The sequence below is a fragment of the Vulpes lagopus genome, chromosome 12 (genome assembly GCF_018345385.1).
Source record: "Vulpes lagopus strain Blue_001 chromosome 12, ASM1834538v1, whole genome shotgun sequence".
Lineage (NCBI taxonomy): Eukaryota > Metazoa > Chordata > Mammalia > Carnivora > Canidae > Vulpes > Vulpes lagopus.
Window position 1 is genome coordinate 32,634,342 of NC_054835.1, and position 72,089 is coordinate 32,706,430.

Consider the following 72,089-nt stretch of genomic DNA (forward strand, 5'->3'; position numbering starts at 1 on the left):
AAAAAAAAAGGATGAGTTCAGGAGAAGGAATAAATTATGATAAAATGAAATAAATATTTTTCTTATTATTGATTTAAACTATAACTATTTTTAAAAGTAGTAATAGTAATAATAAATTAGATAATCATAAAATATGAATAAATGAAATGAAGGTAAGCAATTTCACAGAGATCAGTGGGGGAAGAATTATGAATGCTGTATTGCAAGTACCTGCCTTAACAGATGGAGTGGTATGGTGTTATTTGAAGGTGGACTTAGATTAGCTAGAAGTGTATATTGATAACTCTAGGGCAAACAATAAAAAAAATTAAGAAATGCAAATAATATGCAAAAAAGAAGAGATAAAATAAAATCATGTAAAATGTTAAATTAAAACCAAAAATGCAGAAAAGGGAGAAAAAAGGAAATGAAACACAAATGCAATTAATAGAAAATAGATACAAACAGAGTGAATTAACCCAACTATGTCAATAATCACTTTAAATGTGAATGGCTTAAATACACCAATTGAAATACAAAGATTATTTCAGTGGAAAAAACCTTTCAATATAAAACTTCAAGTATATTGAAAACAAAAGGTAGAGAAAGATATTTTATGCTAATATTAAGAGAATTGAAAAAAAATGGGAATTATATAAAAACAAAAGTGGCAATTCTCCATATAGACATGACAATTATAAACATGTCTGTGCCTAACAGGGGGGTATCAAAACACATGAGGTAAAAATTGTTAGAACTCCAAGTAGAAATACACAAATCCACTATTACAGTCTAAGACCTCACTTTTCTTTAGTAATTGATAGATCAAGCAGGCAGAAAATCAGTGATGACATAGCTGACTTCAATGGCACTATCAATCAACTTGATCTAATTGGCCTTTATAGAATGCTGCATCTGACAACAGCAGAATACACATACTTTCTATGCTCACATGAAACATTTATCGACATAGACCACATTTTGGGCAATAAAACTACCTTAAAAATTATAAAAGAACAGAAATCATGCACATATATTCTAGAACACAGTAGAATTAAACTACAAACTATTGAAAGAGTTTGATAATAGACAGATATATAGAATTTGAACTCTAAAAACATATGGGGCAAACAATAATTCTTAACTGAAATTGACAAAAAAATTGGGGATGTAAATGAAAAGAAAAAGACAAATTATCAAATAATGTGAGATGAAGTATAAACAGTGCTCCGAGAGAAATTTATAATATTAAAATCATACATCACAAAAGAAGGGAGATATAAAATAAGTAATCTATGTTTGTTTCCACATTAGGAAACAAAAGAAGAACAACTTATGTCTAAAGAAAAACAGAATAATAGAAATAAGGGTAATAGAAATAATAATAATAATAATAATAATAATAGAAATAATAATAGTTGGGTTAACTCAAAATGGATCATGGACCTAAATGTAAACCACAAAACTATTAAACTTCTAGAAAATAACATACAAGGTATCCAAATCACGTAATGACTTTTTAGATATAATACTGAAGGAGCAATCTAAAAAAGAATCTGAATTCTAATCTAAAGAATTCAGCTTAATTGATAAGCTGAATTTGATTAAAATTTAAAACTTCTGCTCTATAAAAAACAATATCAGAGAATGAGAAGTCATAGAACAGGAGAAAATATTTGCAAAGAAATGTCTGTTAAAAAGACATCAAAAATATACAAAGTAAACTTCTTGAGAAAGAGCATTTTTGATAGAATGTATCAAAAATTAAAAATAATTCAGTCCAATGTGTTCACTCCTTATAAGTACTCCTAATAGCTCCAGATAAGCATAGAGATAATTCTCAAAATGAAAAATTAGTAAAACTAATTGCAATCTAGTATTTACCAGCAGTGACTAACAAACACTGAACAATAGTGATAGAAAAATGAAGTTCTTAAAAATATAAATTATGATGAAAATAAATTTGGAGAAAAGTGAGTCAGAAAAATCTTATGACCAATAATAATGACATCAGGTAACAGTGTATTACTATCATATACAAAATTATGACACAAAAATGGTGTTTGTTATTTTGATTGCATTTCAAAACTAATAAATTAGTATTTAAAAACACTAAAAAGGGGCACCTGGGTGGCTCAGTGGTTGAGTGTCTGCCTTTGCCTCAGGTCGTGATGGGGGTGTCTTGGGATCGAGTCCTAAAACAGGCTTCTCACAAGGAGCCTGCTTCTCCCTCTGCCTATGTCTCTGCCTCTCTCTTCCTTTGTTTCTCATGAATAAATAAAATCTTAAAAAAATAAAAATAAATTAAAAAATAAAAACACTAAAAAATATAAAGAAAGAACACTTTAAACCCAACAATAGGAAAATAAATAAAATGATTTAAAATTGGGCAAAAAAGCTAAACACACACCTTACCAAATAAGATATACAGATGGAAGGTAAATATAAGAAAAGATATGCAATATCATAAGTCATTAGGGAATTGATTATTAAAACACCAAAGAGATACTACCGCATACCGCATAAAATAGACAAAATCCTTAACACTGAACTAACACCAAAAATTGGTGAGGATGTGGACCAATTCCTATTGGTCCTATTTCATTCATTGCTGGTAGGAATGCAAAAATGTGGACCAATTCCTATTCCTATTTCATTCATTGCTGGTAGGAATGCAAAAATGGTACAACCACTTTGAAACAGTTTGACAGTTTCTTACAAAAGTAAACATACTCTTTCTTACTATATGATCCAGCAATTATGTTCCTTGGTGTTTTCTTAAAATGAATTAAAAACTCACATTCACACAAAAACCTGCCCATGGAAGTTTATAGCATCTTTATTCATAACTGCCAAAGTTTGGAAACACCCAGTACGTCCTTCAGTAGGACAATGGTATAGGCAGACAATGGAATATTATTTAGCAGTAACAAAAATAAGCTACCAAAACAGACAAAACACTTATGTATAAATCTAACGAATATGTATAGAATCTATATTCAGAGAACTATAAAGCTTTGATCAAAGAAATCAAAGATCTAAATAGATGGAGAGCTAATCTGTGTCCAAACACTGGAGAACTAAACATTGTTACGATGTCAGTTATTTCTAACTTGATCTATAGATTTGACACAATCCCAACTGAAATCCCAGCAAACTATTTGTTAGATATTGTAAACTCATTGTAAAGTTTCTATGGAGAACAAAAGGTCTGGAGAAGCCAACATAATACTGAAGAACAAAGTTGTATGATTCATAATAGTCAATTTTAACACTTCTATAAACCTACATTAATCAAGATAGTGTAATATCAGCAAAAGAACAGACATTTAAATCAATCACTGGGACAGAATAGACAGACCAGAAAGATCCATTTGAATACAGACAATTGATCTTTGACAAAAGAATAAAAAGAATTCAATGAGGCAAGAATAGTCATTCCATGAAGTGGCACTGAAAAAGTCAGATATCCATAAGTCAAAAAGAAAAAAAAACCCAAAATAATTAAAATTTTTAAAAATTAAATAATAGAACCTAGAAAGAACTTACACTTTTCATAAGAATTAAGCCAAAATAGATTATAAATTTACAATACCTTACCTAGCATTTTGTGATGAGGTTTTAGACACAACATCAAAGGCATGATCCATGAAAGAAAGAAAGATAAATAAATTTTACCTTATTAAATTAAAAACTTTTGTACTGAAAAAGATACAATTAATAGGAAAGTAGGGAACCAAATGAAAAATCTCATCAGGTTTTCATCAAATTAGAAAATGATAAATCCCCCCAAAATTAGAGTTCCATAGGCATCTTAATGAACATGCTTTCTTGTGACTGTACTACAAATATATCTTATATCTTGGTCAAATATGCCTATGTCTTTTCTAAATGTGTTCTATATGCTCCTCTGCTTCTTTCTTTCTTTCTTTCTTTCTTTCTTTCTTTCTTTCTTTCTTTTTTCTTTCTTTCTTTCTTTCTTTCTTTCTTTCTTTCTTTCTTTCTTTCTTTCTTTTCTTTCCTTCTTTCCTTCTTTCTCTCCCTACCCCTCTCCCTCCATCTCTCTCTCTTTCTCTCTTTTGTAAGTACTCATAAATTCCATTTTTTGTCCCCAGCATTGTAGACAACCCCCCAATCTAAGCACCCAAAGGACCAGTGGAGATCTGTACCACACCAAGTCCCTGAAGTTTGGAATTTTATTTTATTTTATTTCAATGTTTTATTTAAATTCCAGTTAGTTAACATATAGTATAATATTGGTTTCAGGTGTAGAATTTAGTGAGCCAACACTTACATGCAGCACCCAGTGATCATCACAACAACTGCCCTCCTTAATACCCATCACCTATTTAATCCATCCCCCACCCATAATACTCATAAATTCCTCATATATTTTGTGGAAATCATCTATAAGCTTGTAGGTAGTATGAAGTTTAATCCCCACCTCAAAACACACGTGCACACACATACACACACACTTTTTTCCTAAATCATCTCAATTGAACTTACTTTCTCCCTATGCTATATTTTCATAATGGCATATTTGCCACTCTTTTTCAGCTATCATTACTATGTCTCTTTTTCAGACATGATTTAGGTATATTTTCTTCCCTTATAACCTGAGGTTATAAGATATATAAGAGCTATGAATTCAACCTTTGTCTTTTATCTCTTCAAATCGTCTTGCCCCCATATCTTATTGTAGTCATAGATATACAGCCAATAGTTTCCTGTCTTTTAGGCAAATGAGATCTGAAAGTACCACATTTTGATGCTGCACTGTTTGCTTCTTAGTTTCTTGCCTCAGGTTGCCGTATCAGTGGTCTACCAATGGGAACCTACCTAGCACGAAAGCACATGCAGTCCAGTATGGAAGAATTAATACCTGATGCACCCTGCCCCTTGACCATTGGGAGTCGGAACTAACACATAATTGTCTTCTTTTTTTCTCCCTTAGATAGACAGTTCTAAAATACATTTCATAAGGATCCTCTGAAGGTCTTGAAAGATCAATACCAGTTCCCCCTATAGTGTGCAACTCAATATTACTTATTTTATTGAATTTTCCTCCTGCTCTGATTCACTGCCCCATCACTCACTCCTCAAACAAACATACACCATCCATTCCTTTGTCTTTGATTCTGCTCTCTGGGAAATCCAAGCTAAATACATCATGAATATATCTTATTCATCCTTCTCTTCTTCATAATAAAACTTGAACTCAATGCTTCTTCAACTTCACTGTTTTATTTTACTGTATTATAGTTTTTGAAACCCGAACTTTCATTTCTGATTATGTTTAGTTGACAATAACTGTTGGTAATTCAACTTTGTGGTTTCTTGGACCTTTTACAATGTATTACAAATTTGAAGAGGTTGATATATAAGGAATACTATGGTGAATTTTTTTGTAAAGTCAAAAATTCCTTTCCAGTGTGAATAATCACTTTCTAATTTAACTATTTTCTACTTCTGAGCCTATGTTTAGTACACACTTGGGAATGTCAAAATTATAATATACACATACTAGTGATTATGTAACACTAATTTTTAGAGTTTATTTTGTACCTTCCATTTTAGTTCTACAAACTTTCCTTCCTATTTAAGAGTTTCCTCACCAATTTCTTTCTTTTCTGATATTGAATATAAGTTATTGACTATTTTAATTCTTGACAATCACTCTTCTGCCTCTGGTGGCTTTCAAACATACAAATAAGGCATCAAGCTCTGATGTTTGAGGATCGTGTATTTATGCATGATCTGGCAGCCAATGTCCATTAATTTTGCATAAACTCTCCCTTCCTTCTTCATTATTTAGAAAAACTTTCTATTTTTAATGGAAATAATGGCTAATATGGATAGAGCACTTTCCAAGTGCCAGGAAATATTCTCTATATTTTTCACCAGCTGTTTCACTATTTTTTCACAGACATCCCATAAGTTAGGTTCTATGATTTATACCACATTAAGGATGAGGAAATGGGACTCTCAGAGATTAAGGAGTTTGCCAAATATATACCATCAGTATATGATAGGGCAGGTCTATGAATGCATTTGGTATCACTCCAGAGTTAACTATTGTGCTCTGCTCTGACTTGGTAGCTGTATTATATTATAGTATGCCAAGCGGCTGAAAGTGTAAATTTCAAATTGAAACAAAAATTTAGTTGGGTGTGGGTTGATTGTAGAATTGAGGAACTAAAATGCATAGAGAGAAGGCTATAAGAGAGATTTTTGATAGATGGGTTTTCTAACCCTACGTGGAGGTGCTAACCTTGGAAAATGCAAATTCATGAACAGTTTCATGGTGGTCTTTATTTTATAAGTCAAAGTAAATCCACAATTGCAAAGAGTAGCCATATATTAGAATCACTGGTTTAGGTGATTCTTCATGACTCCCTTGGTTAATTTTTTCTCTATTTTGGAAGGCATCTCATTTAAACTTCAATACAAGAATAACTGCAAATGAGCATCAAGATCCTTTTATAAAACAAATTCCTGTAATTACTCCTGTGACATAAATCATACTAAGGCATACATCTGTTCCTATGTATTTCTAACTGTAAAAGTACTGTCTGTGGGACATAAGAGCAGGGCACAGCACAAGAGAGGAATTGTCCAACCCTCAGTCCTGGTTGCAGAAGACTGTTACATTAAAAAAAAAATAAGTAGAGGTTTATGAATTGTAACAATAGGAAAAATTACTCCTCCAAAGAGAAGTAAGAAAAAACACTCCTCCAAAGAGTGTTCCAAAAATGGGCAGGATAAAGAGAGGCTAAGCTCAGATAGCAAAAGTATTTGACAGAGAGTTTTCTTGTAATGTCAAAGTGGGGTTTTAAGAAAGTATTCAAGAGAACTTCAGTGGATAGAAATGGAGTCTTTGCAAGAACAAGTTGAGTTTGGTCAGAGAAACAATTTTCTTCAAATAATAACCCAGTATTAGTGATGATTATACCTGTCATCAGTATAGTCTGTCATCTGTTTTAGCTCTTAGAAGAAGGTTCATCTATATATTTTTGGTTATCACTTGGAGTTAAAGGTACAGCACTCATGGTTATTCTATCACTGCTATTGACTGACCTTGTGGTCTCCAAGCAACTTGTTTAACCTTTCAAGCTTTAGCTTCTCTCCTGCAAAGTGAGTGAAATATTCAAAATATGTTGGAAATGGAATAAGGTAGTAGAGATATGACAACAGGTTTTGATGACCCATTGGAACTCCTGGGATCCCTCCTACTAGTTCTCCTTGAGTGTTCCACTCAGCTGCTGCCAGTGCTTTGGAAAATCTCTTCACCTATAAGACCTGCCCTCGGACAATTGAAGCCATCTCTGTGGAAAGTGCCTGGGATTAGGCCATGGATCCTGCCCCAAGATGTCTGTGGGGAGTGACTCCTTTGGCAAGGAAAAAGATAAAATAAACCTGCTCTTCCGACTTAAAGTGAGATGGACTCTGAAGGCTCAATTTGCATTCCAGATTTGTGTGGTCTCTTCCACTTTCCCTCTTCTGAGTTCTTTACCTGATTATCAGCTCCCCTGAGAGCATCCCCTTAAAGAATCATGCAAAGAAATTCTCAACTGACACACTGATTCCAGGGAACTCAACCTAGGAAAACATGTCAAGTGGCTAGCAGAACACTTGCCAGGAAAGAGAAGAGAAGGTTAAATAACATGGCCACACGCAGAATTGGGTCAGGAAGCCAAGTCAAGCCAAATCTTTTGTTTCCTGACTTCATGCCAACAATCTGAACCTGTTTCTGAAGATAAAGGGTTGAGGCAGAGGTGCAGTTTCTTCCCTTTTTTGCTTAAAAATGCCTATAAGCTTCAAACAAGATGGGTACTAAAGTTTTTCTTTAAACTGTGGCATGTATAATTAATTTGTAGAAGTCACATTCAATACTGTTTATTACCAGGGCCTTACAATGCTCAACAATAACAAAAACAGCGAAAGACTTTTGGAAGTCCATCAGATCAAAATAACCTACCTGGAAAATAGGCCTGCTTATTCCGGCTTAATATTATAGGCCTCGGGATCCCTGGGTGGCGCAGCGGTTTGGCGCCTGCCTTTGGCCCAGGGCGCGATCTTGGAGACCCGGGATCGAGTCCCACATCGGGCTCCCTGCATGGAGCCTGCTTCTCCCTCTGCCTGTGTCTCTGCCTCTCTCTCTCTCTCTCTCTCTCCTCTGTGTGTGTGACTTCCATGAATAAATAAAAATTTATAAAAAAAAAAAAATATTATAGGCCTCAATTGTACAAACATCTCAGCATGGGCTTGAAAGTAGCTAAAATAGTGTTAAATGCTATTCAATTTTACTTTGAAATGGAAAAAAATCTATCATAGCATACATTTTGATATATCTACATTTCCAAATATAGTCAGGAAAAAATGGATAAAATAAGAAGCAGCATAATTTACTGGAAAGGTAAAGATATGGAATCAGAAAACATAGAATTAAGTATTCTTTGACTCACTTGGTTGCTGTGGGTTTCAATTATTTTCTTCATATCTTTATTGCAATAAAAAAATTGATCCTCACCTAAAATTAAAAAGAAAAACAATACCAAGTGTTGGAAAGGGTATAGAGTAACTTGAAATGTCATACATTTCATCTGTAATTATGGGACTGCACAATGGTTCAATCACTTGTAAAACACTGTTAGTTCTTTATGAATTGTTCTACACATACTTACTATGCAACACAGGAATCCCATTCCTAGGCATTTATAAAACCAAACAAAACAAAACCAAAGGGACATATCCACAAAAAGGCTTATGCATGAATGTTTGCATCATTTTTATTCCTAATAGCCCAAAATGGGAACAATCTTAATGTCAATTAATTGGTGAATGGATAAATTATTTGTGATACATCCATACAGTGGAATACTATTTAGGAATAAAATGAGCCAACCACTGGTGGTACAGGTATGATAGTAGTTTTTGACACATGCAACAATGTAAAGGAATTAAGAAATACCCTGAACCAAAGAAGCCAGATATAAAAACTTACAATTACATTATTCAACTTACATAAATTCTAGAAAAGACAAAGTAATATACAGTGCCAGAAAGCAAATCAGTAGTTTCTTGGATAAGGGATGAGGAAAGGTGAGAGGGAAAGGGTTGCGAGGGAATTTTGAAGGGTTGGAAATTTATAGATCTTAATTTTAGTGGTGGTTACATGGATCTATGAATTTGTCAAAACTCACTGAATTGTATACTTAAAATTGATGTAATATTGTGTTTCAATAGGTTGATTTTTTTTAAACCACCCTTACCTTCCAGTTTTTGTGAGAATTAAATGAAATTAGGTGGGTTAGCACTCTGTAAATTCTATAGGTCTAAAAGTTGTTAATTAGCACACTAGAAACTGGTATCTACCAGTCCTCCTGGTATATTTGTGGAATGGATGAATTCATAAAAATCAAATAATACATATAAAACCAGTTCATTTTCCCTGTTAACTATCATTTTGTTCTGGCATAAGTTTCAAACAAAATCTATGTCTTTAAGCAATGAAGCACCAATCAGAATTTGAGGAGATAACTTATTGTTTCATTTCAGGTACAAGAGGAATTAATGAAAACCAACCTTAGTTGGCTGTTATTTACATGCATTGAACTGCAAATTCATGTTCTTATGCTAAAAATTCACTTGTTAAATTTAAGAGCTATTAAAAGTGTGTTATTTATTTCATTACAGTTTATTATCAAAGAAGCTATAAGTAAAGGTTTTCAGTGGAGTCTAATATAAAAACACACTTGTTTTTGTCCCTACTTATTACCTCCTTCCTTCACCCCTATATGGTATCTCACTGAAAATGAAGTAAATCTCTTAGGAGGCAAGTTTCATTTATTTAATATGTCTCATTAAAAGTTTCCTTAATTGTGACCCCATAAAGAAAATAATAAGTGTAATTTGACAGGCTGTAATAAAATGAATTTAGCCAATGTAAAACAGGAAGGAGTTAAGGCTAACATGATTTTTGTGATATGTGTATTGTATTTAGATTCAAGCTAATGAAATAAAGGCTGTTGTGAAATTTGAAGTCTTAGAGTTCAGACCCAGATGGTATGGTCACTGTTGAATATTACTTGCAAAATATGGTAATATAAAATGGTAATATTCTTTAAATAATTATTCAAATTAAACAATCCCTGATAAATCATAGAAGCCTTAAATAATGCGTGGTTATTTGGAATTATTTGGTGTGTGGGGGCAATTTTCTGATAAACCCCAACTTAAAATGTTAATTGCCTTTTTTCATAGCTTTGCTTCCCCAAGATGGCACTTGCTCATTTCTCATCCACTGAATTGTATCCTAAACGAGAAGGAAGACAGATATTTGAAGAGCTTAATCATAGAATTATGAGCCTTGACACCCAAGCCAAATGTGCCCAGTAGAACATTTCTAGTATGGGAGAAAGGAATCTAAGATTTATCAAAGTACAACACTACAAGATGGAATGCCTCCCCAGGGCAGAAAGTTCAAATGAGCCCAGAGATTTTCTGGAATGATAAATGAGTCATATGGTGTCAGATAATGACTATTTATGGTATCCAATTACTAGATATATATAATTAGATATTAGAAAATGACTACCACAACTTCTCTGTTTAGGGCACCAAAATAAACATAAATGGTTCCAGTGTAATGATACACTTATTTTCCATATGAAAGTTAATCACGTCTAGCAGTTATGGAGTGCTTACCATGCACCAGACGAGTTGTATACATTCACTTAGTTAATGTTCACAACAGCTTTGCAAGGTAGTTGCTATGATTATTCTCATTCTGCAGGCAAGGACTCTGTGGTTTTACAAGGTTAAGTAATTTGCTTCAGAGCACACAAATGCTGTATTGCAGGCATTGTGCTTTTCATTCATGTTGTACACTCTAGAACCTGCCTAATAACAATTACACTGTAGCTGCTGTCCATCTGTGATGGAAAATAAGGCATCATTCACACTACCTGGGGAGGTAAAAGAGGTGATACAATAGCAAATGAGGGGTTGCTCCCTAGGATTATATTCCTGATGGCTGAAGTATCAGAGAAATATTCACAAAAGGAAGAGCTTTTCATGAAGGATACAGCTGAAAGGAAAACCAGACTTCCAATACCACTGGCAATTTGGCAGTGTTTTACAATTATTTTTTATCCTGTGGTCTTTAGTGATTTTATAGTGAAATCAGAGAAAGGTGGCATGAAATCAAGAATGTATACAAATACACAGACATTATATTAAAACCATGAATAATAGTATACTATTAAATTATGCCCTTTAATTCATAAATAGCTCAATGAGATGAATAATGTATTAAAATGGTCAAAGATACTGTCTCATTTACAGTAGATGGATTTATAGCTTTGTTGTCAGTCTCTTAGAGAAGAATCATCAATATTGAGGGAAAATGTTAGTATAAGTTAAAATATGTGTCAAAGGTAGATAGTTACAGTAGAAGTAATGATGGGAATGAACAAGTATAATAATCTTTAAAAAGAAAATCAGACACCAAATGTAATAACTTGTTTTTTTAAAAAAGACACTTATAATAAATTTTATTTGTTTACTAATTTTTAAAATTTGGGACGCATGAGAGCACCTAACTGGCTTAGTCAGTAGAACATGCAACTCTAGATCTCAGGATCATGAAGCCCCCACATTGGGCAATGGAGCCTACTTAAAAATACATACATACATAACATTAAAATTTGGGGGAGTATGGTGTTTTGTTTCTCTTGTTAACTATTTACCTATAAAGGTAGATATATATTTCTGCCTCATTACATAAATAGTGTAAGGTAGAAGCAGAGAATTGCAAAACAGCGAATTGTTATTTTTACATAAGAACTATACCAAACACAGGAAGAAATCATTAGGGTGGTGTGTTGTCACACACAATAAGTAGATAGAAACAGGGCCCCACAGAATCTATCAGATGATTGAATGAAATGTATTAAGAGGAGATCTGACTGCACAGGTTAATCCTCTATCTCTGGAGAAATAAAACCCCTTAGTGATATTACTGCAGTAGCCCCTACTTTATCCCCAGAGAATATATTTCAAGATCCTACTCAATGCCTGGAACTATGGATAGTACTGAATCCTACATATACTGTTTTTGTTTTTCTATACATACATACCTAATAAAGCTTAATTTATAAATTAGGCACAGTAGGAAATTAAAACAATAACTAATAATAAAATAGAACAATTATAACAACATAGTGTAATAAAAATATGTTAATGTGGGTCTCTATCAAAATATCTTTCTGTACTGCATTTGCTCCTCTTCTTGTGATGGTGTGATATCATAAAATGACTATATGATGAGATGAAGTGAGGTGAATGACATAGGCATGTGATATAGTGTTAGGATAGTATGGATCTCCTGACTGTAAGACAGAAGGAGGACCATCTACTTCTGGACTATGGCTGACCACAGGTAACTGAAATCATGGAAGGCAAAACCGTAGATGAGGGACTATTGTTATTATAATAAGATGTTAATGAGGCATAATGATAAAGATGATAAACTAAAGTTCAGTCTAATGAAAAATCATGACAGATACTGAATAAAGGAGGCACTGAACATGCTGTAAAGGGCAGGAAAGGAGCTGAGAGAAGACTTCTGTTGGATTCTGTTCAGTTGTTCTCAAATGTTAGTGTGCATGAGAATCACCCGGAGGGCTTATTAAATCAGATTCCTGGGCCCTACCCCCAGAGTAGTAAGTATGAGTTAAGGGTTGGAAATCTGCATTTGTAACAAGTACCTACCTAAGTGATGCTGATGTTGCTGGCCCAGAGAAAACATGTGGGAACCACTTTTCCACTTAAACACGTGGGAACCACTTTTCCACCTAAACTAGCAACTACACTGTCTCACTCAGTTTTTCCCTTGGGTTTAACTGATATATTCTTTAATAGACAACCCTAAATTGTCTTTTCTGATCACTACCGCTCCATGTGCCACTATGGGAAAAGCCAGGTCAACAAAGCATGATCTAGAAGCAAGGGCGATATAACAAATGTTTTAGGAGTGATAAACACAAGGCGATATGATAGTTCAGCGTAAGATGGCATCCTGAAGTGAAATGTATTTGTTCTCTGATGAAAATTACAATAGCAAACAAAAGTAACTGTTTATTTTAAATTCAGATTCTTCAAGTCTGAACATCTGCATACTGGCAAAAGCAAATCAAGAAATCTGTCCAGAAAAGATGAAAGTCACATTCTATAGGGAAAATACAAAGAAGTTTATCTTTTGTCACCATCTTTACAGCCATTGCCCCATGTTTGGCATATTTGAAGCCATACTGCTTGTTAAGATATGTTTCCTCTAACCTATATGAATTTCTTTATAGTTTTGTTTGTTTTTCAAAGTACAAAGATTATCTGGTTGAAAATACCCTTAGAAAAAATGAGTTGTATTTGAAATGGGCCTCATTTTTCTTGGGAGGGAGGGAAAGAGTTAGCAGTGCCTTAAAACCCATATAATGAATATTTGGACTGGATAGTTTGACCAGGTTGCTGGAAGATGAATGAGTTTATTGGCATGTTGACAGGCACTTTGGAGAAACCCAAGCCTAGATCTCAACTTATTCACCTGAAGATTCAAATACATCTGGCATGTCTAGATGGCAAAATCACCTATTTTGAGAGAGAGAGAGAGAGAGAGTAAGGTATTCCCTGTAAGTAAAGTAAACCTAGGGAAAACAAGTGCATTGACTTGGACTCTGAGATTCGATCCATTCATTGAAGACAGAAGGTAATTTTGGAGTCTGTCTCTGAGACTGCTTGCTGTTCATAAGTGCTCTCTTAGTCCTTGGAGATTTGGACTCAAGAAAGCTTGAGAGTGCATTTCACTAAAAAAGAAAAAAATAATAATAAGGGCATGCCAGACGACATAAGCTTGCTGCATGCAATGGACAGTGACTCTAAGGTGTAAAAGAGGGCTGTTTCCACACCAGCAAGGAATACTGCATGGTAAGGCCATGTGGAGAGCAACAACAGACAACAACGAAATCAACATGACCTGCAGCAGCCTGAGACAGAAGAGAATTTGGCTCCACATAAGAAAAATATCCTGCTATTGATATTCCTGTCACAGACAGGAGGTCAAATGCCTTTGTTTGTGTAGTATTCACCAAAGAATAGTCTGTGTTATGTTTTCTACTCAAGCACGGTAGAACACTTATGGGTTTTAAAAACAAGACATACATTTGTGTTATGTACGGGCCTCTACCATGACATTGATAACACTGTGCTCTAATTGTTGGTTTTTACCACTACACAGTGAATTCCTTAAGGATAGGGGTCAGATTTTGCATATCTTCATCACTCAGCACCTGACACAGAGGCAGTGCTGAAATATATATTTGCATTAATGAAGAGAAATTAAATCTTGGCTTATAACTCTGCATTCTATAATGAATCAGACTGATAATGTTCCCTTGTTACTTGATCACAGAAAAAATGGAAGTCCTATGAGGTACTCATAGATGCTTATAATGATTGGTTTCAGGTTTGTACCTCTAGACTGGAAGCTCCAGGAAATCAGGAAGTTATGTTTTGTTCATTACTACAGAGCTGATGACTATAACACTGGGTTATCAATATATTTTTATTGGGAAGTATACACAATTGAAAAGTATAGCTCTCTCACTATTTCTTCAAAATAGGGAAAGTCATGCAAAAAATGCCACTCACTGTAGGTAAAAGATGCAATGAGTAATAAAGCCATGTATCCTTTAATTCTTCCTTTGTTTCAATTTCCAAGAGGAGAATATTAATTTACTTTTAGAATTAAAATATATAATCTGGAGCACCAAATAAAAATAACATGATTATTCCCCAAAGCTGATTCATTTTCAAACATGCCATATTCTCAGAATATTCAACTGATAGACCACAGAATCATCCATTATCAAATCAAATATTCCTTGATAACTCTGCTACTCAATGGAGAATATGGCTGTGAAATGAAAACATTATTAGGTTTATTATGGCATATGTGTGTATGTGAGGAATCTATTAGACTTGTCTTTGCCCAGGTTTTTCTACAGGGGAACAGTATACAATCATATTGTGTGAAACTTGCAGACAGTTAGCTGTTGTTTTATACTTCATGTAGTGACATAGTGACTAACTTGGAAATTACTCCTTAACTGTGTTTCTAAAATATCATATGCAGATGAGCAATAACAAAAATCGCAGGGAGGTACTTGTTTAAACTTTATAATCCTGAACCCTACTCCAAAGCACCCCATTTGGACCTAGGACCTCAGTCTGCATTTTAGCAATGATTACTGGTTATATTTATACATTCCAAAGTTTGATAATCACTCCTGTAATACATAAAAGAGTCATCAACTTTTGATTTTCAAATTAAGCCAGTGTACATTTTTTATCACTTGACTGTTATTATTTTGAAAGACCTAATAGAGAAACATAGATGATTGATAAGGAGGATCTAAAATTTTAAACATTTGCAATGATCCAAACAGTATGCTAGATTCTTTCATACAAGATATTTTTATTAAAACCTGAGAAAAATCAATATGGTCTATTAATATTCTATTATCTACAGACAAGAAAACAGAGACTAGAGAGATTAATTCACTGTGCTCATATAGCTCATAGGATTCAATCATAGGATTCAACTCAGATTCTCTATTCCATGTAAACTCATAACATCCTTTTAGTTTCATGTTTCTGGGCACATCCTAAAAGCCAAGATTAATGCATTAGAAACAACACTACCTTTCATGGGAATTCTAAAGAAACAGAGATGATACCTAAAGTAGTTCTTGAAATTGGATAGGAATTTCAGATAAGTATTAATAGTAAAGCCTATTAATAGTAAAAGAAGTGATTGATAGAGTGAATGTATGCATGCATATGACTAAATAAACAGAATCTAGAACTTCCTAAATTCTTCTTTATATTAATTATATAATTGTAAACATGGACCTCAGTAGCAGACTAAAATAGCTACCTGGTATTTCATTGCAAATTTAAATATATTCCTTCATGTTACAAAGGCAATAAGAGATCTATATAAATCTATGGGAATTGGAACCTTGTCTTTCTTACTTAACGGCATATCATCAGTGCCAGGAATGTTGTTTGGATTATACAGTGGAACACAAGGTGGCATTCTAAGTTAAGAGAGATGGAATGGGTGATTATAGAGCAATAGGAATGAGAACTACCTTTTTTAAATAGAACTAGAAAAGTAGCTAGTTTATAAACCAGGGTGTTTAGGAGAGTAGTAGTTATAAATATTTATAACATATCTTATGATTATAAAGCACTTTCACTGTCTTAATCATTTGACACTCCCCAAAGACCTATGAGTTATGAATTATTACTCCATTTTTTTCTTTTAGTTGAAAAATATTTTTTATTTAAGTTCATATGTCCTAGCAAAATTGGAGTTTGGACTCCGTGATACTTTGTTTGTCTCCTATTAGTCATGTCTTTTCACTTATACTGTGGCTACCTCATATTTGAATAGAGAATAAACCCAGGTTATAGAGAAAATTATGAGTCCATTTATAAATCAGATATTTATTAAGTGACCAATCTTTATAAATATATTTCAGACTGGTTTCCTGGATGTCAGCCAAATTTGATGTCCAGTAAAAATCTATTATCAATTGTTTGACCTCAAACGTATTTTCTACTAAGTTCTGTCTTTGAGACAGCAGCACTGAGGACTCTTAAAATAAGCTTTATTGAAAGACAGTAGGCTCTGTGCAGTTAGTAGAAAGGAACCAGCCTTCTTTCCTTTCTTCACTGTTTAAACCTGACCCCAAAACCTCATCCTTTACCTGTGCTCCAGTCAATGGTCAAAACTCAACTTTAACTGGGAATCCTGATTCTAACCCTTCATTAACTTTATTTACATGGGCTGTGTACACTCTTGTTGAGGTTTGTGCAGGTGGTGCAGCTGCTTAAGACAAATTACTACTGAGACTTTCTTTACTGGAAATTACATTTTCAGAAAATGTAATAGAGTTGTTTACTACCATAGCAGTGTTGCTTCTAATTCAGTTGGTTATTCAGCCATTCTGGGGTGAACAGTGAGTACTGAGTCTATTGAAATGACCCACTGGGGTCCTAACCAGATACGTCATCAAAAATAGATGGTGATTGTTGTAGAAATTCTCTGAAAGAAGGGGACAGACAAAACTTGGATATCAAAGAGGGAGACTGAAGATACTTCATGTGGGAGGAAGTCTCTGAGTAAAGATACGGAGCTAGCAAAGGTATTGTATGAGCAGGGGGAGAAGCATTTAAAAGAAATATCCAATTGAAAGCAAATCTAATGCATGGCCATTTTGGAAATACAAGACTCTGCATGTGATTTCTTATTTTAGACTGTGAGAAGGAGGCAGATACTCATGTAAGTCCGCATATCTGTAACTTGCATTATTGTGGTCACTATTTGAGTTTACCCATATTCACTTGGCCTGATATTTTACAAGTATTATTTCACTTAGAACATTTATATTATTAAGGCAGAAAAAAATTTTCAAGAGATTGTGTTGTATTAGTCCCTTTCTTAATTATGTGCCTGCAAATAAGAAATTCATTTATGTTGTTAATAACAGCCCAATCACAGTGGTGCCTTGGTGGTGCAGTCTGCTTGAGATTCTCTCTCCCTCTGCCCCTCCCACTTGCTTAATCTCTCTCAAACAAATAAATTTTTATAAAAGTAATTGCCCAACCACAGCTCTCCTCTCCTTCCTATCTCCAGATCCAAGTAAAAAATACAATACCCTTCTTCCCCTTCCCCTTCCAGCATTGTCACGTCCTTCTGTCCTCATAGCTGCTTCTAATTCTGCCTCCTAAGATGCTCTTTATTTTATTTATTTTATTTTATTTTATTTTATTTTATTTTATTTTATTTATTCATGAGAGACACACAGAGAGAGGCAAAAACATAGGCAGAGGGAGAAGCAGGCTTATGTAGGGGGAGGTGTGGGGAGCCTAATGCTAGACTCGATTTTAGGATTATAACCTGAATCAACCACTGAGCCACCCAGGTGCTCTTCTAAGATGCTCTTTAACTTAGATCTAATTTCCATCTTATATCTTATTCTAACAGAAGAAACTCTTATTCACTTTGCAGACCTCAAGCATTGCACTTTAAGTTAATTGTGCATATCTTCAAATTCTTCTTTACTCTTCTTAGAATTTTAACTCCTGAGAATTGTTTGTGCCTTTTTAAATTCTTTTTCAATCTAGCATGATGTCTAGCAAATGTCATCTAATGAAAAGACTTGATAGTCACAGCCTTACTGTGAAAATTCCTTGTTTACATCATTCTTTTAAAATTCTTTATATTGTTCCAAATGCTGTCTACTTCTCACTTCCTTTTTTTTTAAAAGATTTATTTATTTATTTAATAGAGAGAGCACAAGCAGGGATAGGGGCTGAGGAGGAGAGAGAGAATCTCAAGCAGACTCCTGCTGAGCATGGAGCCCAACAAAGGACTTGATCCCATGAAACCTAGATCATGACCTGAGATGAAATCCAGTCAGTTGCTTAACTGACTAAGCCAATCAAGGCCCCTACTTCTCCCTTCTACTGAAGTTCTATAAGGTTTTCTTTTCTAACTTCTAAAACTTAATCAGTGGTGCCAGTGGAGTGACAATTGCCTCATGGCTTTTCAACTTTATGTTGCTGACACCTCTGTGTTCATTCCACAATAGCCATATTCCATTGACATCACAGTGGGACTTGAGAAACATTATACCCCTCTTGCTTTTTATTTTCTAATTCTCCCTTCTAGGCACAGTTTACCTACATAATACTTTACTGAAATCTCTCTCCTGCAATCGTTCAACTTACTGCAATGAAAACCTGCATATAGAATCTTGGGTTATAGAAGTCAAAAGGTGTTTAACTCTTAATAAGTACGATAAACCTTTCCCTCATAAAAGACTTTAGGGTCATTACATTAAATAATGTTCTTTTACTTAAGACTTCCTTTGTTCTTTTTAACTTCTTGTAAATTTTTTGTGGCAGTCTGTATACTTCTCAGAAGTGGAGTGGTCTTTTTTCATTCCCTAGTGATCTTGATGGCAGTGCCTACTCTGGTTCTGCATCAGTCTATTTTCAGCTACTTGACTTTTTTTCATTTGGGTGTAGTGGAAAAGGGCTGTAGAAACTAATTCCTGCCCCAAAAAGATCTGATTGATTGATTATTATTTTTTAACAGAGCCCCATCCAGTTCACTGGGTTATTCATCCTTATTTACCTGAATAGAAACATTAAACATTTTAAGCTAAGATTAGAAAATCAGATGTGATAGGAAAACCTTAGCTCTGCATCATTTCCTACATGAAGTGCATTCTGTACTGCTTGTTTCTGAGTGTTGTCCTGAGTGTGATATAGATGTCGCAGTTTTCTAATAGGTCCGTAGCACAAATCTGTGTTGTTGGAAGTCTACTGAGTTTTGGAAATGGATCTAATATGGCCTCTGCAGAATACAGACACTCATCTGTGAAACACTGTGAAATGGAAGTCTTCAATAAATGTAAAATTGCTCTCAACTCTCTTCCAGTCTGGAAACTCTAATACAAAAAGAAATGACTGACTCAGTTAAACAAGAGCTTTTTAAAGTAACGCATTGTTTTAAAATTTCCAACTTTGAGAAATCCTTTTCTTTTTCCCTGCTTGATATTTAAACATCAGATATTACAAAAATGATTCTCTCTGAAGAATTCTGCCTTTAATAATTAGTTGATGCTACTCCCCTTTCCTAAGTATTATAAATGCAAGTTACAATACTGCAAGTTACAGATATGGGGACTTACATGAGTATCTGCCTCCTTCTCACAGTCTAAAATAAGAAATCACATGCAGAGTCTTGTATTTCCAAAATGGCCATGCATTAGATTTGCTTTCAATTGGATATTTCTTTTAAATGCTTCTCCCCCTGCTCATACAATACCTTTGCTAGCTCCGTATCTTTACTCAGAGACTTCCTCCCACATGAAGTATCTTCAGTCTCCCTCTTTGATATCCAAGTTTTGTCTGTCCCCTTCTTTCAGAGAATTTCTACAACAATCACCATCTATTTTTGATGACATATCTGGTTAGACCCCAGTGGGTCATTTCAATAGACTCAGTACTCACTATTCACCCCAGGATGGCTGAATAGCCAACTGAATTGGAAGCAACACTGCTATGGTAGTAAGCAACTCTATTACAATTTTCTGAAATGTTCAGCAAGGAAAGTCTCAGTAGTAATTTGTCTTAAGCAGCTGCACCACCTGCACAAACCCTTATAAGATTGTATTGAATTTTCTTAAATTCCTACACCAAGGACCTTTGAAAACATTATCAACATATATGAAGTTTCTAAAGAGATTTGCTTTTCCTCTCTAGACATTCTGAAAAGTCACTAAAGGAAATAAGCAGTTTTTAAAAATCTAATTATTAAATGCTCATATGATTCATACATTTTATTTTTTATTGTTTTTATTTAAATTATAGTCAGTTATATATAGTTTATATTAGTTTCAGGTGTACAATATAGTGATTCAACACTTCATACAACACCTGGTTCTCATCATAGTAAGTTCACTCCTTAATTCCCATCACTTGTTTTACTCACCCTTCCCCACCTCCCCTCTGGTAACTACCAGTTTGTCTCTATAGTTAAGAGTCTGTTTCTTGGTTTACCTCCCTATTTATTTTCCTTTGCTGTTTTGTTTTGTTTCTTAAATTCCACATATGAGTGAAATCATATGGCATTTGTCTTTCTCTGACTTATTTTGCTTAACATTATACTCTCTAGCTCCATTCATGTCATTGCAAGTGGCAAGATATCATTATTATTTATGGCTGAGTAATATTCCATTATATGCATGTGTTTTCACACACACACACCACATATATATACACATATGTATATGTGTGTATATATATACACATATGTATATGTATATGTGTGTGTATATATATATATATACATATATAGGTAGTAAACTCTTTGATCAGCCATAGCAACTTCTTTCTAGATATGTCTCCTGAAGGAGGGGAAACAAAAGTAAAAATAAACTGGGGCTATGTCAAAATAAAAAGCTCTAGCACAATGAAGGAAACAATCAACAACCGTAAAAGACAACTTATGGAATGGGAGAAAGATATTTGCAAATGACATATCTAATGAAGAGTTAGTATCTAATACGTAAGGAACTTATAAAACTCAACATCCCAAAAATGAATAATCCAATTTAAAAATGGGCAGAAGACATGAATAGACATTTTCCAAATCCATGAAAAGATGCTCAACATCACTACATTACTAATCATCAGGGAAATACAAATCAAAACTACAATGAGAGAATACTTCACACCTATCAGAATGGCTAAAATCAACAACACAAGAAACAACAGGTGTTGGCCTGGATGTGGGGAATGTAGAACCCTCTTGCACTGTTGGTGAATCACACATTTTAAATAAAATCCTATGAACATGTTTTTTTCTGAATATCTCATTGATGGGGATTTAAGTACCTCTGAGTTGTACAGTTGGAAATAAATGCATACTTACCACCACTTTTCTCCAACATCTATACTCAAGATAATCAGAAAATAAAAGAATTTCAAACAAGGCTGGGGAAATACACACATGTAGTGAGAAAATGAGTAGTCAATACAATAGAGAAAATAACACTGTTGTTAAAGGATCATTTATAAAATGTAAAGGAAGAATAGGTAGAAAGATGTGCCGCAGCAAAAAACCAAAATGTAGGTTTCTGGAAGAAAAGAGAAAAAAAGTAATTAACAGCTGATACTGTTTGAAATGTCAAAGAAAAAAAATTCCATGAAATGAAAATAATTATTTCATGTTATTTCCCAAATAGATATTGGCATTGTATATATTTTATAATATATTTGATGTGCACCAGTGCATATATTATCATTTGTGAAAAAACTAATGCAACACATTAATTATTCTGGACACAAATGAATTATCATCCCAGGTGGTAAGTCTGGGGAAGCAAGTATTCTTATTCTTATTTATCAGATTTTATTACTATAATTAAGTTATTACAGAGCTTTAATATAACTATTTTAATTTCACTTCCATTACCAAGGAGCATATAGAACATCTTGTGTGTGTGCTACAGCCAGATGGATAATTTTAGCTAAATTCATCTCTGAATGGAGTCATATAACAATATTGCCTGATTTTAAATATGAGCTGTTAGATTGCAGAAACTTTCTCCTATGTGGTGGGGGGCTGTGTAGGGGGACGAAGATGCAAAGAGGAGACCTGAGCTGGAGCTGAGTTCAGAAACAGGCTGTTGGGCTTTGGATAATCACTTGGGCTTAATCTCCTCATCATTAACATAAAAGGAATGCTGTTTAAGGAGGCTTCTAGTTTTAGAAACCACTAGATTATAGTACTTTTTTTCAACAGGTAAATACAATCTCAACATCCATCTTGTACCATGTGTTGGAAATATTTAACCTAGATTAAACACCTGACCTATAAAATTAAGTAAGCTCTACACTAACATGCTGAGTAGATACAGGTACTTACACACAAGCATGTGATATATATATATATATATATATATATGCACATACATACATATATATGTACATATATAATACATAAAACCTATGATTCTAAAACAGTTGTATTAATATGTCAAGCTTGAAAGCAAATACAATAGGTTTATTTTATATGATAAACATACATAAACTAAGTTATGTTTCAAACTGAATAACTATGTATAACTATGTACCCCTCTCTCATTTGACTTTCATAATGAGATGATGTTCTACCTATACACTCTGGTTATATCCCAGATATCTTATCATGGATCCTATTTCAAGCATATTGTCCTATAGTAAAACATGTGTCAAGTAGAATTTCCATATAATTAGTTTAGGCAATCTGGTCATTATGTTTCCACCACATGTAAATCCACCTTGTACTCATGTAAGGCAGCTAATTACTAGAAATGAGAAGCATGCCAATTGCATTCTCAATATATTATGAAAGGGTATTCTGGGTAATTTGCTTCCTGCACATTTTACTGTGTAAATTGTGATAAGTGTCAACATTTAAAATCTTTCTGAGAGTGAAGTGTGGACTGTATTTGAAACTCTTTAAGGTAGACAGAGTCCATTTCTACCAAATAAATTGATAATATAGTTAAATATGTTTCACTGTATGTTTGTGTCAAATTAACAAAGACATTAATTCAAGAGAGTTTAATTAGACATGGCTTAAAAGAAAAAAGGACAAGGCTTTAGTGTCATCTCAAAACCTGTATTTTTGTTAATAAATTAAAAAAAATAAAAGAGGTACACAGAAATATTTAGTAACATCCTCCTTTTTGATTTGAGATTTATTTTTCGCAATAAATAGCAACATGTCATGTAGCAATAAAGCAAATGCAAAAGACAAAAGGAGCATTTCTGTTCAGCACTTCAAGGCAATTTGGAAAGTCATAGGTTCATCATATAAATAATGGCTTCTGAGATTTGATCCTTAGAGTTTCATAAAAATAAATTGCTTTTTCAATAGTTAGTGCTGAAGCATTCATTAAAAGAAAGAATTCTAGACATAAGAGTTGTGCTCAGTATTACACAAAAAATGTTTTTTAAGGTACATGGAATAAATGGCAAACATTTAACTGCCAGACTTAATTGGGAATAATATTTGAAGAAGTTTTGAGGAAAAAGTTGCTATGCTTATCACTCTTAGATGGTGTTTTTGCAGCATAAAAATAGTCATTTATCCATTTTTACCTACCCTGACTATTCCAACAATATCGTACAATTTCAAGCTACCTGACTTCAAGGAAAAGTGCTCTACAACATCAGGATTAGATTCAAGGTGAAAACAATATTTATAAGTGACATAAATGCTAAAATGATCCATGTATACTATTTAATCACAAGACAAAGGTATTGATAAAAGATAGTTTACTATATTCTTTAAAAGATAAGTTTGTATTTTTAGAATGAGAAATACCTAACATGTTCCACATAATAACTGTTTTAATGTGGTACTTGAGCTCCAAATAGTTTGAGATCTTTTTTTCTCTAATAGTGATTGTGGTGGTGGGGGTAGAGTAATATAGAAAATTGTCAATCAGTTACCAGCTAAACAGTAAGAAAGAGACCTTCACATATCCTATTGATGGACTGCAAAATTTGTCTTTTGTAAAGTGCACTCTGGAGTAATGCAAAATTCCCCACAACGGGCTATCCGTAACTCGACTGACCTCGCTAGGGTACTGCGAAAAGTTCTTTATCATGCTTCGAAGGATACCATAGTGCTGTGTATTCTGATTAGGACATTAAAAAGAGGTAAATACACTTACATTACCCCTTTGATCTGACAGTACTTTAAAAACTAGAATATAACTTTACGAGTTTTCCACAGAGATCCATCCAGACATTCACGAAGCATTGGTTTTTACCCAATGCCACTGTCAGCCTCCAATGAATTAAGTATTGAGCCTGAATCTTTGGTTTTTAGTTCCTAGTTGTAACTAAAAGATCTGCAATCACTCTCCCCCTGGCATTGCCATCTTTCTCTTCTTGCACTGCCTTGTTTTCCTTGTAACAAATTCTGTGTGATTGGAAATGAAAAGCAAAAAGCAAAGTGAAATGGAAGAAAATAGGGCAGGATAAACTTTATCTATCTTGTTGCCTTTTTAGAGAAATCACAGATCAATCCACTGGGACACGCAAGAGTTAGAAATTTCACATCAAAGTACTGAATAAATGTTATCTCATTATTTTGTCCCTCACATTTGAAGGTATTTGGTATAAAAGATGACATATGAAAGTAAACTGAATTCAATTTATCATTCTAGCTATGTTGCTGATTGTCCTGGTAAGAAAACTGATGTCTTATACCATGATTAAAATGTTTTCCATTTTGGCCTATGATCATTGCATTTCCCTCTAGGAAATGGAAGAGTCTTTGTATATACCAGCAAATCCTTTAAATTTGCTAAGCTGTTTTTTGAAGCATTTTAAGTTCATTACATTAGATTAATTGGAGGACATGGGGTGGTAGCTAGCTCTAAAGCTTCTACTTTATGCGGCCCAGTCTGTTTAATTTTTATTTCAAACTCCAAACAATGGGATTTTACTTCCTCCTTTAGATAGTCCTATAAATCTCCTGCCTCTGATTGCAAAACATGCAAGAATTTTACCTCAAGGAAAATAGTGTAAAATAGAACCTAATGTGGGGGCTGAAATATGGAGTGGTAAAAATGAGTAGAGTTAAGGTACTAATCACACTTCAGAACTGATTACCATTAGAAGGGAAACTTCCCAACACTTTAAATTCAATCAGAAATCTCTGTGTTTTAACAGAAAACCGTGGTAATAATTACAAATGACAAAGAGGCAGAATGCTTATCAAGAAAAGTCACTTACTTTTTTCAACTGAATGCTGGGCTTTGTTTTACATGACACAATTTAATAAGCTCCATGCATAGAAAGTATACATCTCAGCAAATAGTTCAAGACTAACATGTACAACAATAAAAACAAAGACATGTGATAGTAATAATGGTAATGTATTAAGTATACTCTAATTGTGTCAGGCTGAGTCAGTTTGCTACTATCAGCATTGAGATGAGCAATTAAGTGTTTGGATAGAATTCTAGGAAGTCATAGGTAGGATCAATGTCTGTGAGGTGCAAGATAATACAATTTTTTTTTTCCTCCAGGGAATCTGTTTAGGATGGAATAGGATGCTAAAAAAATAACTAGAGACAGTGGAAAAAGACCAGGGAAGGATTAACATTTTTATCAGGATTGTAACTAAATAGAAAGATGTCATTGCAACATTCTGGCCCAAGTGAATCAAGAAACTAAAACAAAATAGAGTACCAAAAATTTGTGAAAATATTTTTGGCGCTGGGATGGGGCAAAGTATAAGTAAATGCCTGGAACCCTACTTCGGAGTATCATGTGTGGATTTAAAAAAACAAGACTACATGAGTGTTGATAGGCCAGTGCAACCACCACTCTTTTTCCACTGCTGGGCTTCACAGTGATGTATTCACTACCCAAGTGAGGCTAAGTCTCCAAATGAAAATTTTCAGTAAGTGCATTTCCTCACGTATGAGGAACTTATTAATGGGCAGATGCTGTTCAAAAGTATTCAGTTCTTTAGGAATATAACTGTTGATGAGAAATTCATCACTCAGGAGTCTGTGATTTCACAGTGTATTTTATGGAGATTGCACACTGGTGGCCCATTGGCCAAATTCAATCTGTGGAACTGCTTTATTTAGACTTCACAGTGCTTTAAACCATTTTAAAATAATTCCCATTTTTAAAATCAGAATGTTTTCACATAAATATATGGATGCCAGGCCGTTTGTGAGAAATTGGTGATGGTATACTCACATTTCTACATGAGAAGAATCAATATCATTAAAGCTTGTGCTCTCTAGTTTGTAAACCCATCATTCTTATGTCTATTCTGTTTTACACATTTGTATTAATCTATCTGCCAGCCGCTTGGGCCTTTAATTCCATACTTAACCAATTTCTGCTTCCAGCTTCTTTTAAAAATATTATTTGGCTTTATTAAACTAAAAATATCATCTGTTCATTTACTTGGGTCTTCCTATTATATGTTATGTCTATTAGAGAAACAATCAGCTTCGTGGACTACATGTGCACAAAGTGGTATAGCATCATGCCAGCTAATTGCTTGGGTTTAATTTCCACATTCCTTGAGACATTGGCAAGTTTCTGAACTACATTGAATCTCAATGTTTCACCTATGAAGTGGGGAAATTAGTATCATAGTATAGTATTGTGTAATGTATATACTTGTGTATTTATACATCCACATATGCATATATATGTAAGTATTTTATAGTATGTCATATAATGGGATATTCTAGATTATTATAACATAGTATAGCATAATAGTAATAACAGTAATACCTAATGTGTACTGAGTACTTTTCTAAACACTGAGCTCTACTCTAAGTGCTTTGTATCTGCATCTTATCTATTCATGACAACAACCTTGTGAGTTTGGTATCATTATTGTTGTTGCCTACATTTACAGATGAGGATTTCAAGTCACCACTCTGACTCTAGAGGCTATATTAATGCTTTCAAGGAATTTAACAAGGTTCCTGACACATGGTAAGCACTGATATTCTGATGGATACAGCCTAGGTTATTTGATTTCTTTTACAATCAGTTAATTATACTAAACATCAGTATAATGCCAAAATACCTGGACAAAAGTCACTAAGAGAAGAAATTGCCTACACTCACATTACTAGAAGGGAAGCACACCATATTAAACCTACATCAGTATGAAGATTAGGGAAGCCAGTTAACTGAGAGAGGTATTAAATTGCTTATTCAACTAATTGTATTGTTAGCTACTGTGATATTTATTTCTATATTAGTCTGAAACTTAAGCTATGTCTACATGACAAATCTAAAGTCAATTATTATTATTTTTTCAAACAGAAGCCATAGGGATGAACCTGGATCAATAAAGCAGTAACCTGAAAACTGTTCACTGAAAACTGTCACACAAAAATCCAGGGATTCCAGCCTTCATTGTCCCAAAGGGCAGACAGTCAGCCCAGCTTCACCAGTTGCTGCTCTTTCTTTGATAGATGCAACTGACATCTAGCTCAAGTAGAATGGCAGTTGTAAGGACTTGTAGGAAGTGTTCTGCAAACCCAAAAGAGATGATTTCTTGGAAAGAGAATCACACATGAATGCTTGTTACTCAGATGGAGCCAGAATTGCCACTAATTAATTGATTTTCTGTGTCAAAACATCCACTCCAAGAGCCCTTCATCTCCTAAAAATGCTAGTTTGAACATGGGCTAAATGGAGGTCCTGGAAAATCTTTGACAAAAACATTTGGTTGAGTGTCTCCATATGAATGCAATGTGAAAAACCTATATTGTTATTTCTTATTAAGCTAATTATGGTAATAATGATGGTGCTAGAGGCCGAGCACTTATCTAGGAAAAGAGAATCAAAGGGCACTATTCTTTTCCCCCAGCTAAGTCCTGTGTTCTCATTACCTTATACTGTTTGCCACTATTTTATGAGCCCCTACCCATTAGAAGTAAACAAGCAAGCACACAGAACAAGATCATTCACACCCTCACACAAAGAAAGGTTGTAAGGATAATTCTAAAATGTTGAGCACATATTAACTACTAGATATCATGATTAAGTGTGCTTCACTTGTTTTAAGTGTGATAGTCATTTAAACCATCCTATGGACTACATGTTATTTTCACCTCCATTTTATAGATGCAGAAACTGAGATCTATAAATGTAACATAGCCCCCCACAGATGAGGCAGCTGTTACATTGCAATATCTAAATGCTTACAGTCTGACTCCAAACCACAACATCTCCATCACTTCTCACACTGTTATATACGGTTTTATTATATTATTTCATTTAAGTATCACAAAAATCACATTTAGAAGGTTGTTGAGAAGTCCAGAGTGGTTAAGTAGCTTGCTTGTCCATTGGAAGTGGATCATCCAAAGCCCTGATTATTTACATTAACTCCATTCTCATTTCTTGATACTACATTTCATAGTAGCTATAGAAAACTTCAAAATTGATCCATAACACTGTTCAACATCTACCATAGGCAATAGTGTTCATTTCCTCACAAAAAAATGCACTATGGAGAGCAGGAAACATGCCTTCTGTGTGAAAAAGCTCAAAGCAAAGACTGATGTGAAGGAGGCCTTCAAGACATTGGAAGGGCTTGTGTGTTTTGAAAGGAAGGTGCTCCATATGCCCTGCAGTAAACCCAGAATGCATAAAACCTGAACCTCAGGAAAGAATAGAACATGTTCTGGAGCCAATGATAATTAAAGGCTGTATCCCTGAGAGAGATTTTGCACAATATGGCATGGTATTGAGTTCTTAGATGTTTAACATCTAAGTGTGCTTTAAAACTGTCCCTTGTGTTCTGAGGCACAGTTTTGGAAGCCAGTCCAAGTAGAGACAAAGTCCACATTAAACTGCCAGTAAATGTGGTGCTCATAGCCCACAGTGTTGAGAATTTTTAAGCAAGATGGTTGTTTTTTTGAGCATCGAATATTATTCTTAATGTGCTTAATTTGTGAAGTGCTACATGCCTCAGAATACTTTTATTCCAACAGGATGCTTAGGCAGTTCTCCTCCGTGATGTAGTTATGGGCTGGATTAGTCCTTCTAAAATACAGTTTTCTACATCTGTCTTGATTGAATTACATCACCATTAAATAAGGCTATTCCTTTAAATACCAAGAACCAGTTTAAAATGCAATTTACCTATAGCCTTTTTATTACAATCCGAACAACTTGCTGTGACTGCAAAATCATAGATGAAATAATAGATCATTTTGCACTCCTTTTTTTTTTCTTTTTGTCTTGTTTGTTGTCAAAGTGTAAATCATGGTTTGTAATTTAATTCTGTGATTCTAGAAAGCATGATGATCTGATGCTATTCATTTGCTTTTAAATAAAATCACACTGATGAATATGTATTGGGCATTAGTTATTTTCCAACTTTACACAGCTCTTGTGGAACTCATTGCTAACAATTAAGCCAGAAATACTTATAACAAGAAGAGTTTAAAGAGATATAGCAAATTCTAGAGAAAATGGCAAGGAGAGCCATTGAGCTCAACTAAGATTATCTGATACGACGATTTATATGTGGAGGCAAAAAAAAAAATTCTAATGAGGCACATACTACCTAAGTGGAATAACACACCCTACCTGGATGCCTCCTTTAAGCCAGGCACCAAGATAGGGACTGGAATTAGGAAAGTGAGTCCTATGTCTGCTGTCTAGAAGAAGCTTTCAGTTTCGGTCTTTTGAATCACATTTGTTCCTACTAGTAAGGATCTGCAAAATTCACTTTCATTTACCAGCTTTATTGTTTGATGGAAAAAGAAAACTTGGCACCTGATTCTGCTCTGCCTGACTTCCAACTGGAGTTCCTTCTAGCTTTCTAAATTACTTGGCACTGAGCAAGGCTCTTCTGCCAAAAAGTGAATGACTCAATATTTGAAACCAGGCACATCAGCAAAATCCAGACTGAACCCTGAAATCACTTTGATTCAGATAAAATGAGTCACCTGTACCTGGAAGGAAATTACTTATTACAAAAGATAATAGACTGGAAAATAGAGGAAAAATAGAGAAGGGTCTCTAAGTAGCTTTAGTAGCAGAATTTACATTGTACATATTGATGTGTTCTAGAAGATGACTTATATAGGCTCAATATATTTTAGAATAAATATTAGTAGAAGCTTTGGGAAAAATATGAATATATATTCACATTTATGTAAGTATATATGGATATGGATATTAATATACATACATGTATATGTATATATTTATAAAAGTGTGTATACACACACAGATACATTCATATTTTCCCCAAGGCTCCTACTAATATCATTTATTCTTAAATAAATAATTAAATTCTTAAATTCTTATAGGACACACATAATGGGATCTATTTATCAATATATCTATCTACCTACCTACCTACTTATATCCTAATATGTACATCCCATAATATACACAGATTAATTTATGCCTACTGAATTTTTTTTTTTTTTAGTTTACTGGCATCTTGAACAAGAAGTAAGGATGGATGGGGAAAACTACTGCTCCTTTAACTAATTAATTAATTAATCAGTCCATCTATTCATCTGTTCAGCCTCCATTCATCCATTCAGATTAATATACTTTTATGAAAAGAATACAATACATCAATAATCTGGAAGTACTGAAAATAAGGAGACAAATAATAACCATGTTCTTTTCATGGAAGACACAAACTAGTAGCCGAGAGTATTACGTAAATAATAATTTGCGATACAGATATGTCTACAGATCTGTATTCTTTATGTTTAAGGTATGTCAAGCAGGAAAATAAAATTGTCTATTGCCTTTTTGGCATGGGGCTTATCTAAGATCCTTGCTGCATCACCACTTGATGTCTGCATATATACCCTCTCTTTTTTTTTTTTAAGATTTTATTTATTTATTCATGAGAGATAGAGAGACAGAGAGAGAGAGAGAGAGAGGCAGAGACACAGGCAGAGGGAGAAGCAGGCTCCATGCAGGGAGCCTGACATGGGACTCCATCCGGGGTCTCCAAGATCACGCCCTGGGCTGAAGGCGGCGCTAAACTGCTGAGCCACTCTGGCTGCCCCACATATACCCTCTCAGACACACCAGATTCAGCACTATCTTTAAATTACCAATCAGTTACAGCAAGACAATAGAGAATTGTTACTTCTGATTTATATGGATTGTGATATGTAGTATGATATATAAGATATAAATGCAGTATTACATATAATACAATCTCAAAAAATAATACATAGGAACACATAGGCTTGCTTGAAGTTGTAAATTACTTCCCATGAAACTATTAAGAAATTTTTCAGTAGAGTTACTAAATAGCATTACAAATTTGTTTATATACCATATACTGAAACTAGCTTCCTAAATTACTTCCTAAATTACTTTTTAAAAAATTGCATATAGAAAATTAATAATATGTGATTCCCAACACAATAGAAATATTATGTAGAACACATACATACAATATTATGTAGAATTTTATTATAAGATAAACAAAGACACAGAGGGCAGTCTATGACTGTTGAGTAATTCATCAATGAGAATCTGCACAAATTGAACTGGATCTTGTAGACCACATTTTATGGCTTCAAGACAATGGTTCTGATGTTTCTGGGGTTTTTAAAGCACCTTTTTCATTGTTATTTTTATATTTACCTACAGTAAAATAGATTTTTTGTACAGTTCAATTTATTTTTATGTAGAATTTTAGCACATGTATAAATTCATGTAGCTACCATCAAGATCAGAATATAGGCAGTTTGCTCATTCCCTGAAAATTCCCTCATGGTATATTTTGCAGTCAAACCTTCTTGCACTTAAAACTTGTGGTAAAACCACTGACCTGTTCTCAATCACTACAATTTTGTCAATTTTAGAATGTCAGGTCAGTCTGGAACATCATCATTTCTTGCTGGAAACATTCTTCCAAACTTTAACTATACTTTTACTTCCATCCCTACTCTTCTGTCCATTTTCTATATATCAATTAGAGTACTGTTAAGTCATAATTATGATAATATTGTGTCATTACTTCAAAGCTTTGCATTGTACTTAGAATAAAATCATTATTTTCCCATGAGTATTAGGTAGAATATTATAAAAGGTTCTAACAAGTGAACTTTAAGATACATGATACCCCAAACATAGGGCCATTTTATTTCCTGTCCAGGTAAAGTCTAAAATATCTGTTTTTTGACAGATATTGAAATCACTTTGATTCAGATAAAATGAGTCACCTGTACCTGGAAGGAAATTACTTATTACAAAAGATGTCCTGCAAGTGTCTGTTCAGGAATGCAGGCTCTTCAGTGTTGAACTCTGCCATTCTCTTTGTACAATACTCAAGTTTATGATTAAGTGATTAAGTTCATGATTATCTTCATCGATCACATAGACTGGAAAACAAGTGATAGCTCCTCTTTTCCCTCAAATAAACTACACCTTGCCTATTTGCTTAGTTAACTTTTTGTTTCATCCTTAGGATAAGGGGATTAGTGTTCTATTGTCTGAGATACTTTCTGTAATGACCCTAACATTGCCTCAGACACACAGCACATGCTTCTGCTCCTTACTGCATCCCTTGTTTCGTTGAATAAGCAAATAAAACACAAGTGAATAAGATTGTATGTGTATCTCCTTGATTTCTATCTCTTTCCTTGTTAGGATGTAATATTATACAGAGCAGTGAATGTGTCTTTCTTGCTCCCTATTGAACCTTTAAAGTCCAGTGAAATATCTGGCACATAATAAGCCCCAAATAAATATACTTTAACAATTGGACTTGATAAGGAAAACCAATAAGATTCTTCTTCTTGCTAACAGGTCCTTTGCTTTGCATCTGTCAGTACTTTGTTCTAGGGACATATCCTTCACTCTACTGTGTTGCATATGTAACGAGCAGAATCAGTAAGTGTGGACCAAAAAAAAAAAAAAATCAACACATAACCATTATTTTGAATACAAATTGCTTTGAGTTGAATCTTGCTCTCAAGCTTATATTGATTTAATAAACAATAATCACGCAAATGGTGGGGGAGAGGAAAATAATGTAGTGCAAGTGCTCTAAAGCCCTAAGGCAAGAATGTATTTTGTAATCTTTAGGGTCTATGGTAAAATTATGTATAACCTAACAAGCCAATATTGGAGAGGGAAAAATAATATTCTAAAACACTAAACCAAAGCAAAAGGAGAGAAATAGAAACAAAAAAACATATGTTGAAAGCTAATGGGAAGATGTTAAATTGATTCAAAAAAGAAATCATAACAGTATGACAGGCAATCTCACTAAATACTCCAGTTTAAAGAGACAACTAGCTACAACCACAACAATATGCTGTTTATATAAGGAGTATCTTAAATAAATAGGTACAAAAAATAATGGAGAAAAGTTATATCTCATAAACAATGGCCGAAAAAATAAAGCCTATGTATCTAAGTAATAAATTAAATCTCAGTACATAAAAGATTACAGTAAGAAAAAAACCCGTTTCCTAATGTTAAATATTTGAATCCACCAAGGATATAAATAACATAAACTAAACATATATAACAGAACTGAAAGGAAAACCATACAAATACAAGATAATTTGGGAAATTTTTAATATACATTTCTCAGCACTCGATAAAACAAAATAAAATCTTACAGAGATTTGATCAAAACAAGCTTGATCTAAATGATACATACACACAATAATTGGCAACAGCAATTGAAACAGTTGCTTCAAGTACACAAACAACATTCTTAAAAATTGTCCATATGCTAGGTCATAAACCAAGGTTCAACAAATTCCAAAGGCCTGACACCCTATAATGGAGTTCTTTGGTCAGAACAGAATTAAGCTATAAACAAGCATCAGAAAGGCTCTAGAAGAGCCCCCATATGTTTGGGAATTATATACACATTTAAACATTGCTTTGATTTTCCCTGGAGAGTTTATAGTCTCAGCTGGCCTAATCATTACTTTAACATATTTAACTAAGTTTGAAGATTAAACCCAGATCATTAGCATAGAAGAAACAAACTTTAGGATCATGGCTTAATAGTATGCTAAATATTAGATTTAGTCAATTAAAAAAAATCAGCTAACCAAAAACTTGGTTAATATTAGGTTATCTGTTTTAGCATCCTCTTATCTATCATCATTTATTTATTAATTTATCACAAAAATTGAATTGGATAATGCTTACTAAACACTTATATCAGTTTCTGGCATATATTAACCACTATATATTTAAGCTCTTATTATCATTCTTGTTGTATCATCATCATTATCTTAATTTGTCTTCTGGGGAAAAAATAAGGTCACAATTCTGTTAAACATTGCAATCAAATGACTCAAGCCCACATATTATCTGTCACCAGAAGAATCTCTTTCTCCATGGGTGCTACCTTTACCTTTTTTATAATAATCCAAGCATTTCTCAAGGTGCTTTCTTTTTTCCAAAAGTTTAGTTTATTTGCTACTGTCTTGACCCTGGACCCTTTTCTATCAACTTAGTTCTTTATGATGCAAGGGCAGATAAGCCCTCTGTATTCCTTTGCTATTGTATCAGTGGGTATTCCAGATAAAAAATATTACATATATTTGTTTACAGCTCTGGGCTTTCACAGGAGGGCTGTCACTGCAAATTCTGTCATTTGCTGAGTCAGAACTAGGACCAAAAAAAAAAAAAAAAAAAAGAACTAGGACCACTTGATGACCTATTTTGTTGTGGGAGTTGACCTAGTAGTCTCATTTCTTTCTACCCAAAAGTTATCTTGCTCTCCTTCCTGACACTATGTCCCGACTCAGTTTACTGTCTCAAACCAACAAAGAAGAGATTAATGTCTTAGTCTTCTTAGCCTGAATACTGAAAGGATGCTTATGCAGTTTTCTGACCTATTGACCCTTCTTTTTAAAAACAAATGTGGTCAAGCTCCTTAATCAGAACTTTCAGACACCTGGAAATCCATAATTATACAGAAGACTATCTTTTAGGATAATTGTTTCCTAGTGAGATTATCTGGTTTCTAATTATTAACCAAACTGCTCTAAGAGTTATTACAGTATAGATCTAAGTATATATTACACTCTCCTTTTTTAACAAACCTGTGTCTGCTTGCTACTTCAACCAAATAAGGTCCAGATTTCTTAAGTGGCAAAGTCTTCCATAATATTTTACCTCCTATTACCTCCTGCCAAAAACTCTTCATTCTACCTGCCAGAAACATCCATTATTTTTAAAATAAATGGCAAAATTTCACATATCAATTCATTGAAACATGGTTTCTCCCTACTTAAAGTGTCCTTCCCTCTTCTATTTGCTTAAGGAATTGTGATTCATCTACCATAATCTACCTCAAAGGTCATTTTCTTGTATAACCTTTTTTACTCCTTTTTTTGTATTTTCAGTGAAACAGAAACATAAATTACAACAATTTTATGTTGAACTGCCATTATTTATGTGTACATGATTCCAGGTCAACAATTTAAGCTGTGTGTAAATTCAACCTTGCTGAAGTATGTTTGTCTGCCTCCCTGAAGCTTGATTTGCATAAGTCATCATTTGCTTTTACTGGGGGGTCTAGGATGAGATGCACTGGGTGATGGCTATTCTCCAGGATTATGAATTAAGAAGTCAGAAAACATTGGCTAACTCCTAATCTTCAGGCAGAGCTCATGTAAAAGATGGTATCCATCCCAAAGCAACTACGTGGGAATTCAGGTTAAAAATAAGAAAGTAGAATCATTCAAATGATCTTGATTTATGTCTCCAGGGAATCTGTGTCAGATTATTAAAGATAGGAGAAATATAATGAACTGAATAAATGTGCAAAAATAAAGCACTGTAGGAAACTTACAGTGTGAGTCTGCCCTGCTTGCCAGTCTAATAATAAAGTTTAACATAATTGGGAGGAATGTATGTATTTCTCACTAAAACTTGGCAACTAGAGGAGATTGCTTACAGCAATGTCAACATGGGTATCACTGAGAAGGAATGACAGCAGCAGAAATTGCTGCAAGAGAACAGATGCCAATACAAGAAGCAGAGAACACGTGGCCAGGAAGCATTAGCACTAAAATTGGAGAATCATCACATAAAGTAGAAGGAAACATCATTTATGATTCACAGAAACTTATGTGAACTACTTCTTAAATGAGAATAAGTGATATGGTGGTGGATCAAGGATATGGTAACTATATGTCCCAGTTTTCACTGTTGGTCCCATATGCCATCAAGTTTAGTAAGTGCCCTCAAATTTCTTCTTTTCTTTTTTAAAATTGAGCACTATTATTATTAACTGTGTTAAAATACAATGAGATGTAATTGGAAAAAGTCCACATTAACCTTTCAGTTTCTCTGTGATCTTATATATTATGTGAAATACATGTGCAATGAAAATAGTTTTTAATTTCACATGTGGTTAAATCTGAAAGAGTACAAATGATGATTTTTACTATGTGCAAGGAAATTCAAACCTTTCTTTTAAGGGCAGTATGCAAGACAACCTTGATATAGCGAAAGGTGCTCAGAAACACCTGGCTAGGAAGAGCTAATTTATTCCCAGATTGAATCTTGGTAAAGAAGTATTTACTGCTGTTCCTACCAAGCAGTTGTTCCAAGGCCCATGCCATGGTGGTCTGAAATGCACGTATTTATCGGGCCATCATTTAAGAGTTAGTGGGAAACATGAGCAAATAGATGCTAGGAAAGAGAGACTGAGCAGACCCTATGTTGGACACATTAGTTAATGAACATTTTTGCTATGTGATTTTAGCATATCTGATGCAAATTTGTAACACTACAATGTGAATTTACAACTTTTTATTCATATTTTAGTTTTAAATTATTTTTGAATTAAGAAATTCAGTTGAATACTATAGTTTGTCTTTTAATAAAAACATAAGATTTCTAATTTAATAATGTACACAGTGATGAACTCACAATATGTGTAAATATTTGTGTGGCTCAAGGGATATCCAATCATAGGACATGGAAAGCAAAAGAAACAAATCTGCTAAAGAAGCATGGGCACATACTTCAAATATCCTTTGTTACCAAAAGAACTGTTTCAGAGACATTAACAGTTGTAGTTGCTAAAAATATGTTTATATATCACCTTCTGAGACATGATTTTGTGTTTAGATTAAACAACTGTTCTAAATCAATTTCACTTATTTATTTTTTCTTAAACTGGTAAATGATGCCAATTTTTATCAACAACAGAGGTGCTTCAAATAGAAAATTAGTTAATTGCAACAATGGTTCAAGTTTTTATTCGATTCATTTTTTTCACCCAGAATAAAGTTTTAGAAAATTTATTTTATAGAACCTGAAACATGAGACTTTACTGTGAATACTGATAAAAATCTGTTAAAATATTCACTATTTAAGACAAAATCTGGGATGCCTGGGTGGCTGGCTCAGTGGTTGAGTGTCTGCTATGGGCTCAGGGTGTGATCCGGGAGTTCCAGGATCAAGTCTGGCACCAGGCTCCCTGCAAGGATCCTGTTTCTCCCTCTACCTACGTCTTTGCCTTTCTCTCTGTGTCTCTCATGAGTAAATAAATAAAATCTTTAAAAAAAAAGATAAAATCTTTAACCATTGTGTCTGCAGTGATAATATGGATATAAATTTTAGTGTAGCATAGTATTATGGTTAAAAATTTTTTGTTTTTAAATTAATAAATAGAGGCTGTGGTGTAAACTTAATACATTAATGTTCAAATAAATTAAACCTTTTTTCCAGTTGAAACAGAAGTATAATCTGTGCTTATTAAAAATGCAAATGCATATTTGTACATAGATAATCACACATAAAGTTAGAATAGCTGGACTGTACAGTTTTTACATTGACATGATATTGAATAAAATAAGCCCCAAAAATTCTAAGCATGACAGATACGAACATGTGTTTTCTCTTTTCTCCATTTAATTAAGTAGATTTCTGACATATTTTATCCTGATCCTTTGAATAACTACTTTGTTAATCAAATGATCTTAGATATTTTTGTAAATTAGATTTTTAAGTTTTGGTACTATTTGGCTCAAAATCAGTAGACATTTATAACGTATTCAAGAAATGACATTTAAAAAAATAAGCTATTGAAAATTTTAGCCATTTCCAATTACTGAAAACAAAGTTTCAAGTTTACTTTATATATACAGTGTCCATCTATAGATGAACGGATAAAAAGGACGCAAACACACACACACATATAAATATTTATAAATTTATATATAAATATTTATAAAGGGATATTAGCCTTATATATATTTTTATATATACATAAAGGATATGAGATGTAAAAAAGAATGACGTTTTCCCATTTATAACGACATAGATGAATCTAGAGGGTATAATACTAAGTGAAATAGGTCAGAGAAAGATAATATCATATGAATTCATTCACATATGGAATTTAAGAATTGAAACAAAGAAAAAAAGACAAAAACCTTTTAAATATAGAGAAACAAACTGATGGTTACCAGAGGGGAGGTGGATAGAGGGATAGGTGAAATAGATAAAGGGGAGTAAGAGTATACTTACCATGATGAGCACTGAGAAATATACAGAATTGTTGAATCATTACATTGTATCCCTGAAAATTCTATAACACCGTATGTTAATTATACTTGAATAAAAGGAAAATCAGAAAATGGGATCAAATTGTATAAAAGTTTAAATTTTGCTCTTCTACAAATTTCCTTTGAAATATCTATATTTATAGAAATAATATTTTGATACGTTTGATTCTTTCATGGAGCTACTGTTTTTATTTGGGTAAAGTTATTGTTCAATTAAAATGAAGTAGGTTTATGAATATCATAGCACTTCATATTTGTGAAAGAGCCAACATATCAGATATAGAGACAGTTTACTTAATAGGTTATTTGTGTAAAAATATTTATTGAAGAAAGATATCGAGAGGGATGCCAAAGACAATACATGTGAAAATATTTGGACTAAGGCATTTATGTAGTTCAAAACACAACGTTAGGAGTGAGACTTTTACTTTACAGAACCTGCTCTAAATTTACAAGGTATCTCAGCACTTGTAAATAATGAATTAAAAATATTGTCTACTTATAGAGAAAGATCAGTTGGACACCATTTAAAAATGCAGCTTTGACGTCAATCAATGCATTCTATAAGAAATTTTCTAAAACCAAAAGATAGTACTGAAAGAAAAATGTAATACTTTCAGGAAAAAAGAAATCCAGCCATATAGTTTTAGAGACAGATATATGGTTAAGGAACCAATTTAAGTACGCTAATAGTTAGCAACATAACTCTCCAGCTCGTGTTATATTAATAGCTAGATAATTGATAGAACTTTAAATGTATAGAAATATGTAATTTAGATAATCAACAGAATATGAAATATATAGGATTATTTAATTTTTAGGAAAAAAATTATTTTTGAAAATGTTTTTTAATAGAATTCTATAAAATTTACCAATATGATAATGTCAATTTTACTCAACAAATAGTTGTCTCTCGAGCATGTGTGTGTGTGTGTGTGTGTGTATGTGTGTGTCCAGTAGCTCTATCAATGTATTCCAATTTGGGTGATACTTTATTTTATTTTCTTTAAGATTTTATTTATTTATTCATGAGAGAGACACAGAGAGAGAGTGGCAGAGACACAGGCAGAGAAAGAACCAGGCTCCATGCAGGTATCCCGCTGTGGGACTTGATTCCGGACTCCAGGATCATGCCCTAAGCCAAAGGCAGACGCTTAACTGCTGAGCCACCCAGGTGTCCCTTTACATAATCATGTTAGATCTAGGTATTAGGAAAAAGTAGTGTTTTAACAATGAAGCAGAATCAAGAACAAGAAGTGCTTACTTATTGTTATCCTGGAAAAATATGAGTTTCATGTGTTTGGGAGTATCTCTTTCCCATTATTTCTCACAACAGGTTCCATACTATGGTTATTGCTGTATTCCTAAACTCAAAAAAAAAAAAAAATAGGAAAGGGGTACCTGGGTGGCTTAGTTGTTTAAGCATCAGACTCTTGTGTTTGGCTCAGGCCACGATCTCAGGGTCATGATATCAAGTGCCATGTGGGACTCCACCCACTGAGTGTGGATCCTGCTTAGGTTTCTCTTCCTCTCCCTCTGTCTCTCCCCCCACCCTCCACCATGCTTCTTGTGGGTGTGCTCTCTTTCTCTCTAAACAAACAACAAAATAGGAAAAAGAAAGAAAAATCCACACACAGTGAATCTTGTGAAATTATTCAATTGAATTATTCAACTTAAATTTGGTTACTTCTACCTTGGCAACCCATTCAGTGTTTATTCATTCATATTATTTAAGAGCCATTGTGAATGGAGGCACTTAATGTGTTACAGGAAAATGACTACTATCTGAATACCATGAAGACATTGCTGAATAAGATTTGACTTAATCACTACTTTTGGTTCCCAAATCCTCAAATTATTTTTGCAAGACCAGTATATAGCTTATGAGCAACTGTCCTAAAAGAAAAATCTTAAAGTAAATATCCATTAAAGACTTGCCAGGGGATTTAAGATATTTTCAGCCATTTCCTAAAAATATGACCCATCCAAGTGTAAATTTCTGGGATTTTAAGCCAAAATGATGTTTGAAAAGAAGCACTGGGCTTGAGATTTATTATTTATACACATTTTTCATGGCACTTAACCAAAAGAAGGAAATTCTTTTGGATTTATTTAGTATTTCCATGCTCAAATGTAAAAAAAAAAAAAAAGGTGGGAGTTTGATCACTTGTGATATTACAAATTCACATTTGCTACCAAAATAACTCAGAAATCATGTTCAATTGTTTAGCCATTATGATCTTTTAAAGGAGAATAATGTCCTAATATTTCAAAAAAGAATATCCTAATTGTTGCACTTAAACAAAAATACATTCTTTTCTAAATGTCTTTGTTGAGGACTATTTTGCTTTTTTAAGCAGTATATGCACAAATCACTAGCATGGCATTCACAATTTCTGTGTGTTGATTCATTCAACACTCAAATAGGACTCAGATCAGAAAATGGGTAAAGATATTTTATTACCTGGGCACTCATTGTAAATAACAGGTTAACAACATAATTAGCGGAAATGTAGAAATCAAGAAAAGAAAATTTAAATTATTTAATATTGAAGTCCAGTCATCTTCACAATTCATTTGTTTTGCAAAGCTTGAAAAGAAACATAGAAAATTACCCTTATAGAAGAATCAAAGTAAACACTTATTCATATATTTATTTTTAAAAACGAGATTCAACTATCTTTTAGTCATTGTGGATTAAAAAATAAATCACAAAAATAAAAAATAAAAATAAATAAATAAATAAATCACATGTCTTTAATGTCAGGGAGGTCACTTTTTGTGGGTGTGAGGGGCAATAGTAATCAAAGAAACTGTAATAAAACTATGTCCAAAATTACATTATATAATGCAAAAAAAAAATGGGTTATAGTTTTTTAGGCCAGTGGCTCACCAACATTTTTTGTGAATAAGAACCACTAGAGGAACATGTTCAAAAACAGTTTTCTGGATCTACCACTAGAGAGCCTCATTGTATATCTAGGGTGACAAATCATGCCAGTTTTCCTGGCAACACAGGGTTTCCTGGGATGCAAGAGTAAGTGTTAAAACCAGGATTAACTGTCACTAGATTGTGTTGGAACCAAAAAGTATTGCTCTAAGATTGACTCTAGATAATTTTGATGCAGGATATATAAGACCCAAGGTGGAATACATGGTAGGAGACAATTAAATAGTTGTAGGTGATGAATAAAATGTTTATTTTTATGTTTATTAAAATGTTTATTATTTTATAATTGTAAATGGTTAGCCACTGTGAAAAGAATACTCTGTAATGGGAGAAGACATAAGAGTCATAGTTTTATTTAGAAAACTAACGGGTAAAACACCATGGTAGTCCAAGTTGAGACAGTGGAAACACCAAAGTGGTTTCATAGCCAGAGATATTTCTTATGCAAAATATATTTACTAGCACAGAAAACAGTATATGTGGAGAGTCACAGATTATTATACAACTTGATGATAGTGTTAAAAATAAACATATCACCTAAATTCTTGAAGACCAGAGGATAAATAGTGTGGGAGTAGTGGACTTTCTGAAATGAGTAAATGTTTGATTGTGATATTGTAGAGTCTCTGTGACATCTCTCAGGGTTCATTTTAGTGACTGAGCAGAAAAATTTCTACATCCCTGGCATAGTATCAGATCTCTTTGGCGAAGGTGTGCTGCTGAAGAAAATAATTATTATTTGGTTCTTAATGCTTGCTTTCTCAAAATCCACAATCTATGGCAAAATGCTTGAGTTACCCAAATGCTTGATTTACTTAAATCCATAATCAATGATGAAATACATGTAAAAATAATATTTTAACTATCACTTATCATTCATTAGGCAATTTAAATGTACTCCACCATTTAATCCTAGCACACAATATTGAATTGATAATGTTTATATCCTTGGGCATACATTAAGGAACTGATGCTCACAGACCTCAAATAACTGGTCTGCGATTTATAGCAAATATTATTAGATCAAAGATTTGAGCTCATGTCCTGAAACTCCCAGAGTATTTGATTTTTATGTTCCACACTTGACTTAAACTCATTGTCACCCCTGAAATGTGGTTCTTTATATTAAATTCGAATCTATTTCTGCATCACAATGGATCTCAAGCTTTAGAGACCTTAAGTATAGTCTGGGAGAGTAACCCACTTCCAGCTGTAACAGAAAGGCTTTAAGTACACCAATAACCCTGCTGAGAACAACCAAAAGAGTTGGTCACTATATAAGATTAAATTTAAAGCAGATCTGATGAAAGAAAGCAGAGAAGCTTTAAATAAATGGAGAGATAGTCTATGATCATAGCTAGGAAGACTCAATATTGTCAAGATGTCAGTTCTTTCCAGTTTAATCTATAGATTCAGTGCAATCCCAGTCAAAATCCCAGAAAGCCATTCTGTGAACCCGAAATTTATGTGGGAAGCCAAAAGACCCAGAATAGCCAACACAATATCAAAAGGGAAGAGCAAAGTAAGAGAACTGACACTACCTGACCTAAAGCTACCGTAATCAAGATGACACAGCATTGGTGAAAAGATAGGCAAATAGATCAAAGGAACAGAACAGAGAGCCCAGGAATACCCACACAACTGTAGTCAAATGATCTTGGACAAAGGAGTAAAGGTAATATATTTAAGGAAGGATAGTCATATAACAAATGAAGCTGGCACAATAAAATATCCACATGCAAAACAAACCAAACCAAAATGAAACTAGACATAGACTTTACATTTTTCACAAAAAATAACTCAGAATGACACATTGATAGAAGTGGAAAATACTAACCCATCCAATTCCTAAAATGTAACATAGGTGATGGGTTCAGCAATGAATTCTTAGGTAGAGCAACAAACTCATGATCCATGAAATTACAACTTATTAACTGAAGTTCATAGCTTACATTGGGATTCATTCTTTGTTTTGAACATTCTATGAATTTTAACATATGAATAGTGACATGTATATTATATACAGTATGTATATATGATATGCATATCTCTCTAAATAATTATGTATTTATTTTATTTACATATTATATATAAAGTAAGCATATAATACATAAAGTACATATGTGTATATCTCTCTAAAATAAGTAAATAAATATTTTAAAAATATATACAAGGACTTTAGGGGAGTAGTTCACTCCAGGGAGGGGAAAAAAAAACTGGTCATGAGGTTTTAAATATATCTGTAATATTTTCTTTAAAATATGTCTGTCTCATATGGCAAAAACATTGCTTTGCTTAATCTGAATATTGCACAAGGTAACATTTATTTATGTTTAAGATATTGTGTAATTTTAATAATATGAAAACAGCTAATAAACAAAATGGAAAGCACTGAGGAATATCCATCACCTGGAATGCTTGCTAAAAATGCATTTCTGACCCCAAGCCTCAGAAATCCCATATTCCCTACTATAAGAGTGTCTGGGTTATAACTTAGGGATCTAACATATTAATGGATTACACAAACAAAAAACTCTTTTTTTCTGCCATTTATTTTTACTTAGAAATTAAGAGGGAGTCTGCTTGCAAGTTTTTGGACCAGAAGACCCTTAAGGATCTCTTCAGAATCAGAATTTCTATAATTAGCTTATCTATCATAGGCTAGATTTGTGGTGAGGGGAGAGGGAAGGAAGAATTTGCAGGAGGCTTGATGCATGAAAGGTTAAGCCACTTTGCTGAAAGAGAAGAATTCAGAAGACACCAGTGATGCCAAAGACAAAATGATCTTTTTCAAGAGAATGATTTGTGTTAGGCAAGTGCTTGGTTACTTAGGGGGGAAAATGGTGTTATACAAATGCAAATTATTTTATTCCTAAATTGGCTCCTTCTACCATTGTTTTCTCTCATCTTTCCCTTCTGAGACCATCATTAATGCAGGTCACATTATTGGACTGAGAAATGGAAGAGTAGAACTAAAACACTACCTTTCCCCCTGAGTAAAGAGCATCTCACTCAGAATGCACAAAAGCTTCAAGTTTTTCTTTCCCCCCACATCTCTACCTCCACTACCAGTGCTAACATATATTTGTGTTCTTTAAAAAGTCACCTCTGTAGAATTGATTATTTTATTGCTCCCAGTTAGACTGATGTTGGTGTGGAAAGCAAACAAAGACATTTCAAACAAGCAGGGAGTTGTGCTGATAGCCAGGTGCCGAGGGATTTATTGTATTATTCTGACCATCTTTAATATTGAAACTCTGCGGTCAAGGTCCTTTTATTTTTAATCCTGAAAGCGTTTTAAAAATCACGCAGGCTGAAAGATATACACAATAGGTTTAGTTACAATTGTATTGTCACCTACAGCTGTATTACTTGGTATATTGCAATGGGAATTTCATCCAAAAGTCTAAATCACCACTATTGGTAAATTTTGGTTATATAGTTATCTTTGAGTAGAGATCCCTTTAGGATCAAATTTACATAATAATGGAATGGCTACAGTGTGCCATTTTTAACTTAATCTGAAGTGGACCATGAGAGGGCAGTATATTCATAACAAGCTTTGGAGAAGCAGGCCCATGTGTGGACAGTGGCTTAGGGAACTCATTCCAATTCAGTTTTCTCATTTCCCTACAAATTGAGAAATATCAAATTTTTCAAATATATATATTCTCGAATTTATTTATTCATGTATTCAATAAATATTTATTAAGCATATACTATATTTCAGAAATAGTGGAAATTAAGGAGGATACATCAATGAACAAAATAGGCATGTTCCTTTTGCTTGTGGATTTCAAAACATCACACAGAGAATAATTACATGTATAATTACAAATTGTGATAATCTGACAATGGAATATAATTACGAGAAGTGAGGAAAACATATTTTATTCCAGCTCTGTCATTAGCAAGAATCTGAATCATATAATGAAAAGAACATCCACATCTACTTGAATAAATCCATGTAAAAAATTGTCTTGAATATGTCCCATATGCAGGTGACTGTTGTAGCCAATGGGGTTACAAGAGTGAAAAAAACTCCTCCCTGACTTCCTGACTTAAGAGCATTACATTCCATTGGGGGCATTTATTTATTTATTAATAATCTTAATAATTTAATATTTTATTAATTAATTAATTAATTAATTAATTTAGTAAGCTCCATGCCCAGCATAGAGCCCAACATGAGGCTTGAACTCATGACCCTGAGATTAAGACCTGAGGTGAGATCAAGAGTCAGACACTCAACTGACTGAGCCACCCAGGAGCCCCTAGGGGGAATTTATCTTTAACAAGGAAGCAAATAAATAATGAAAATTTCAAAGAATAATAAAGACTATCAACAGTATTAAAGTAGATCAAAGGATAGAGTCATGTGGAAAGAGATTACTGTTTATAAAGAGATCAGAGAAGGCCTCTTAGAGAAGCTATTATTTGTGTATAAATTTGAATGAAGTGAGCAAGTCAACAGATTTCAGGGGCAATGCATTATAGGCAGATGGAATGGCCAAAGTGAAGATCTTGAGGCTAGGCTGATCTCATAGTGTTAGAGAAACTTCATGAAATCCAGAGAAGCTCAATTAAGTGGGCAAGAAGGGCTGGAAAGGGTTAGTTTAGAGGGACAGGAAGAAGGTATATAGTGCTTGGCTTTAAAAGCCACAGAATGTATTTCCATTTTTATTTTAGGTATAATAGAAAGCTTTTATAGAGTTTTGATCCTTACAGAATAATATATCTCATTAATGTAAACTCAACTCTTACTCTGGCTACTCTTTAGTATACCAATGGAAGCAGGAAGGAGCTCTCAGATTTGTGATAGTTTCATGGTAAAACCCACAGGATTTGCTAATGGATTTAGGTGTGGAGGGGATAAAAGAAAAAGTTAATTCCTAAGTTTTTAACCTAAACAATTGTTTGGTTGTGTTATTTATCGAACTGAGGAACACAAAGGTATTGCATCGTAATGAATCATTCAATACTATTTTGCACCCCAGAAGCTGGATCTAACTGGAGAATCACACAATTCTGTTTGTTATTGCTCTCCAACTAATTGCTCAATTAAAAACCAAGGAGGCCTCCTTGCTTCATGCTGTTCCTTTGCCCTCTCAATCTAGTTTCACAGCAACTTCTGGGATGTAATTCTGAAGCTATCCACCACTCCTCTTTATATCCACTGCTCTCAGGTTGAAGCCATCCTCACTCTGACCCTGGATTACTTAAATTACCTCTAAAGTAAATTCCTTTTCTTTTCCTTTCAACACTTTCCAACATAATGTTCATGTAGCAACCTGAATAATATATATTTTTTAAAGATTTTATTTATTTATTCACGAGACACACACACACAGAGAGGCAGAGACACAGGCAGAGGGAGAAGCAGGCTCCATGCAGGGAGCCCAACCTGGGACTCGATCCAGGGTCTCCAGGATCACGCCCTGGGCCGAAGGCGTGGCTAAACCACTTAGGCACCCCGGCTGCCCCTGAGTAATAATATTTTTCTATACATAAACCAAATATACTCAAGAGTCTTAGTTATCTATTGATCCTATCTTTATTTATAGAAAAAAAATCTATACTTTTTGCAAATTTTCTACAATTGCATCTGCTTCAAGTCCTCTTCTACTTACTCTGCTTCTGCCTTATCTTGGCTAGTAAGCTGTCATTTCTCAGCTTGAGCTGAGGATATTCAAACCACATTTCTGCTTTACTAGCTGGACCCCAGTTAAACTATGCGAATATGGGGTGCAAGAGGGAGAATGGAAACTGAAGGACTACAAAGACACAATCCTTTCTAATTGCTTACACTTATCAGTGTCACCCCAGCAACACTTTTTTTTTAATCATGGCCCCAGCAGTTGATTTTAGTTTCCAGTGCTTATCCATATTCCCAGAATCAATTTTAGCATGCCCCTCAGAGATACTAATATCAACTGTACAGTGGCCTGTCCTTAGGATCTAAGCTCCAGCTAGCTATACAGGACTACTCTTCCAAACCTGGAACTTGTTAAGAACTCTACTGTTTTGGCTTCTATGGCCCTAAGAGTAGAATTGGCTTGTTACCCTAAAAGCTCTGTAATAATACATCAATTACTCTTTGCCTATTTTGTCTTCTGCCATATGGCTAACCAATTTCAAAATTAATGTGTATTCTTAAAATAAGTGAAATGTTTTCTGTTTACCTGACAAAACCTAATCAATTAGAGAGATAAGGCCCCATGGTTTTCATTACTTTTATTTTATTTTATTTTTTGAGCATGACCCAAGCTTATTCCTTCATTGGGGAATATTTTACCCCTGGGTCTTCAGATGTTGACTCTTCAAAGTATTCAAGGCTCAGCTGAACTATAACAACATGAAAGAGGACTTCCTTAATGACCCAATAGAAAGTAGCTCTCAGTGCTCCTTATCAGTGTAAATCACTTCCCTGTGTTTTAGTCTTATTTCTCTCAGGAATTTCAAAAATAATTATTTTATGTACATATTTGCTCATCTCTCCTTCAATAACATGTAAATTGCATAAAAGCAACCAGCCTTGTTGCCAGCAGCATTTCCAGTTCTTCTGAATAGTGTGCCTTGTATTTAGTAGGTAATCCATAAATACTTGTTGAATGAATAAGTGAGTGAATAAATTCTGAACAATGCATTACAACTGATAATATTGGTTTATAGATTAGCTGATGGTTTCTTCATAAAACAGGATGCCCTTGAAAAACAAACAAACAAACAAACAAACAAAAAAACAGGATGCCCTTAAGCTGGGTCTTGGAAATTAAAAGAAAAAAAAAATCATGAAGACCACATAACAAAGGAAAATAGACCAAGACAGAATATATACTTTGTGTTTCTCAAGTATAAGTATTGGGTCTGATCATTTTGATGAATGGCAATAAAAACATTTGTATATTTCATTTCCCAAACATTTAGGTAGTATTAGCTAAAAGTTAGACAAGGTTCTAAGGACTTTATTTATATTTGTTATGTTTTACATATCTTTTTAAATAAATGTTTTTCTCTCTAGCTAGTTTTTCCATCTGTTCATTCTGTCAATTTTTCCTTTAAATCTTTGAAAACATTAACATAAACATTAACATTAAAAATAGTTAATTTTCTCTCCATGAATTTCATCATCATGGCATATCTATCTCTATTTCTACTGACTTTTTATTCCTGATATTGGTTCAGTTTTCACCATATTTTCTTGTGTAATTGTTATATTTTTCTGTACATTATGGATATTAAAAGTCTGATTTTATTGTTATATAATTGATACTTGTGTTGGAAAGCATTTAAATTACTTGTCAAAGCTTGATGTCACAGCTTTTTTATTTTTGTAAGTCGTTTTATATTATTAGTTGAAGATATTCCTGAATGGTATTCAATTTACCAACATACAGAAAAACACCCAGTGCTCATCCTTGTTAATTTTCCCCATTCTCACTGGTGTGAGGTGGTATCTCATTGTGGTTTTGATTTGTATTTCCCTGATGGCAAGTGATGCAGAGCATTTTCTCATGTGCATGTTGGCCATGTCCATGTCTTCCTCTGTGAGATTTCTCTTCATGTCTTTTGCCCATTTCATGATTGGATTGTTTGTTTCTTTGGTGTTGAGTTTAATAAGTTCTTTATAGATTTTGGAAACTAGCCCTTTATCTGATATGTCATTTGCAAATATCTTCTCCCATTCTGTAGGTTGTCTTTTAGTTTTGTTGACTGTATCCTTTGCTGTGCAAAAGCTTCTTATCTTGATGAAGTCCCAATAGTTCATTTTTGCTTTTGTTTCTTTTGCCTTTGTGGATGTATCTTGCAAGAAGTTACTGTGGCCAAGTTCAAAAAGGGTGTTGCCTGTGTTCTCCTCTAGGATTTTGATGGAATCTTGTCTCACATTTAGATCTTTCATCCATTTTGAGTTTATCTTTGTGTATGGTGAAAGAGAGTGGTCCAGTTTCATTCTTCTGCATGTGGATGTCCAATTTTCCCAGCACCATTTATTGAAGAGACTGTCTTTCTTCCAATGGATAGTCTTTCCTCCTTTATCGAATATTAGATGACCGTACATTTCAGGGTCCACTTCTGGGTGAGTACATTTCTTTTTGGAAGAGTATGAGAATAAAAAGGCAGAAAGCAGTGGGGGATAAATTTACTAGATCTGGTGAAGGTTTTTTAATAGAAGAGGTAATAAAATGTTTTGAAACATCAGAAAAGGAGCACCGGGGTAGCTCAGTCAGTTAAGGGTACAACTCATGGTTTTTGCTCAGGTCATGATCTCAGGGTTGTGAGATCAGGCCCCAAATTGGGCTTCCCAGTCAGCAGGGATTCTGCTTGAGATTCTCTACCTCTCTTTCTGCCCCTACCCAAACTCATGCATGTGTGTGCTCTCTCTCTCTCTCTTTCTCTCTCTCCAAAGTAAAATAAATAAATAAAAACTTTAAAAAAATAAATAAACTACTAGAAGAAATCATTTGGCATTGAAAAGCATTTGTATTTAGTGAATGAAGAGAAAATCATGTCTTCCCACCACCCCATTATTTCCCAATGTCTGAAAGGTGTATGGGAAGCTATGCACCTGCAACTAATACCATTTCCCTAGAGTATGTAAATTAAGCAGGACAGAGTAATTTATGTTGCCTAACAAATTAAACCATTTAATTGTTTTATTGACAAAACAAAGCAGTTTTATTTCTTGCGCACAGAACATATCCAGAACAAGTTAGTGGGATATAGCTAGGGAGGACCATGCTCCACAAAATCACTTAGAAACCCATCTATCTTGTATCTCAGCCCATTATCTTGTATCTATCTTGTATCTGAAGACTTCTTCTTTAAGCCAAGATGAAGTAAAAGGAACCAAATTTACACAATTGACTGAAATAACTAAAATAACCAGACAAAATACATGAAGTGATTTTTTTTTATATATTGGACATCAGGCAGCATAGAACAGTGATTTCTGAGATAGGGAAAACAGTAAGATCAATTTATTGCCTCAAATTACTGCCTACAGAGAGTTTACAAGTTACAGTTTAGAAAGGGAAATCCAAGAGGAGTTTAGTAATTTCACTCAGGTGAGAAAAAGGAGCTTGGAGTGTAGGGAAACTAAGCTAGAATTTTTAGGAGAGAATAGAAAGTGCAACACAGAAGATCTTTGGGTATCTGCCTTTTCAAATCCATGATTGAGTACAAATCAGTACATGAATACAAGGAAAGTAATCAAGACTGGAGAAAGAATCACCTGAAATAAACAGAGGGAATAGTTTTCAGAGCTCATATATAATAACTGTTTGTTTTCCCACAGATCTTAAAGTAAAAAACTCACAGTTCAAGAAACTCCTATTAAATCATATTGAGAATAATCAAACTACTTTGTAGGTCTACTAAGCAAAAAAGCACTTCACTATCTCTTTTAGTTCTTAGAGTCCTTGTAGCTAGTAATGTCCCAAATTAAATTTACATTTCATTTACAAATAAAAAATCTGAGGCTCAGAGAGGATGGGCAGTTTGCCAAGATCATACAATTAGATAATTTTCAACAATGGGTTTTTAACTAAGAGTTCCTAAGTCCAGTGTCTAGTGTTAGGAACCACGTGTTTTTATTGTTGTTATTGTATTTTTTTTTCCTTTTCCAAGTGAAATAGTCAAACTGCTGATGGGCCATAGCTTTCTTCTTTCTTTTGCTTCTTGTTTTAAATTTTAACATCAAATTTCAGCTGAAATTGTATATATTTTTATGAAAACATGAAGAATCTTTATAGGACAACTGAACCAAACACACTTTAAATAATAGTCTCGGCCTATTAGAATTCATAGAAAATATAAGTGTACTGAATACATAATTACAGACAGAAAGTCACAAACAATCAATGAGAAGCATTAAATTGTAATTATAGTACTTTATACTACAAACTGGGAATTGTGTTAGTAATTTTCTCAAAAGTAATATATACAAAGGGTTTTTTGGTTTTCAGGCAATAGGAGTGGAAAGATCATCATCAAAGATAATAGCTTTGAGTCAATAAGCCTAAAAAAATCTTATTTTCAACATCATATGAATGTAATTTAACAACCAAGTATCTTGCACATTCAATCAGTCAATTGTTTCACTAAAGCACTGTGTGAAATAATGCAATTTTACTCAAACAGTCCCTCCCATAAATTTAGGAAATGTAATTGATTTTTATCACATAGAAGATAATATTTACCTGTATATCCTAAAATGGAGAGAGGATAGCAATATTTGGAAAGTGACCTTCTACTGATTTTGAATCAAAACTCTCATATTTCAAAAATAAAAACAAGTATGTCTTTATTCATCAGAAAAAAAATCTATTGTCTACTACACACTGGACATAATGCAAAGCCCTGAGGATACCTAAGTAACATGAGGCTCAATACTTGTTTTTGAGTGTCTCATAATATGTTTGGGGAGGCAAGAGGTAAATCATAAGATCATAAGGGACATGAGATAAAATACATTTGGATATATTCTGCATGATACTATAATCAAGTCATTATATATTTGTCCAAATTGGAGGAATGTACAACAACAAGAGTGAACCCTAAGATAAACTCTGGACCTTGGGGATTATGATATGTCAATATAAGTTTATCAGTTGTACCAAGTGTATTGCTCCAATAGAGGTGTTGATAATAAGGGAGCCTATGCAAATATGAGGGAAAGAGATATGTGTATGGGAAACCTCTATACCTTCCCTCAATTTTACTGTTAACCTAAAACTTCTCTAAAAAAAAAATAATTTTTAAAAGAACACATTATCAGGAACACAGTATGTTCAAACATACTATGGTTGATATAGTCTATTTTTTTCTTAAAGATCCACGCCTTAACCCTCTCCATCCTGCTCTTTTCCTGGGAGGCTGAACTTTATGAATTGAACCAATGGGAGTCACTGGCAAGAAATGAGAGGGCAGAAAGCAACTGAAGTAAAGCATTTATTCTCCCAGTGTCCTTTGGCTGACTTGCTTTAGAGCGTTTGTGTTATGGCCAACTCCATATTGCTACTGTCTTATAGATGTAGCAATGGTCCATAATTTCCATATCATGTCCATATAATGGTCCATAACATTAGTGAATTAGGGATTCATTAATGTTATAAATTAGTGAATTAGTGCTAGGGCATTGTACTGTGTCACTTTAGTTTCCCTAAATCATATCTACATCATTAAAAATGGGTGCTTTATTAAATTGTCTTCAATTATTGAGTCAGTATCTTATTAGTTTCCTGCTGTGACCCTAATAATATAAGCATGTACTAAGAGACATGGGCAAATAAATGGGTCAAGACCTAGCACTTTCTGGGGAGTCTCTGAAAACCCTTCCAGAGTCTATGAAAGAATCCTGAAACTTGAGAGTAGTCTAGTTTTGCACAAGTCCAAAACAAATCACACTGTGTAGCTTGTTGAGGGAGAGGTAATTGGTAAAAACTAAGGTTCGCGGAGAGTTTTTTGCCAATTATAAGCAGTGCTTTGAAACATAATGAACTGTACTTCCACTATCATAAGAATCAAATGTTCTGTAAACCTGCAAGATTTCATTGACCATCATCTTCCAATTGTTTTTCCAAAATAAATCAAAGCCAAGAAAAGAATTTAATAATTATATCCAAATGCCATGTTGAAATGCCATTTTTTTACCATCCTGGTTCGAATGTTTGCCAAGAATGATGTTAATTAGACAAAGAAACAAAACCTAATTTGCCAACTTTTAAGTTTCTCCTCTACTTTTCCATGAAAGAGGCTCTTGTTATCACTTTCATGAATTGTCATGACTAAAATGACTTGTAATAATCATTTACAATACATCTTATGTTCTGAAATTTTGGAAAGAAATCTTAAAACAAAAAAAAAACTACAGAGTAAGCTGTCTTTTAGTAAGTTACATATGTGTGAATATGGATTAACATAAGAGATAAATTAGACGGTGATTATTGTGGTAGCACCATCTGATACAGGCTAAGGCTGAACAGGGGTTCAAAGAATTGGCTACCACAGTTAGCTCCATAAGGGCATTAATTCAAGCCCAGTGTGTGATAGAGTTAAAATATGTCAATGCTAATACTAGAAATGGTCCTAGACATAATCAGTCACAAAGGGCATACCTGAATCAGTTAATATTACAGAATAAGGCAGATGGCAAAATATTATTTGGAGTTCATGAGACCTGGGTCTAATCCAGGGGAGAGAATTATTTTCTTAGGAGGTAAGAAGCCTGCCCCAGTCCTGGTCAACAGACCGAAATGCAGAATAAGTCATGACTCCTTATTGAGGGCTGTGTGGGGGAAAGTGGGAGAAGGTGGTGTGGATTCTAGACTAAGTAGTATACAAGAAAACCATTAGGTTCAAGAAATGAACTTAAATTCCAGTGCATGGGTAGTTTAATATTGTCTGCCAGCAAAGGATGAGATGGAGAACCAGTGTCTGGGCTTAATAGAGGCAAAACTCATATGGCTGGAAAATAAGACAAAGATTACAAGAGAGTTCTATGAAAATACTCTTTGCTTCTGTTGTATTGGGTCCAGGAAAAGAAACAAGCCCAAGTTCCCAAGGAGGGGACATGGTACAGAGCAGTAAATACCACTGGTAAAGAGAAACCCATGTATTTGCAGACAAGGATACATAATCATTCTAATGGAAATGCTTTTTTTCTAGTGTTTGGTACACCTGGAAGGTAGTAAGTTTTATTTACATAGTAATCTGTAGGTCAGTGATTTAGAGCCCTTCAAAAGGGATGGGAGATTAACAAACCTGTCCAATGAGTAGATCTATGATGGTGACAAAGAATTGCCTTCCTAAGAAGTACCTCTTATTTCTTGTGCAGGTATTTTGATCCTACAATTTGGTCTTCTCATTCTAAGCAAAGTATAATGACTGAAAACTACTTCAGTATAAATATCTATCTTTAAGGACATATAAAAAGAATTAGATAAAAAGACTACTCTGAAATAAATCATGCAATGTACAGATATATGAACAACTTTTCCAAACATAAGTAGATTACTCAAATTAAGTGACAAATGACAGTCACTAACAAAAGTAAATAACGCACTGTGAATTAAATCCCTCTTTATCAAATGCTTTTGAGTCCATGTGGCTGAGAGAAATGTCTCTTCCCTGATAGTATTCACACTCTTATCTTCCTTCAGCATCCTTTTCTATCCCTTACATTATGACTGATGGAAACTGCTTCCACGGTGACTACTTTTATGAGGGTTCTAAATCAATTACATAAGATTCTCAGCTTTTCTGAAACCTATGAAATTTCATGATTTGAGTAATTTTTAACAATGCACAGGTTCCTTAGCCATGTCTCATAACTCCAGGTGTCTTTGTCATAGCACATGTGTGCCCATATTCTAAAGGAATTAGTCTGCTCTAACCAATATGCAGACTATTCATCATACAAATATCATAAGACAATTCTCCCATATTGTGTGTTTTCCCTGCACAAAAAGTGTGTTCTCTCAAAGTTTCAGTTGCCAGATCTTTAGAGTGGGACAATAATTTTAATTACCTTTCTTGTTGCTATGCAGATAACATTAGCATAAGTAATATAAAAAGAGCACCAAAACCCATACAAAATGAAAAATGAATGTTAGCTATTACTGTTGTCATGTATATTGGTAATAAAGTCTACATAACACCTAGAACATTTATTATTATTTTATATCTTAATGTTTATTATGTGTATATTATATATTTTCCATATATTGGGAGCAACAGGAATAATATGCTGAACAGCAACTATGTATCAACCACACACAGTAAGAAAATTTCATTGAAATGGTGAACTCTTGATACAAATAAAGTTGTATCTATAGACAATAATGTTACACTTCTGAGCACTAATATGCAAAGTATTTCACAGATATTATTATCACATTTAATTTGCACAATAAAATGTGAGGCAGGCAATATTATTATACCACCTTTATACCTTAGAAAATTGAATTGCAAATCAATAAAATAACTAGACCAAAGTCACAGAGCTAGTTTGAAACAGAATTCCTATTCGAATCATAGCTTACTGGTCTAAAGCACATATTCTTAATAGGAACATTAATAATTTTAAAAATAATATTTAAGTGCACATGAGTTCTTTCACAAGTGAGAGCTTTCAGGATGTTTTTTATTCATCTGACTAAAAGATGCCACTAAAAGTGCCCTCTACCTCATTTGTGCCCATGATCCCAAATTCCCATAGATAATTCAAAGGACCTTCAACTTGAATTGAATACTTCCTTGTGTTCAGACATGCTATTAACTTAATCATACTAGCTGAATTTCCTCAAAACCACTTTATAGGATAATAAACCAGTGCTTTCATCTGATCATTTAAATCTAATATTTAATAAACTAGACTTTTTTCAACTTCATGTAGATGTTTTTTCTCTAATAGACACAAGCTCTCCAGAGTAACAATTTTCCTTTTTGTTTTTTATTTCTCTTAACATGAAAAGTTAATTTTACTACTGTTTTAATTGAAAACTGTTCAATCTCAATCTTTAATCAAGGATTTTGTCATATGTTAACCTTGTCCCATGAGGATACACTTGTATTGTTGGTAACATATCACTGAGTCGATTAATAAATTATGTCTTACTCAATTCTACGGTAATCTAAGAAACTAAAAATTAGAGAATATAATGAGAGTTGTTTAGCAATAACTGTGCCTTAAATATCCCACTCTTTGTGAATAGTGTGTGGTGAGCAGGCTTTAGGGTGACCCCCAAGGATCCCTACCATTTGGCATATATGCCCTTGTATAATTTTCTCCCTTTACTTAGGTGTAGGCTGGACTTATTCACCTAGAACAAAGAAAATAGTAACAGAACTGATAAGCAGTTACTTCCGAAATCAGCTTATAACAGCAGTGGCTTCACGTTGAGTGCTCACTCTCTCTTCTCTCCTGTATTTTCACCTTGGGAAAAGCCCCACTGCTTTGTGAAGCAGTTCTATGGAGAGACCCATAAGGTGAGGAACCAACGCCTTCTGACAACCACACAGTAAGTTTGTAAGTGGATTCTTTTGCCAGTTCAACCTGCAGATGAGACCTCCTGAGAGATTTTAGGATAACCAGTTAAGCTGTGCCCAGATACCTGACTCACAGTAACTGTAATTTAAAGCTACTGTGTTTCAGGGTGATTTGCTACACAGCAATAGATAACAAATATGAAGGTATCTTAAAGAGCCATGCTGTTCCATTGTATTTTTCACAACAGCTAGATTATCATGCCTCTCAATCAAAATCCTTTTGTTTATCTCTTAAGCAGGAGTTTTGAGGCAGCCTTATATAACAGAAATAATTTTGGACTTAAAGTAAAAACTCAGAGTTGACTTGGCTTTCATATCTGCTTAAATAACACTGAATAAGTTATTTCAGTTCTTGACTTTGGTTTGTTCACCAGGAAAATAAAAATCTTGACTACACAATGTTTAAGACATTTAAAAAAATGCCTATTGAAAGCCTTTTCTGATAGTAACAGAAGTCTTATTGTCTTATTTCCTAAAATATAAATGTAAGACAAAGTTTTCACTCTTAAAGACGTTGTGGAATGGAGGAATCAGAGTAAGAATAAGATATTCAACAAAAATACTTAGCAAAATCTTGTCACTTCTTGTTTGTAAAATTTAAAGGAATAAATAATTGAAGGGATGACTTAACCTGAATTTTGCATCATAATGAGAATTTCAAATGTTGAAAAAAAAAAGACAAGTCAGTTGCCATGTATGGAACAATGAAGAAAGAGAAATGAGAATTTATATGGGGGTATTTACAGAGGAATAAGATAATATGATGTACCAATGAGTGAGGATAATTGATGGCTAAAAATGAGACATGAAGAAAATACTGGAGACAAATAAATTATTAATCTTTGCCAAAAACTTTACTGGATATGGCATTGCCAATTCATATTCATAAGTCTGAAGACAATTCATTAGCCACAGGATGAAATGGGACAAAGTAAATTGGAATATGAACTGACATTTTGAAAATATATAATGAAATATAATAATTGGCCATGTCAAATTCTGTCTAGAGAGTTGACAGCTAAAAACGCCAAAATATCAGAGTACTATATAATTGTGCAGTATTCAGTCACTTTACTTCCATTTTAAAGAAGATACCATAAATGCTGATGCAATATGAAGCATACCTGGATAGACAAAAGTCTTGCTGAGAAAGATTTTTATAAGATTTTTAAAACACATTAGGTCATACAAGATACATATTAGGAAAAATATACCTTATTCAAGTATCTATGGTAACCCGTGGAGGAATTACTTAATTTAGGACTTTGGATAACAGGATGATGTATTGGTAACAATGCAACTGACACTGAAATTAGGATTGGATAACTTATTATACACATAAAAATAGGTATACACAAACATTAATTAATTATTTATTGCCTCAGTAAGTAATTGATAGGAACTATAGTAAGTATGGCTAAAGAAATATTATCTGTTTAGCCAGGTCTGAATTCTTTTGTGTGTGTGCATCTACCTTCTTGTGTGCCCTCATTTCATTTATATTTATCCAGGCTGGATTAATAATTCCCTTATACTTGAACCTATAGCTCAATGTCTACAACTATTTAAAGTGAGCCTTGAATATTGGTTTTATCAATTTGATTTGTATAAAGTTTTTTTCTGGGAGTTTTACTGATTATTTCAGGAACAGATTCTGTTTACTTTCCTTATGTAGCAGCCCTGCTCTCTAACCTTGTTTTTCTGACTATATTGAACTTTTTGCAGAAGACAGGTTGTATGAAAGCAGAGTCTTTCATTAAATTGCCGAAAGGCTAACATTAAGATCCTCATAAAAATAAAACATTAATACATGTCAAAGATTTAACTATTTAATGAGGAAATCAGTAAAATATTACAACTGGTCAAAGAAAAATTCACACACACACATACAAGTGATCACAAACACTAAAATGAATGTGCAAATGGAAGAAAGCTGGTCATTATCTATGAAATAATTGTGCCCAACGAAACAAAATCTATTTGCACTCCTCTAGACAAGGATGATTTATAGTACTATCAGTTTTCTACATGGAATGGCTCAAAGACTGATAGACACTTATTTTGAAGATATTCTGCAAAAGACATCTAATAATCCTCCTTGCACATTTTAAACTCTTCACTAGTTTTCCTTAGAGAACAATGACAAGAATGCCATGGTACTTCCTACCTAGCACCATCAACTTCTTACCTAGCACTTCTGGTATCAGCAGTGAAGAGAAATTAATTGGTTAACCATTTTATATGCACTGGTATATGTGCTAAATGGTTTAATACTTTGGGGGCAAGTATAGTTTTATACTGCATGTGCATGTGTTCCATTCACTTCCTTTGTAGTGATCATTACACAGCACTAAAGGGGCTATTCATCACCATTTTATATTTGTGCTTTGGAAATCTGACAGCCCAGCCTATCCTGTCATACCAGGACTCCCCTAAAGGACATCAGAATTGGAGAGAATTACTTTTTACTTATATTGTTCCTGCTTAATTAACCTCACACTTTTCTTTGTTCATTCCATTATATCGTTTCTTCCAGTGTAGACAGATTATGTATAGTACTGTTCATTGATGACATGCTTCCAGCTTATTACAAGTCCATTGGAGCTCTTTCTCTCAGGAACAGTATTTCCACTAACTTGCCTATTAGTAATGATGCTCAGTTCCAAAACTTACACTCCATGTGTTCTTTTCTTTCAGTAGACATCTCCACTCACCATAACCAGCTTCAAGGATGGACCCAAATATTTAACCTGGGCATAACTACTCCTAGTTCATTTGGTTGCATATCAGTATTGCTTTTCCATGCAGAAACATCAATATTTGCTTTCCCTTTATTTTATTTTTTTATTATTCATGAAAGACACACACAGAGAGAGGCAGAGACACAGGCAGAGGGAGAAGCAGACTCCATGCTGGGAGCCTGATGTGGGACTGGATCCTGGGACTCCAGGATCACGTGCCCTGGGCCGAAGGCAGGTGCTTAACCGCTGAGCCACCCAGGTGTCCCTATTTGCTTTCCCTTTAAATAAAAGGATTACAAATAAGCAATGAATAACTATCTCCACAATCCTAATTAGGGTAAAGGAACCAGAGGGCCAGAACTAATAAATAACTTATCATGTTAGTTTTTGGCTTGGTCTCCATAATACTAGGCAATTCCCCCAGCTTGCCAGATGGAAATAATTCAACATTGTGTTAATGAGATAAACACCAGGGGAAGAAAACATTTTTAAAAAATAAAAGAGAAAATAAGGAACAAAATAAAAATTAGAACAAGTATGCATTTCTTGAAACAGGGTGCTAAATGTTTTTGTTCTTTTCCATGACATTTGACACATGCAGGAATCACTGCCAATTAGCCTGACATGAAGGGAGATTTGAAACATCCACATATCAGAAAGGCATGTGTAAAGTCCACATCCTGTTGAATACGGTTTCCAGTGAATGGTTTTCTTCCTTCGAGGGACCTGCTTTGGCCAAATCATGTATTTTGCAGTTTATTTGGTAATTCCTTTGGAAGCATCCAGTTAGATTGCTATGAAAATCATGTCTAGGTTTAAATACTCTTTTCTTAGCAGTTGGAGCATTAATTTTTTTTTACAAGAATAGGGTGGCAAAAACTTCAATAAAAATGCTCTGCATATTCAGATCAACACCCCTTATTAAAAAGGATTTTTCCAATCCCTCTTAGTAACTGAGAAAAAAGGCAATCAAAAGGTTTACAGCAATCACGTTAGGGAGAGAGGATGTGATATCTAAGAGGCAAATCCCCCTTTTACCTAAGGTACTGGAGCATAATTAAAAATACCACCCGACCCCTCTCCTACAAAAACTGGAGGGAGAGACACCTGGGTGGCTCGGTGGTTTAGCATCTGCCTTTGCCTCAGGGCATGATCCTGGGATCTGGGATCCAGTCCTGCATCAGGCTCCCTGTGAGGAGCCTGCTTCTCCCTCTGCCTATGTTTCTGCCTCTTTCTCTCTGTGTTTCAAATAAACAAACAAACAAACAAATAAATAAATCTTAAAAAAAAGAAACTGGAGGGAGGAGGGGAGTGTCTAAGAAGCATAATAACAAAAGCATTCCATAAATAAATACATGAGAGGCAGAAGAGAAGGCAAAAATGCATACTTTTTCCAAAGCCCAAGATTGAGCCAAAGTCTAGGGTGCAGATGAAGGAAAAAAAAAAATCTTTAATTGTCTCACATGAACATACATTTGTATCCAGTGTACCGGGAGACTTAAGAAAAACCTTTTCTCAGTCGTTGGAGGGAGAGAGAAAGATAGTGAATAAAGCATGCAGATGAGGGGTTTTTTTAATAGGAAAAGTCTGATAATGTGATTTCAGCTACATTTGCTCTCTATTCTTTTCTACTTAAGTGGGAAGAGTAAGTAATTTGATTACAATTTGGTTTGCAGTATGAGAGGTTAAAGGGATCACATTCTGTTTCCCCAGGCAAGTCTAACCCTCAGTTTCTGGAAAACCTAGGGTGATGAGACAATGCTAAAGAAGTTACTGAAAAGCAATTGCATCTGAAATCTTATCAAAAATGGAGAAATTTCTGCGTGTATTTACGAGATGGGAGAGAAGGTTAGGGGAGAGAAAACTGTTTCTAACATAAGAAAGGTAAGATGCAACTATTCCATGTCCAGAGAAATCATAAATATGGAGAGGATGCAGAATTACAAAAATATGTGGTGATTTTCTTTTCAGGTAAGTAACCAAAAGGAGTATGTGTGTGTGTGTGTCTTAAATTAACCAATGTCAAGCCAATTAAAGGCTTCTGTATTGGGACTGGCCCTCTATAGAGATTTGCATGTTTGGACACTGGTAATGGAGAAAGGATATTAATTTTATCTTGAAATAAGATACATTATCACCGAATATAATATGATTCCATAGAATCACCTAGCAGTTAAGAATAAAATAAATTATTTGCCATCATGATTCGATATTTTTCTCTTGGAAGTTAGGTTCCATTTGCTTTCTATTTTGTTTAGCTTGCTGCTGGTACAATGACTCACACTGCCTGTAAATCAGTTTGCATTAGAGCCCTGTGAACCTGAAGCTGAATTTCCAGTAACCCTAGATCACAAAGACAAGAGAGATTCTTTAGATGGGGTTCCCCACTGTGAATTTTTATTAACTTAGAGGAAATGCTGGTTCTGACTCTCTCCTTTTCACCATACAATCCTTGCAGCCGGACTACAAATGTGTTTCTCTCACAGACTGTGCGCCATTGGCTGTACTGCCACTGACAAATGAAGCACTTCAGGAAGTACAGACATTTCCTAAATCCTTGCCTGAATGCATCTGAGTTGGCAGCAGATTTTAAGTCAAGCAAATGAGTCTTGAGGATATTCTGCCCATTATAAAGCTTGCCAACCAATGCATAGGTCTGGCTCCTTCCTGGGGAGTCAGGGTTTTGTCATTAGCCAGATCGAGTCTCTAGGAACTTCAGAACTCAACCGATAACTGGAGGGGAAAGCAAGTTTTGCTTTATCTTAAGGTATTCTGTAGTAGGTATTGTGCAGATACCCCTTTGGCAATAGCACTTTTATTTTTTAAGACTTTTTAAAAAGGATTTATTTATCTATGAGAGACAGAGAGAGAGAGAGAGAGAGAGAGAGAGAAAGTGAGCAGGAGGAGGGGCAGAGACAGTGGGAGAGAGAATCCCAAGCAGATGCTGTGCTAATAAGCATGGAGGTGAATGCAGGGCTTGATCTCATGACCTTGAGCTGAAATCAAGGGTCAGTCACCCAACCCACTGAGCCACCCAGGCACCCGCAATGGCATTTTTAAAGTAAAGCTATGTGTGATTCAACCTATCTGTTTCATCCACTTATTTTTCTCTTTTCTACTTATTTTTAATTTTCTATGTTTACTCAGTTTGAAAGTGACATTATAATATAGATACAATGCTATACCCAGTTCATTTTACTTCAACTTATATATTAATTGTATATTATAATTTACTAAAATAATCTTTCATGAAATAGGATTTCAGTTGTTTCTAATCTTTTATCACTAATAAAGAATGTTGCATGTGAACACCTTTCTGACTCTAAATCTTTACTTACTTCCTTATGTTAAATTTAAGGAACCCTATGACCTTGGCAAATTGATAAACTGCTTTCTGAAAAATATGCACTGGTAGTATATTACCTTATCAATTTCAACACAAAGGCAAATTTTCCTATATGCATAACTTCTCATGGACCTCTTCCAGCAATATTATTTTCTGGCGACTGTTCTGCTCTCAGGTTACTATGTTATGTTATGGTTTGTTAGAAAATCACACAATGTTATCTGGCAGATGGTAAGAATTCAGTTATTTTTTAAATTAATCTGTTTCCTATTGGTAGATATAAAATTCTGCTTAACTCTAATACCACTTATTATAGTTTTTATTCTAATTTAAAAGTTTAAAAAATCAATTATTTCTATCATCAGGCTTAATATTTATGTATGTCGAATCTCAGGAATAGAACCTTCTGCTATGTCCTGGTTCTAAGGAAAACAGTGACTATACCACAAACATGTTATTGTTCAGGAGAACCTCTCATCCAGAATCTGGATAGAACTGATCCAAGAAGCAGCAGTCAGAGAAGGACAAGGGGGACAATAATTCTATCTATTCATTATCAACAACATGTGAAATGAGAGGAAGCCAAAGTTGCAAGGATTCTGATGTGTTTGAATAGGCAGCATAGTTTACATGCCTCTGTACATTAAAACTTTCAGATTTTTTTGTAGCACAAGCTACTCAGGTAAATGAAAAACAAAACAAAACAAAACAAAAAAACCTTGTCTATGCTCTTTCCAGGTAATATCTACAAAATGAAAAATGCAAAACAACTAGTGATTCTTCGAGTAGATAGGAAACAAGCCCATCAAATCAGATTGTAGCTGTGTAAACAAAGCCTTTGGTTTAATGGTCCACTCTGTGCTTTGTTTTTCACCTATTTTGGCAACAGGTTAAAATAGTCTGGAGTGTTTCACTTGCTTCTGATTATTCACAGATATGGTTTCTCTCACAAGCCCTAAGTGCTGAGATGTGCTTAACAAAGCCATAATTAAAGGTCTAATTTATTGAGACAAGGCAAAAGTAGAATTTTTTTCTGTTTATTTTTCATTATAGCAATACTAAGTTAACTTTCTACCACTATTACGTTAATTATGCACATCTAAGTATGCGCGTGTATAATAGGTAGAAGGATATCTAGAAGTAGAGATAGAATACTTGGCTTTGTATTTTTTTACTTGCTACAATTTCATTATGTCTTTTTATTCTTCCCAGGAAGGTGGACATGTTCTTCTCCATTGACCAAAAGGCTAGAGGATAATTTTCCATCACCTGAAGGTCTTCAAAGCCAATAGGCAACATTTCCAGTCAGGCAGGTAATTATAACCAGCTCTAGCTGGGCTCTCCATACTGAAGGTTGCTGATCTTGCAGTACAAAAAAAAATATTTTCAGCTGTGGACAATTAACAAACTCAGTAGACCAGGCAAAAGTGCAGCCCTCTTCTGCACAATTCCACTGCCAGCACTACTTTGACAGCTATATAATTACATGGACCATAAATTACGCTCAGTAATCACCTTGTTTATAATTTCATTCCCTGTAAATTAGTAGTGTAATGAAATGAGATTTCATAACCACCAGATGCATGGTGAGCTGCTCACCAGAGACTCTGGCAATAGCTAAGAGGCAACCCCTTCCCAAGGAGTGAGGTTTTGGTGGGCTGCTGTTTGTTGGTCATGCCATTGGCAAGTGATCCAATACACCAGGCTTGGGGCTGCCAATGACATTTAGGCAGCTCCAGGCTGGAAGCCATAGATATACTAGCAGCTGTGAGAAACATGGCATCCTGTTTGAAAGGCAAACTTTGCTTTTTATTTTTTTTTCAAACTTTGCTTTTTTTAAAAAAAAAGTATCATGTATTACAGCAGCTCCATTATGGATGTTGCATCTTATCTTATGAGTACATGTAGAGATGCCTCAAGAGTTCATCTTAAACGTAATGATAGTGGGCAAATGTTCCATAAAAAAACATGGGTAATAAAAAAAAAAAAAGAACATGGGTAAGTGGGTGGTCTAAATTGGTAAATGAGCAAGGAATCTAAGCACATTTCCCAAGATTATTTTTTTTCTCCACATGAAGAAATCTTTCTTGAAAATCCTTTGTATCATGCTCAGTTACTCTGACAGAGAAAGAAGTAAGAATGGAAACAGTAATAAAAATGCTGGTCATCTTTGAAACCCTAGTTTGTCCTAGGATTTTCACAACTTCTGAGACACAAACTCCCAGCTATTTCATAATAGAACAATGACAGATTATGGTATTTAGAATTAATAGCATAGAACTGAGAATTATATATATATTTTAAAAAGAACAAATGAACAATTGATAATTTCTGTCTTATATTACAAAGCCTGAACAAGTTATTTGCAAGAGATTTATTAGAACTTGAGCCATTACTGCAATAAGAATTGTGCTAGAAGGAAAAATACAAATTATCTGCCACTGCTTCTAACAGAGCTGGGAGGGGGGAAATGCATGAATCTGGAAGCTTTAATTACCTGCAGAAATGTGAGTTGGTTATGCAGCACCTATTTTAATTACCATCTGATTAAAATTAATCCTAGCTAGGAAAGGAGAAAGCAGTATAAGGAAACTGCAGTCTGAAGGTTAATGTTCCTAATGCCACCAAATGCAGACAAGTAAAGAAGAGAAAATCTGGTTGAAAGACACATACTGTGAGAGACTATCTGAAATGTGAAATATGTTTCTATATATTTGTTGTTTTGACACTTGCTTTCATATTTCCTGAACTTTCTGGAAAAAGTTGGACTCAAGATATGGTAACATTTTTCTCAGGTGGAAGCATTTCAAATGAAGTAAAATTATTCCAAGTTATTAGAGACTTGCCTGGGACTTTGACACCAGTTCTCAGTGGCTGTTCCTTCAATGACAAACCTAGAATATAAATGAACAGCAAATAATTTATTTGTCTTTTTGTTATAGTGTGATATTTGTGACTTTTTCACAGATGGAGAACACCAAAAAGATACTGATGTGTTCTAGAAATTGACTGTTAGTCTCTTCTTTGCAAATCATGACAAATTGCCTGAAAACCTGAGGTTTTTTTATTAGAGCTATGGGCACCATGTCTGTTCTCTCATACCACGTGCTTTGATATCATGGGACTGTCACCAACAGATCAAATAATTCTTGGTCAACACTGGCAGCTTAAAAACTATAGATCCTTTATGTAGACAGGTAATCTACAACTGAATTGCCATTGCTAGGAGTTGAACTTAGAGTTGGTTTTACATTTGAAATGATGGATTCACACTCAAATATCTGTCCTCAATCACCAATCACCAATTCTTGATGAAAGTGATCATTTCCAAGAATACTGTCAAGAATTAGGGTATTGGCTGAAAGAGTTTTTAAAAAGAATAAATTAACTGATTAACACAGGGCTTGAAACTTCAACCTTGGTTGCCATTTTCACTATTACTACATTAGACCTGAGTGAACTATCTTAATCAATACAAGTTCTATCACTGCCATAGTGACAGCCAAAATCATAAGCAAGTTGTTACCATAATTTTGGTGGTTGGAAGATTGAGGATTAAATAAAAATTCACAGAACCTAGGGGTGCCCGTGTGGCTCAGTTGGTTAAGCCTCTGACTTCAACTCAGGTCATGATCTCAGGGTCCTGGGATTGAGCCTATGTATGGCTCCATTCTCGGTGGGGAGTCTATTTGTCCCTCTCCCTCTGCCCCTGCCCCCAACTCATTGTCTCTCTCTCTCTCTCAAATAAATAAAATCTCTTTAAAAAATTAAAAAATAAATAATAATAAATATTTAAAAATTCACAGAACCTACCTCATCATGTATCTAAAGGAAATTTAAAAATAATAAAAATTGCAAAAATAAACTAACAGCTTTCAAACTTGTGAAAGAACCAAATTCTGTATCACAAACCTTGAAAATTATTGTCTAGTAGCAAAAGAATGAGCAGATCAAAATTGAAAGCAGGCAATAATAATCCACAGAAATGCTTTCTTCCACCAGTACAGCACCAGCACCTTCTACTGGCACCCTCCACCACTCACCATTAGATTTTAGCATTGTGGGAGGGAATGGGAAATGAGAAATTAAGAAAAATTCTACTAATTTGAGAAGTGTCTTTGATGAGTGGTTTAAGAGGAAGTGATGGTGAAGCAGTGGTGGGCCAGATGGGAAGGAAGTGAGGTTAGAAAATGAGTTAAAGGGAACAGAATACACTTCTTCATTAAAGTGACCTGCTAGAAACTGACATCATTAATAAAATTTGTCATTTAGTTTTCTTCTGAAGAAACTAAAGATGAGGGATCCCTGGGTGGCGCAGCGGTTTGGCGCCTGCCTTTGGCCCAGGGCGCGATCCTGGAGACCCGGGATCGAGTCCCACGTCGGGCTCCCGGTGCATGGAGCCTGCTTCTCCCTCTGCCTGTGTCTCTGCCTCTCTCTCTCTCTCTGTGACTATCATAAATTAAAAAAAAAAAAAAGAAAAGAAACTAAAGATGATAATACTAATTATCCCCAATAATTAAATAATCAACATTTAAATATGTACTATTTTGTTAGAATTAAGAAAAAATAAAATGTAAAAAAATTAAATTCCTAAAGATATACATTGCTAAGGGGCATACATAGTATCCCAAATGAAAACCATCTACTCATTGTGAATGACACAAGAAGTGACATGGATCCTCTTTTATTCCGTTACACTGGCTTAGAAGGAAAAGGAATGGATGCTAGGTGCACTTAAATGTTAGAACTATATGAAATCAGGGTAGTGGCACCTGGTGGCTCAATCTGTTTAACATATGACTCTTGATTTCAGCTCAGGTTGTGATCTCAGGATCATAGGATGGAGCCCCAGGTAGGGCTTGGCACTCAGCAGGGAGTCTGTTTGAGATCCTCTCTCTTCCACTGCCTCTGTCCCGTCCCTGGGTGCTTCCCTCTCCTCTCTCTCTCTCTCTAAAAAATGAAGAAATAAGATAAACAAATCTTTGGGAGAAAAAAAAGAACCATATGAAATCAGGGTAACCATAAAGAAATAAGATAAACAAATCTTTGGGAGAAAAAAAAGAACCATATGAAATCAGGGTAACCATATGATTCATAGCTCTCTCACCCTCAGTGCCAATACTTTATATCACTTTAATAAGGCAGCATGACATTTAAAATATGAGAGAGCAGTGAAAGATATTCACTGACTATAAAACCCTTAATGCTCCCTCCCTACAACCATCACCAAGAGTTGATAGAAAAATCAGAATATGGAATATAAAACAGAACCTACAGCCTTCAATCTTTGATTTGAAGCTCTAATGCAAAAACCCAAACACAGAGTTCATCTGTGACCCAAAAATACCCTACTCAAAATACATTTGGCCAAATGCAAGATCCAGATGAATCAGCCTATTTAATTACCAAATAGCCTGAAAAGATATGGCAGGGCAACAATACAAAAATACAAGAGCAAATAATAGTAAGGAAAGATGGAGATGGCAAAATAAAAAGGAAAGAGAAAAAGAGAATCAGCTTCGGGGGGAAAAGTATATAATATATATATATATATTAGGAAATAGAAAAAATATATATATTAGGAAATAGAAAAAAGAACAATTTTCAACAATAACTTTGTACTTTTCAAGGAATTAAGAAATATAAAAATTAGAACTATATATAACAAGAAAATATTAAGAATAAAATAAGTGATATCTGTGTGATAAGAAACAACTTGTTCACAATAAACTATACCAGAGCAATTTAATATATTAGAAATAGAGTAGAAATCACATAATAGAAGGCCAGATCAGGGTCACAGAGGTCAGGCATTAAAGCATTACTACCAGGTAAATGTAAAAGTCAACGTTCCCTACCAGGCTTCCACTGACACCAGAAGCTGGGATATTCTTTGTTACTTTTCTGTAGAAGTGGGGGTTCTCACACATTTCATGGTGTCATGGACACCATAGTAAGAGTTGTCTCAGTCTTGCTGGGTGATAGTGAAAGTCCTGATTCTCTGTTGGACTTCTTCTCACACCACCCACTTCATTACTGTTGGGTGGGAGTGGAAGGGCCAGGGTCTCTAAGTGATTTCCACTGACAGTCAGGGATGGATGGCTTGTTGTTGGACAAGAGGATGAAAATCCTAGCTCTCTGTATTTTTTAATAACTATCCCAATAAGATATTAGGGAGCTATATTACATTCCAGTAATGGTCTACCTCTAAGCTCCCTTACTTGCTTTTTGCTGGCATGGGTGGGGTGAGGTTGATGGTTTTCTGTAATGATTGCCTGGAGTAAGAGAAGTTATTGTCTAAAACTTTCCTGTTTTTACCAGGCTGTCACTTTCTTGGTCCTTTGGCTGGAGAGAAGAGACATTTTTATTAAGCCTGTGGGTGTTTCCAGTTATATGTCTTCTTCAGCTCCAAGTCTCCAGGAGAGAAGACAAAAATAAAACCCAGGGAAATAACACTGAATGTTTCCTTGAGTTCACGGTCCCTAGCCAGTCTGCCTTTTTCTCCCCACCTTTTGGGGTCTTCTTAACATTTATTGTATAATATAATGTCAATATTTTAGCTGTTCTTAGTAGAAGGGATAGAGGAAAGTACATATATTTTACCTTTCTGAAAGTTTTTGTGAAAGTCTGAACATGTTTTTGAAAGGTTGAAAGTAAATGGAGGAGTGGAAGCTGAAACTCAAGTGCCTGCAGAGATCTCTAACAAAAAGTAAAAAAACATCAAGTACTGGTAAGGATGTAGAAAAGAGCCCTTGTAAATCTCATACATTGCTGGTGGGAATGTAAAATGATACAGGTGCTTTGGACAAGCTTTTGGCAGTTTCTTGAGAGTTAAACATATATCATATGACCCAACAATACCTTTCTAAGGCATTTGCTCAAGAGTAGCAAAACATATTTTCCTACAGAAAAGCTCCATTTGAATGTGAATGTCCGCTTGTTTACAAGAAACAACTAAAGGTCTATTAACTAATGAAAAAATTATAAAATTATATGGTACATCCAGAAATATAATACTCCTCAGGATTGAGAAGGTATAAACTTTTGATAAATTCAACAGCATAAATGAATGTCAAAACCATTTTTCTACTGAACAATGCAACATTCAAAATATTGGCTATATTTTGATTCCATTTATCTAACATTCTGGAAAAGGCAAAAATACAGAAACCAAAATCATATCAGTGGGTGGGAAAAAGAGATCAATCAACAAAGGGATATAAGGGAACTTTTGGCAATGATGGTAATGCCTTATTCTTTGATTGTGGTAGTGGCTACTCCATTATAGCATAAGCTCATAGAACTCTACATTTAAAGAGTATAAATTTCAATGAATGTAATTTATAAATCAATAAATTTAACTTGAAAATAACAAAGTTAAAAATGGACAATAAAATCCTTATAGAAGACATAAAAAAATAAACCTTTAAAAAATGATTTTAAAAGTTAAAAAAATAAGCTAAGACAAATCAATGGGATGGTCATTTACATTCCTGAACCCAATTCCAACGTGTGTGTTTGGGGGTGGTAGTGGGGGTTGGGGGTGGCTCATACATCTTCAACAAACAGTGCTTAGTACACCAGCTAAGTGTCTTAGAATTTAACTCCATCTGACACTATCTACTTGGAGATAATATCAGATCCCACAGGTTAAGGGCTCAGTTCTGATACAAGCAGGCTGGGTCTGAGGACACAGAGAGAGGGTCCCACAGTTATTAGCCAAGATGGAAATCCACAGGATGGAAATCGAATGTGAGCCAGTAGGAAGTGAAAGCAATTTATTGAATATATATATTCATTGGATTTATTCATTGAATTCAATGAATTCATTCATTCATTGAATATATATATATATATACACATATATATATATATATATATATATATAGAGAGAGAGAGAGAGAGAGATGGAGAGAGTGTCTGGGGGTCTTGTAAAGGAAAGGAGCATGAATGTCATCCTTGCTTGGGGTCTGGAGTTTTTACTGGCACATACAGGTGTATGTGTCCTCTTAGCCATCCAGGAACTGGCCAGAACAAGTGTCCTTCGTAAGTCACTCATTCCCTGAAGCCGGGAGTCTTGGATCAAGGTGTTTGGAGTCAGTGGTCTTGGAAAACATTTATGAGAACCCTGCCTGACCACTCCTTAGATGTTATCTATTGTGCTGGAAGTCTCAAAAGGTATCATTATCTTGTGTCTTACAAAGAGCACATATGCTATTTACATTACAAAGTATATGTTAAGTGGAGCAGTAGTGCAGGTCCTAGCAAGATTAGAAGCTAGAAAAGGAAAAACAAAACAAAACAAATTTTATTAAATGAACTCACTTCAGTTTTCTTGTCTCAGTTCCACAAGATTGCCCCCTACTCAGGTACTAGTCACAAATAGTAGGTCCTCAGGTTACCCATGACTTCTATCTGATTTGGATTTGGCTATAAATTGAGGCTCCATGGCCCTTGCCTCAGGTTCAATTAATTTGCTAGAGCTGCTCACAGAGTTCAAGAAAACAGTTTACTGCCCAGCCCTGGGAGCAGCTCAGGTAGGGCAGCTCAGGTGGCAGCTCTGCACGGAGGGCACGGCCCTGGGAACACAATTCCAGCAGCACAGGCCCTGGAGCCCAGGGCGCCAGGGCACACAGCCCAGGATCCGGTGCTTCCCTTGGGACAGGTGGAGGCTGGGAGGACACAGGACAGCAAGGACGCTCCTGCTGCGGGGCGGCCGAGCCGTGCAGATCAGCGCCCCCCACCCCCAGAGCATCTAGGCCAGTGCAGACTGGTAGCTGCAGGAGTTACTGCGAGAGCTGACTCCAGTGCTGGAGAGCTGGCTGCGGCCAGTGGTATTGTTCCTTCCGGTGTCACCGTGTGCCTGGGATGGAGCAGAGCCACCAGGGAAGAGGGGCCTCACAAGATAAAAAGCTCCCACTGAGCCCTGCACCTGACATAGGGCAGGGCAACTCTCCAGGTGCACACACCTGAGAATCAGGCAACAGGTCTCTCCCCCAGAGGACTAGCTGGAGGACAGGGGAAGAGCAAGTTCCTGATCAAGCAGCATTGGAAAGCTCCAGGGGAAGTCTAGGAGCTTACAGTATATAGATTCAGAGGATACCCCTCCTTGTTTTTTGTTTTGTTTTGTTTTGTTTTTGTTTTGTTTTGTTCTTTGTTTGTTTTCCCCTTCGCCCCCCTTTTTTTCCTTCCTTTCCCAGTACAACTTGTTTATAGCCACTCTACGCTGAGCAAAGTGACTAGAAAGAAGAACTCACCACAAAAGAAAGAATCAGAAACAG